Consider the following 72,089-nt stretch of genomic DNA (forward strand, 5'->3'; position numbering starts at 1 on the left):
TGTAACCAAAAGGGATGTGTAAGTATATTATTCAAATATATTTAAAGTAGAGGTTCAAAAATGTTTGATTATTATTAACACAGAAAGTTATGGGGATAATGTGAATAAAAAGGCAGAGGGGTATTCGACTGGCCATAATTGAATTAAATGGTGGACCAGGCTCGATGGGCTGAATGGCCTGCTCCTGTTCCTATGTCCTTATGTTATTACTTGGCCTCACCTTCACTAAACTGCCTGCCACAGGTTGGTCAGAGCAATTGCTTCACAATGGAGGTGAAGTCCTTCTTTTCACTGAGAACACTTTCCATTGTATTGTATGAAATTATCACTGAGTTGAATGGGATAAATTCAGAAGAGATCCAACAGTTGAAAAGTAGGTATTCATGAGAAACTGCGGACTGTCAGCAGCAACAAAGTTTAGCACCCCAGGAGGATCCTCATTTCAAGGTTCTCCATGCCTGAGAAAGGGACACAACATAAGGAAGAGAATGGGAGGGCCCTCTGAAAGCCAGCTCCTGACCTTGCTTTCAACTCCTTTCCCTCTGCACTCCCCATGTTGAGACTACCCTTCCACTCACTGGAGCCTGGGATCCAGTAATGATCATTGGTCTTGGGTGGATGTCCTACCATCAGAGACCACCACTTCAGAAGTACCACTGCCAGTCAATAGACGTGCTGGCGTCTGTCTGGTTGGCAGTTTTCAGCAGGAGGGCACCACCAGGGTCTTTGATACAGGTGAGGAGACTCACCATTGGATGTCAAGTCCCTGAGGTTCAAGATGTGGCAGTGTTCCAGAAAGAGCCAATATTTGGATCTTGGCAGCTCTGCAGGCAGCAGTCAGCACCCCCATCACAAGTTCCAAAAAATTCTAGCTACAGAGTGTAGCATGTCAGGAGCAACACTTCACATGGTTGAAAATGTAATGATGTGGAGGTGCTGATGTTAGACTGGAGTGGACAAGGTTAGAAGTCATATGATACCAGGTTATAGTCCAACAGGTATATTTGAAATCATAAACTTTCAGAGTGCTGCTCCTTCACCAGTACTACAATATAATACACGCACATGCTAAACAGTGGAAGCATCATGCTAAAGACAGAATTGTGCAACTGTGTAACCAATTGATCAGATCAAAATTCTGCAGCCTTGCCATAACCCACCAGAAAAGGTAAGGAACAATTAAACAACTATTTGGAAGACAAGGCTTCACAAATATTCCCTTTATTAATAATGGAGAGCTCAACTTATGCAAAAAAGGAAATCAACAATAAAATTTATAATGATGGAACTGGTCCAAAAACATCTTGTATACTGTAATGTGGAACCTCAGTTCAGGCCAGTGCTATCATTCCCAAGTTTTCTGAGTTTTTCCTTCTCCTGAAGTATTTTTAACCTTCAGCCAGAAGTGCTCGAGGAATGGATCAGCTCATCTGTCTCCTAAAAAACTCTAATATCACAAATGTCAACTTTCAGCTAATTCAATTCACACAAATTGATGGAAACATTGGTTACATCATTAGTCTAGCTGTGTTCCAGGACTAACCCTATCCCTGACCAAATTTATCCAGCACAGTTGCAACACTGAAATGTGATTGAATACAGTCTGCTTACATGGATGTCCATAGATCCAATATCACTCAAGCAGTTCAATGCAACATGGGAAAAAGTAGTCTGCTTGATTGGAACTTTAATCACTCATTCACTATGTCTAGCGCCAACCCACAGTGTCAGCAGTGTATACTATAGACCAGGTACAGTGCAGTATCTCCTTTACTGACAAGCCCACAACCTCTCCCATCTGAGAAGACAAGAGCAGTGGATCATGGAAATGTTATTATGTTGACTTGTAACAATATGGCTGCTTGGTCAACTTGGTCACTTGGTCAACATCCTGGAACTCTCTTCTAAACAGCACAGCAAGACTATGTACACCACAGGACTGTAGTGTTTGAAGAAACCTTCTCAAGGGCAATTAGAGATGGGTAGTAAATTCTTGTGTTACCCGTGACTTCCATGAATGAATATTTTAAAATATTTTAAAAATATTTTATATTTATATTTTAAATATTTATATTTTTTAAAAATCTCGGTAGTTTATTTATTATCTATTACAGTTGGACCTCATGTAGATGTCAGTGATGTAAACCAGGTTATTAGAAACAATCACAAAATTTACTGCGCTTGACCATGAATTCAGAGTTATACAAATACAGAAGTAAAAACATTCTGCAGCTAAGGAGGTGTTAATATCTTCTATTCACAAGAGTTTCAATTTCTTTTAGTCTTTAGTGTTATCAGCTCTGCTGCCTAGAAGGAACCAGTTTTACATTGATATTTATTTAGTCTATCAGATGCTGTGCTCTTTTGAACTACAGTACCTACAATCAATATCATTGTGACTAACGGTCTGCTTCAAATATTGTAGAAGACTGCAAAAGAGCACATTACCTTTCGAAAGATAAAGAAGAAAATAAAACTGAGTAAAGCTTGATGTTTGCAGACCAGAACAGATATTAGATTTCCAAAATAATTTTACAAAGGATTAAATAACCTCAGTGAAATTTAGCCAGAAAACAGCATTAAGGTGCATGAAAAATTAGGAAAAGATGAACAAGAAATTGAACGAATGAAAAAAAAATCCTGAGCAGATGTTAAGTATTTATGATGATTTGCCAGTCAAGTGATTGAAGTCAACTAGATTTATTGTCACATATACTCACATGAGTGCAGTGAAAAGTTTACAAAGTCGCCATTTATGGCACCATCTTAAATGCAAGGTACCCAGATACAGGATCCAAGGCATAAATTCGAAACATGAAGAAATAAAAAGAGGTTCAACATTACAATCCTCTAAGCAGACCACTCTGGGCCTCACCTCCAGTCTGCACTGAACTGCACCTTGGGCAGTCTGATAGTTCTCGCTGCTGCTGAATCAGACTGCTTGTATTCACCGCTGCTGCAGTCTTGGCAGTGCTGCTGATACCGGGCGAACCTCACTGTCAGCCACATTGGGCTCGCTTGCCTCTTAATGACTCAAGAACACCGTGCTGGGCTCGCTCTCCTCTGCACTGCACAACCTCTGTCTCCACAGACGATAAGTAGAGTACAGTAAGAATTTTTAAAAGCCACTGGTCAAGAGAAAACAAGCCAACATTTATGTCTCAATTAATGCTCCTAAAAATAACAGATGATTTACTGTTTGTGATCCCATAAGGCTATAAACTATCTGAGCCAAATTAGGCCATTCAGCCCACCGGGTCTGCTCCACCATTCGATCATGTCTAAAATATTTCTCAACGCCATTCTTCTGCCTTCTCCATGTAACCCTTGCTCCCCTTACTAATCAAGAACTTACCTAATTCTCTCTTACAGATACTCAATGACTTGTCCTCCACAGCCTTCTCCAACAATAAGTTAGAGTCATAGAGTCATAGAGATGTACAGCATGGAAACAGACCCTTCGGTCCAACTTGTCCATGCCGACCATATATGCCAACCCAATCTAGTCCCACCTACCAGCACCCGGCCCATATCCCTCCAAACCCTTCCTCTTCATATACCCATCCAGATGACTTTTAAATGTTGCAATTGTACCAGCCTCCACCACTTCCTCTGGCAGCTCATTCCAAACACGTACCACCCTCTGTGTGAAAAAGTTGCCCCTTAGGTCTCTTTTATATCCTTCCCCTCTCACCTTAAACCTACGCCCGCTAGTTCTGGACTCCCCCACCTCAGGGAAAAGACTTTGTCCATTTAACCTATCCATGCCCCTCATAATTTTGTAAACCTCTCTAAGGTCACCCCTAAGCCTCCGACGCTCCAGGGAAAACAGCCCCAGCCTGTTCAGCCCCTGTAGCGCAAATCCTCGAACCCTGGCAACATCCTTGTAAATCTTTTCTGAACCCTTTCAAGTTTCACAACATCTTTCAGATAGGAAGGAGACCAGAATTGCACACAATATTCCAACTGTAGTTCTACAGATTCACTGCACTCTGACTGAAGAAATTCTTCCTTATCTCAGTTCTAAAGGGTCATACCTTCACTCCAAGGTTGTGTCCTCAAGTCCCAGTCTCTCCTATGAGTGGAAACATCTTCTCCATGTCCACTGTATCCAGGCCTTTCAGTATTCTGTAAGTTTCAATGAGATCCTTCCTCATCCTTCTAAACTCCAATGAGTACAGACACAGAGTCCTCAAGCACTCCTCATATGACAAGCCCTTCAACCATGGGATCATTCTTATAAACTTCGTCTGGACCTCCTCCAGGGCTAGCATACCCTTCCTGAGATATGGGACCCAAAACTGCTCACAATATTCCAAATACAGTCTGACTAGAGCCATATACAGCCTCAGCAGTACATCTCTGCCCTTGTCTTCTAGCCCTCTTGAAATGAATGATAACATTGCATCTGCTTTCTTTATTACCAGCTAAACTTGCATGTTAATCTTAAGAGAATCCTGAACTCAGACTTCTAAGTCCCTTTGTACTTCAGATTCCCATAGCCTTTCCCATTTCAAAAATAGTTTATGCCTCTATTATTCCTACCAAAGCATATAACCTCTTACTTTCCCACATACACTCTTAGCCTATCCAAGTCCTTCAAACCTCTCCACTTCCTCCACACTACCTGTCCATCCTAATAACTTTGTGTAATCTGCAAACTTAGCAACAATGTCCTCAGTTTCTTTGTCCAGATTGTTAATGTGAATAGTTGCATGGTGCGGCACGGTGGCTCAGTGGCTGGCACTGCTGCTTCACAGTACCAGGGACCTGGGTTCAATTCCAGCCTTGGATTACTGTCTATGTGAAGTTTTGTACATTCTCCCCATGTTTGCATGGGTTTCCTCCCACAGTCCAAAGATGTACAGGTTAGGCGAATTGACCACGCTAAAGTTTCCATAGTGTTCAGGGATGTGTAGACTAGGTCTATTAATTAGGGGTAAATTTCAGACAATAGGGTGGGGGAATGGGTCTGGGTGGGTTACTCTTCAGAGGGTCGCTGTGAATTTGTTAGTTCAATGGGCCTGTTTCCACACTGTGGGGATTCTATATTCTAATAGTCGTGGTCCCAACACTGACCCTTATAGAACTCTACTAGTCATTGGCTGCCATTCTGAAAAGGATCCTTTTATTCCTACACTCTGCCTTCTGCCAGTCAGCCAATCCTCACGCCATTCCAGTACCTTGTGCCTAACACCATGGGCTCTTGTCTTATTTTGCAGTGTCCTGTGCAGCACCTTGTCAAAGGTCTTCTGTAAATTCAAATAGATAGCATCCAGTGCGCTCTGCTTTGTCTAGCTTGCTTGTCATCTCCTCAAAGAATTCTAACAAATTTGTCAGGGATCACTTCCCCTTGACGAAGCCGTGCTGACTATTTTACCATGCACTTCCAAGTTAACCTGCAATCTCAGCCTTAATAACATGCTCTAAAATCTTACCAACAACTGAGATCAGGCTAACCGGCCTCTAATTCTAATGAAGAGTCACCGGATACAAAATACTAACTCTGCTTCCTTCCCATAAATGCTGCCAGTCCTGCTGAGTTTTGCTAGCAATTTCTATTTATGTTTCAGATCTCCAGCATCCACAGCTCTTTGTTTTGTTAAAGGAACAAGTATGTTGGTTCTTCCAAAATTATGATGCTTGTTATGCTAAAAAACACGGCATGTATTTTAGGAATCTTTGCATATTGGAGGACATTTTGTACCAGAGGCACATAAAATTTTGGATCCAAGTGTAATGGGTCCAAGAGGAGTTTTTGTTCATAAATCCTTTGATGTGCTGGAGTGAAAATGTCAATAGGCCAAGTTTCCTTTCTCTGACTTTATTTACATTCTTTTATGAGGTGCTGCTGCTGAGTCTTTTATGGCACTGAAGGAAGCCATTTTGGCAATTGAGTCAATGTTGGCTCCTGTGGAGCATTCCTGTCAGTCTCAACCCCTCACTTGACTTCTGTAATAATGCAAGTTAATTATTATCCATTACCCAGGCCATTTCCTTTCATTGTCTCCAGTCTACCCCTCAAGGTCAATGCTACTTGCTGCATAAAACTTTCTTCTATGTGTTCCTACTACCTTGCCTTGCCTTTAATCTATGTACCCTAGTCTATGTACCATAAACTAATGAGAACTTTTCTTTGATTATCTTACTAAACCCGCCATAATTTTGTACATCATAATCTTTCCTCAGTCTCCTTTTATTCAAGGATAACAACTCCAGCTTTTGCAATCTGACTTATAAATAAAACACTAATCTCTGGAGCCATTCCGGTAAATCTGCTTTGTATCTTCTCAAGGACATGACTATCATTCTTACTGTATTGTGACCAGAGATGGACACAATATTCTATTCAGACTTTGCAGAATCTTATAAGTATTCAGCATAACGTCCCTGCTTTTATACTTATTGCATCTACTTATGCTTACCAGCTCTCTCAATATATCCTGTCTACTTGATTAAGCAAGGTTATGCAACAAGAATTCTGTCAATTTAATTGCACTGAATCTCTATTCCTCATTCAACTTTTTTTCTAAATGTCATCTCCAGTTCATCCTGTTAAACCTTTGATAAACACCATCTCTCTTTCCGATTGTAAAGTAAAATACATATTCTAAACATTAGACATTAAAAAAATGCTTATTATCTCCCAGTTGCTGAACTGCAAGAAGTCTGGACAGCTTTTCAAAAGAGAGAAATAGCCACATGCATGCATTAATGATTCGTATAACTTTTATAAACTTAGTCAACTACAAACCAGGTTAATGTGCATTGGACAAAATGGGAAAAAAATGCTGGTTGTAGAGTTCATTGAGCCTCTGTGCTCAGACATTTCTTGTATAATTTCTTTAGTTTTTTGCTCATCATTTTGCATATTAATTTTGGCGTCAGTTTTAGTCTCAGAGTAAAGGGCCACCAAGTGAAGACTGAGATGAGAAGGCATCTCTTCTCTCAGGGGTTGTGAATCTTTGGAAATTCCTGACACAGAGGGTTGTGGGACAGAGTGCTTGTGTACGTTTAAGGCTGGGATAAACAGATTATTGATTATTAGGGGATAATAGGGAAAGGGCAGGAAGATGAAGGAATATCGGATCAGCCATGACCCGATTGAAAAGCAGAGCAGGGTTGATGGATCGAATGGCCTACCTCTGTTCCTTATGATTCTATGTTTTTTCTTAACTGAGCAAAGCTTCTTCTTACAGAATTCCATACTTTTAGTTTATATTTCTCTTCCATCCAATGAGAGGAGTCAAATGTTCCTCATCTACCTTACTTCTCTTTTAAATATAACAGGATTTAAGAAAAATATACTTGTCAATTAAGTGCATACTTCACTGTTATGCTGTGATTATAAAAGACAGAATCAGGTAGGTTTTCTTGAGTCTTTAAAAGAGGAAAATATATTTTGTACACTTAATTCAGTTTAAATAAAACATTGTTTTCAGAAAATTTACGCACATTTTAGGAATGTGACTTTATTTCTTTTTAAATATTTAGTTAGGTTTGTCCAGCCAGTAAATGCAAAACCATTTGTTGTAAAGCTTAGGCTGGGTTTTCTTTTTTCACATTCCTTTTCCCTCTTACTTGTCCTTATTTGCTATGTGATCCTTTATATAGTATAATTTGTTTTTCACAATAACGACTACAGTGGTGACCCCGGAATCCGAACGCCCTATTGTTCGAACAAATTGGAATCCGGACAATTATTTCGAGAAAATTTTGCCCTAAAATTCGAACACATTTTCAGAATCTGAACATCACGTACTGTTCAGGTCGCACATTGTTTGTTCAGTTTGTCCCGGGAAGTAATCGTGAAAGCATCTCTCGTGTGTCCATCACTAGTTTACCTCATGTTTTCACCTTGATTTGTGCTGTTTATTTTAATTATCACCCTTGTGCATTCACCACGGCACCCGAGAAGGGCAGTGAAGCAAAAAAGTGCATTCACCATTAACACTCCTCACTAAGGTAAATGAAATTATTTTCATATTAGTACATTTCTTTCTTTTATTATTATTACTTGATATTTAGGTCATTTATTCATTTACTTATTTTACCTTAACCATGTGTATTTGCAGTTAAAAGTGTCTTGAAAGTTTTTGTTTTGGGTCCAAAAACGGATTAATTCACTTTCCATTATTTCCGATGGAGAAAATGGTTTCGGAATCCGAACTTTTCGCAATCCGAACAGCCTCCTGGAATGAATTAAAGTTGGATTCCGAGGCACTACTGTATAAACATAGCAAAGGGGCCCTGAAAATGAAGGGTTTTGTAGAACATATTTTAATTTTTTTTGGTGAAAAATTTCTCTTTTTCCCAATCAGTACAAATTAAGCAAATTTAAAATAGTTGGCCTTTCCCAAGTTTCCTGAATTTTGTATATATATAAGACGGTTTTTAGTTCTTATTTTTAAGCAGTCAGTCTTATTGACAGGCATTTCAGGTAGTGTTGTGGACGATGGTCATGAGTTCTGTTTTGTTTTCTATCTCTAATCGGATTATTAGTTATTTGCTGGTTCATAGTTAATTGCCAGCCTGCACAATTTTCATTTTAAGTTCTTTATGGTTACTGCTCTGAAATGCTCCTGTCTGATGATAGTGCTTGCAGATGTACTGTACAGAAATGGGAATTGATTTATGAAAGTTCCTACTTGCTGCCTCCTGCATTTTCAATGCTAATATTACTTCATTGGAAATTATATTATACTGAGTATAAAGGAGTTTCAAATAAATGTTGAGGGAAACAAAATAATCTTTTTTTCAGACACATTGTTAAAAGTTCTGTCTCTCAACTTTATGATCTTTCTTCCAATGGTTCGGTGTGCTGAGATACAAATATAATATAAATAACTTTATTTTATTGAAGATCAGAATAATAGAAGCGGAATAGGCCACTGAGTACCTCAAGCTTCTTGCATGATTCAGTTAGAACATAGAACATTACAAATCAGTACAGGCCCTTCGGCCCTTGATGTTGCACTGACCTGGGAAACCAATCTGAAGCCCATCTAACCTACACTATTCCATGTTTTTGTCCATATGTCTATCCAATAACCATTTAAATGCCTTTTAAGTTGCAGAGTTGACCACTGTTGCAGGCAGTGCATTCCATGCCCCTACTATTCTCTGAATAAAGAAACTACATCTGACATCTGTCCTATATCTATCACACCTCAATTTATAGCTATATCGCCTCGTGCTAGCCATCACCATCTGAGGGAAAATGGTCTCACTGTCCACCCTATCTAACCCTCTGATTATCTGATATGTCTCAATTAAGTCACCTCTCCACCTTCTTCTCTTCAATGAAAACAGCCAAAAGTCCCTCAGCCTTTCCTCGTAAGACCTACCCTCCATACCAGGCAACATCTCAGTCAATCTCCTCTGAACCCGTTCCAAAGCTTCCACATCCTTCCTATAATGTGGTGACCAGAACTGTCTGCAATACTGCAAGTGCGGCCACACCAGAGTTTTTTACAGCTGCAGCATGACCATATGATTCCAAAACTTAATCTCTCTATCAATAAAAGCTAACACACCGTATGCCTTCTTAACAAACCTATCAACCTGGGTGGCAACTTGCAGGGATCTATGTACATGGACACTGAGATCCCTCTGATCATTTACACTACCGAGAGTCTTACCATTAGCCAGTACTCTTCATTCTTGTGGCTCCTTCCAAAGTGAATCACCTCACACTTTTCCATATTAAACTCAATTTGCCACCTCTCAGCCCAACTCTGCAGTTTATCTATGTCCGTTTGTATCCTACAACATTCCTCTGCACTATCTACAACTCTACCAACCTAAGCACCATCTGCAAATTTACTAACCCATCCTTCTATGCCCTCATCCGGGTTGTTTATAAAAATGACAAACAGCAGTGGACCCAAAACAGATCCTTATGGTACACCACAAATAACTGAACTCGAGGATGAACATTTCTCATCAACCAGTTTCTTTCAGCTTGACAATTTCTGATCCAAGCCCCTAAATCACCCTTAATCCCATGTCTTTATATTTTCTACAATAGCCTACTGTGGGGAACCTTATCAAATGCATTACTGAAATCCATATTCACCACATCAAGTGCTTTGGTCATCCACCTCTTTGGTTACCTTCGCAATGAACTCAATAAGGTTTATAAGGCACGACCTACTCTTCACAAAACTGTGTTGATGATTCTTAATCAACTTGTTCCTTTCCAGATGATTATAAATCCTATCTCTCATAACCTTTTCCAACACTTAACCCACAACTGAAGTAAGGCTCACTGGTATATAATTACCAGGGTTGTCTCTACTTCCCTTCTTGGATGAGGAGACAGCATTTGCTAGCTTCCAGTATTCTGACACTATTCCCGTAAACAACGAGGACATAAAGATCAAAGCCAAAGGCTCAGCAATCTCCTCCCTGGCTTCCTAGAGAATCCTAGCATTAATCCCATCCCATCTTATCTATTGTTACACTTCCTAGAATTTCTAACATGTCGTTCTTGTGAACATCAATTCCATATAGTTTAGTAGAATGTATCTCAGTATTCTCCTGGACAACATTATCTTTCTCTAGTGTGGATACTGATGAAAAATATTCATTTAGTGCTTCCCCTATCTCCTCTGACTCCATGCACAACTTCCCACTACTATCCTTGATTGGCCCTAATCTTTCTCTCGTCATTCTTGAAAGATCGATAGAAAGCCTTAGGGCTTTCCTTGATCCTATCCATCAACGACTTCTCATGTCCTCTCCTGGTTCTTCTTAACTCTCTCTTTAGGTCTTTCCTGGCTAACCTGTAACTCTTAAGTGCCCTAATTCAACCTTCACATCTCATCCTAACATAAACCTTCTTCTTGCCCCTGACAAGAGATTCCCACACTCGACAGCTTCCTCCCTGCCTGACAGGTACATACTTATCGAGGACACGCAATAACTATTCCTTGAATAGGTTCCACATTTCAATTGTGCACTTCCCCTGCAGTTCCCTTCCCCATCCTCTGCATCCTAAATCTTGCTTAATCGCATCATAATTGCCTTTCACCCAGCTATAACTCTTGGCCTGCGATATATACCCATCCCTTTCCATCACTAAAGCAAACCTAACCAAATTGGGATCGCTATCACCAAAGGGCTTACCTACTTCCAAATCTAACACCTGGCCGGGTTCATTACCCAGTACCAATTCTAATGTGGCCTTGCCCTTTGTTTGCCTGTCTACATACTGTGTCAGGAAACCCTCTTGCACACATTGGGCAAAAACTGACCCATCTAAAATGCTTGAACTATAGTATTCCCAGTAAATATTTGGAAATGTATAGACCCCAAAACAGCTATCCTGTTGCTATCGCTCCTATCCAGAATCAGTTTTACAACATTTTCCTCTACATCTCTGGAACTATTCAGAGGCTGATAGAAAAGCCCCAACAAGGTGATCTCTCCTTTCCTGTTTCTCACCTCAGCCCAGACTACCTCAGTAACAAGTCTTCAAACTTCCTTTCTGCAACTGTAATACTGTCCTTGACTAACAATATCATAACTCCCCTGCTTTTACCAACTTCTTTGTTCTTACTAAAAAAATCTAAATCCCAGAATCTGCAACAGCCATCCCTGTCCCTGCTCTACCCATGTCTCTGAAATGGCCACAAAATCAAAATTCCAGGTATCAACCCATAATGCAAGTTCACCCACCTTATTCCGGATGCTCCTAGCATTGACGTAGATGCACCTCAGACCAACGTCTTGCTTGCCGGTGCCCTCATGCAACCTTGAAATCTTATTTCAGATCTCACTACTCTCAACCTCCTGTATACTTGAACTACAATTTGGGTTTCTATTCCCCTGTTGGATTAGTTTAAACTCACTCGGAGAGCATGGTTGATGATGGTTGAATTGAATTGAATTGAATTGAATTGAATTGAATTTATTATCATGTGTACCAAGGCACAGTGAAAAGCTTTGTCTTGCGAACAATACAGGCAGATCACACAGTTAAGTAGCATAGATAGTAAATAGTGGGCAAACAGCGGCAAACAAACACACAGGTACAGACGAATGCTAAGAGTTTGTGAGTCCATTCAGTATTCTAACAACAGTAGGGTAGAAACTGTTTCGAAACCAGCTGCTGCATGTGTTCAGGCTTCTGTACCTTCTCCCTGATGCTAGAGGTTGTAGAACAACAATGCCAAGATAGGATGGATCTTTGAGAGTGCTGGTGGCCTTTCCTTGACAGTAGGCCTGATAGATGGATTCTATAGATGGGAGGTTGACCTTTGTGATTGTCCAAGCTATGTTTGCCACTCTGTAACCATCTCTGATCTTGAATGATACAGTTGCCATACCAGGTAGTGATACATCCAGACAGAATGCTCTCGATGACACACCTATCAAAGTTGTCAAGGGTGTTCGCCGTCATGCCAAATTTCCTCAGCTGTCTGCGGAAGAAGAGACGTTGTTGGGCCTTTGTAACCAGTGTGTCCACATAAAGACTCCAAGAAAGCTTGTTGTGGATGACCACTCCCACGAGCTTGACACTCTCCGCTCATTCCACCTCTGTGCTATCAGTATGTAGGGGGGCATGAGTAACAGCCCAATAATGAGTTCCTTGGTTTTACTGGTATTGAGAGCTAGGTTGTTCTCATGCACCATTTTTCCAGGTCTTCCACCCATCCGTTTCATCGCCATCTGAGATTGAACGACTATGGTGGTGTCATCAGTGAACTTGGCTGATGTGTATCTGAAGGCTATTTCTCCACCTGACTGGGAGTAATCCTTCCTACTCCCAGTTACCAAAAAATGGGTCTGTCTCAACATTAAAATATAAGATTTTCAGAGGAATTGGCCACTTGGTCTAAGCAATCCAGATCAGTTTCATCGATCAATACCACCACGTCTGCCCTTGAAGGGGACATAGTGATTCAGATGTAATATCACTGGATTCTTAAAAGGAAACAAAACAGTTACATTTAGAACTGAATTCTGGAGCTGCATTTTGAAGATGGGTGGGACCAGTTTGTATCCTTTGTAAGCTGTTTTTTGTCTTTCTCCATTGTTTCCACAAACACTTGCATCCAGAGGATTTATTTGATGAAGAGGATGGGGTGGAGCAGGCAGAACATTCAAGACAGGATGTGCCCCTCTCCAAACTCGCACCCTCGCAAACACACCCATCGTCTCGCCCTCCGATCTGGAACAGTACCCACTTCACTCACTCTGGACACAAAACACCCCATCACCTGATTCAGACCCAACCATGTCCCCTTCATTCAACAAGGAGCTGATACGCTTCCTTCCCACACTCCAGGCCCATCCCTCCCTTCTTTGCTTGGGGCATAACCACAACACCCCCACCTGCACCAGACCCTTTACCTGATCTGATCCATCACTCCAGGACACTTCCTCCCATTCCAAACTGGACCTGCCTTTGCCAACCTCCCAGCATAGGACCCGGCACTTCCCTTCTACTGCCACTGACCTTGACCCCAACTCTTATCCCCTCCAGAGTGAATTTCCTCATCCATCCCAACCTAAACTTCAATTCAATGTAAAGGACCATTTCTATACTATTTAGTTTTAACGTGTTACCACTGAAATTTCACACTCCACAGTCAGGATCATGGGCCAGACTTTTTTGTAGAGGTGTTGGTCCTGTAGGGGTAGTCATTTCTGTTGAGGAGAGACTGAACACTCAAACAGAAGATGGCCAATGTCAGCATCCAGCTAGGCTGCCAGTCTTTAACTAAGCCTTGGAACACGGCATGGGTACTCCAATCTGCTGATATAATCCCAGTGATGTTGGGATGATGGCTTTAAGTGGTCATTAATTAGACACCTCAATGCTTCAGTTAGCAATCAGGTAGGGAGGCTTCCCAAAACTGCCCTACTGCAGGTAAAATTTCAATACAAGAATATATAGGAATTAAATTATTTGTCATCTTTACAAGTGACACCAGTTCTTCCCTCCTGACAACCTAGCTTCACAGCCACTTTGCTTTGTACTGACTTACCAGCTGGTGCTTGAATTACTTTTCCTGGGCCTTCAGCTTTCTTCATTCTCAAGATTGATCTCCAGCACTCGCTCACAAGCACAATGTGAGCTCTTTCACAGACTCAGGGCTTCACCAAGCTGGCATTGCTTTTGGGTTTCTCTGACATCCGGTCTTCCTCTGCTTCACCCAGTGGTGTACTGTTTGTGGGCTTCTTTCTCAGCTGCAGTGGCTCCTTCTGGACCCCAACTCTATCCAACACAAAACCAGTGAATGTTTCAGCTCCTCAGGCCTCTTCCGAAGCTCTGACCGGCTGGGGCCTGCTCCCCCTCCCTCAAAGTACCAGACTGGCCAGCAGCCCGGAAGTAGCAGCCTTTTGCTTTGACTGCCCATGAATCAATAAATAAGCACTAAATGAAAGTTCAACAGTATTCACTCTAGAAAACGACAATGTTATCGAGGCAAATACTGAGATACAGGCTACTAGACTAGGTGCGACAGAGGTTCACAGGGAAGAGGTATTAGAAATCCTACAGAGTGTGAAAATAGATAAGTCCCCTGGGCCGGATGGGATTTCTCCTAGGATCCTCTGGGAAGATTGCTGAGGAGATTGCCGGGCCTTTGGAATTGATCTTTAAATTGCCATTGTCTACAGGAATAGTGCCAGAAGACTGGAGGATAGCAAATGTGGTTCCCCTGTTCAAGAAGGGGAGTAGAGACAACCCTGGTAATTATAGATCAGTGAGCCTTACTTCAGTTGTTGGTAAAGTGTTGGAAAAAGTTATAAGAGATAGGATTTATAATCATCTAGAAAATAATAATTTGATTAGGAATAGTCAGCACGGTTTTGTGAAGGGCAGGTCATGCCTCACAAACCTTATTGAGTTCTTTGAGAAGGTGACCAAACAGGTAGATGAGAGTAGACCAGTTGATGTGGTGTATATGGATTTCAGCAAGGCGTTCAATAAGGTTCCCCACAGTAGGCTATTGTACAAAATGTGGGGGAATGGGATTGTGGGAGATATAGCAGTTTGGATCAGTAATTGGCTTGCTGAAAGAAGACAGTGGGTGGTAGTTGATAGGAAATGTTCATCCTGGAGTCCAGTTACCAGTGGTGTACCGCAAGGGTCAGTGTTGGGTCCACTGCTGTTTGTCATTTTTATAAACGACCTGGATGAGGGCGTAGAATGGTGGGTTAGTAAATTTGCAGACGACACTAAGGTCGGTGGAGTTGTGGATAGTGATGAAGGATGTTGTAGGTTACAGAGACACATAGATATGCTGCAGAGCTGGGCTTAAAGGTGGCAAATGGAGTTTAATGCAGACAAATGTGAGATGATTAACCAAATGCAAAGTACTGGATTAATGGTAAGATTCTTGGTAGTGTAGATGAGCAGAGAGATCTCGGTGTCCATATACACAGATCCTTGAAAGTTGCCAGCCAGGTTGACAGGGTTGTTAAGAAGGCATACGGTGTTTTAGCTTTTATAAATAGAGGGATCGAGTTCCGGAACCATGAGATTATGCTGCAGTTGTACAAAACTCTAGTGCGGCTGCACTTGGAGTATTGAGTACAGTTCTGGTCACCACATTATCAGAAGGATGTGGAAGCTTTGGAAAGGGTGCAGAGGAGATTTACTAGGATGTTGCCTGGTATGGAGGGAAAGTCTTACGAGGAAAGGCTGAGGGACTTGAGGTTGTTTTCGTTAGAGAGAAGAAGGTTGAGAGGTGACTTAATAGAGACATATAAGATAATCAGAAGGTTAGACATGGTGGACAGGGAGAGCGTTTTTCCAAATATGGTGACGGCGAGCACAAGGGGGTTTAGCTTTAAATTGAAGGGTGATAGATATAGGACAGATCTCAGAGGTAGTTTTGTTACTCAGAGAGTAGTATGGAATGTTTTGCCAGCAACGATAGTAGATTCGCCAACTTTAAGTCGTCATTGGACAAGCATATGGGCGTGCGTGGAATAGTGTAAGTTAGATGGGCTTCACATTGGTATGACAGGTAGGCACAACATCGAGCGCTGAAGGGCCTGTACTGCGCTGTAATGTTCTATGTTGTAAATATGGCATTCCTGTAATCCTGACAGGAGAATCACTTGGGTTCAATGTGTTACTCTAGATATAACAGGAAAGAGTGTCAATACTAGATAATGTACTGAATATATAAATGGTAATAATGTTACAACTCATTGGGGTAATGTATTGGAAATCAAGATTCACTATTCCCATAGCCATCATAAATGTGAAAATATTCAATCAAACGATTCAAATTCCCTAATTTACCTCATTGACAAACCCAGGTAAAAAGGAAGCACTCAGCAGGTTTCTGTACTTAACAAGGAAAAAGCTATTCATTGCAAACAAATTGTTCTTAACCGTTAGTAGAAAAGAAACATGAATTATTAATTTATAACTCTCTATGACTTAAATGACTACTTTTATAAAGAAAACCCAAAACCCATACACTTACAGACAGATGCACAAAGAGACAAAATAATATTACAGGTAGGGAGGGAAAAATAAAAACAAAATGTCAGTGAAGCACAGCCTGGCACTAGTCTAAATTACAGGTATCAGTGGGATGCTTTCCTTCAGTTCTCTTCCAATTCTTTTTGACTCTTTGAGAAGTACACAAAGTCATGGACACCTCAGTTCTGAAACTCTCATTCAGTTGTTGAAGATTTGCTCTTTCATTGTCTCTGAAGGTGGCATCCCCCTTTGTCCTTTTAAGAAGGGAATTTGCAGAGAGAAGCTAACCGCTTGGCATCTTCTTTCACTTTTCCACCCAGAAAAGACAGCAAGAGAAATGTTGGTCCCTTCACAGACTGATGTTTTTCCATATTGTCCAAAGTCATAGCCGTTCACCTAGGAAGTTGTTATAGCTGTCATGAACACTTAACTGTATGGAGACGAGAAGATTAGCCTCCATCCCCATTGCTTGAATGTGGCATTATTGTCGATAAAACATTGTAGATGAAACACCATTAAGTTCTGGTAATATATTTTTAAAAACTATACCAACTGTTTAGTCTCTCAGTTCAATGCAGTCTCTTTTTTTTTGTTTTTAAAATCCGCAGTATAAATGAAAAACAAAAGTCGCTTTTTACTCTTTGGCAGTTTACTTAAAAATTCCATAAACAACTATCACATCACCTGGTCTCTATTAGTATCCACATTTTTCATCACTATTATTCTACTTTCTGAGAGTTGTATCTGCTGGAGACAATGCTGATTAGAAATGCAAAACAGAATTTCAGTGATTGTTTTCAACTCAGTTGAACGCTTTGAACAAGTTCTGACCCTGGACCAACTTTACGCAAAATAGCACCAATAAGTTAACATTTTTTTCATTATATTTAATAAAACTAAAATAATATAATCTTAGACTAACTTTATTGGCTGTTGCATTATGACACGTAGCACATACATCATTCATTTTGGCATACAATTGATGTAGTTTAGCAATGGCACAATTTGCACCCAAATTGGTGTCAGGCCCATTGCTAAATTCATGAAGACCAATTTCCAAGTAGCTGACTAAATTTTTGAAAATATTTAAAAATTTCTATATGGATCCAGAAGGAAACAGATATACATTTCAATTTTGTTAAAAGCTGTATGGGAAAATTGGCCTATGCAATATTAATACACTTGGCATCAATTCTTTCAGAGATCTTTAATTTGTTCAAAAAAATTAACATTTTCATAATGATGTTTGTCTTGTGCACTCAAGTAAGAGATAGTGAGGACTGCAGATGCTGCAGAAGTCAGAGTCAATAAAGTGTGGTGCTGGAAAAAAGCACAGCAGGTCAGCAGCATCCGCGGAGCAAGACAGTCAACATTTCAGGCATATCCGAAAAGGATTATGCCCAAAACGTCGACCCTCTTGCTCCTCAGATACTGCCTGACCTGCTGTGCTTTTTCCAGCACCACACTTCATCGACTTGTGCAGTCAAGTCCAAAGTGAAATGGTGAAGGTTTTTTATACTCATTATTATTCATTTATTTGCAGGTTTCTGACAAAGGCAATAATGAAAGTCACAGAAAAAAGTTCTCAAACCAGTTTTTAAAAATAAACTCACTTATCCAACATTTCAAAGGTTTATAACTTCAAATATAAAAAGTTAAGATTTTATACAGAAAAATAAACTTCTGACCTGCAATACTTTTAACCACAGAGCATCTTTGTGATAATCAATCATCCTCTTTGTCTTATGGTTTCTGTGTGCCCAACGTGTTTGTAGGTCAGTTAGGATGAGATTTACGATCAGGTGTGATAGGCAGCATTATTGTGTTTGATGCTGAATCAATAGTCTCAAGAAATCAACATAAGGTTGGGGAACAGAGCTTTCAATTGGGTCATAGCAAACTGCAATTACCACAGAGCTTCTCACATACACTAGTCTGCTGACGAGTAAATGTACTCTTTTGTTCTTCATGTTTTTTAAACAATTTTTCTTTTTTATATGCAAAATGTTCAAAATTAAACAAGTATGTTGCGGGCTGTAACATATACCACATGCCATGAACATCCAAGCAATATTCCATTAAATATACTTACATTCAGTATTTGTAATGATATTAGTTGAAGGATATGATTTGGAGATGCCGGTGTTGGACTGGGATCTACAAAGTTAAAAATCACACAACACCGGGTTATAGTCCAACAGGTTTAATTGGAAGCACTAGCTTTTGGAGCACCGCTCCTTTATCAAGTTTAAGGATATGGTGACAATAGGACCTTAAATGTAGAAGCAACTGTAGATCATTCAGTCCATCGGGTCTACTCTGTCATTCAATGAGGCCATCGCTGAATTAATAACCCTCAACTCCATTTTTGTGTCTTATCCCCATAATCGTTGATTGCCTCACTGATTAAAAATCTATATGTGTCAACCTTGAATATACTCAATAACTAGCTTTGTCAGTACTCTGGGTAAAGAATTCCATGGATTGACAACTCTCTGAAATAAAACATTCCTCCTCATTTTGGACTTAAACAGGCAACTCTTATTCTGAGATTATGTTCTCTCACAAGAGGAAATTACTTCGCCACGTCTATACTAAGAATCTTATATGTTTCAGTAAGGTCTCCACATACTTTTCTAAACTCCAATGAGTCGAATCCCACTCATAAGAAAGTCCCTCCAACCCTAATCCAAATTTAGATGAACCTTCTGTGGACTGCATTCAATGCCAGTATATCTTTTTACTTGGCATCCTTATTACTTGCCTTAACTACTTTTATTGTATCAGAAAGTTGGTTGATAGTGCACTTACTTTCCTCATCCAATTCACTAATATATAATAAAGAGTTGTTTCCCCAGCACTAATCCCTGTGGCATCCCAGGTGAGTTGCAGGAAATGATATTAAGAAGGATTTCAGTTCTATGATATTCCAGAAAATGCAAATAACATCCCAACTAGTCAACAAAATAATCAAATGGTCATGAGCAACTTATATGCCTAAGTTCAGGCACGCTATTATAAATATAGCAAAGATTTTCTCATCCATGTAAGTATCCAGTTTGAAAAAATGCAACTGAGATCACCAAACTATGTGCTACTTATTGGAATTATCCACTTGTTGATATGGCTGGCACATTGTAAATGATTGTGGGTTTGAACTTCACACAAGAACTTAAGTTGACTCATCAAAGCATTAAACATTGTTGGAGATGGTGGGTTTTTTTTTGAATGAGATGCTAAACTAACATTGTTTCTGTCTGTTGTATTGAACATAAAAGACATTGCAACACAGTCGGTGTGTACAATAGATTAGTGTGGTATGTCACTACATGGACAAAGAGAGTTAACATGATTTCCATTGTGTGTGCTAATTTACCTCTCACATTCAGCCTATACTGCCGGAAAACTGCAATGTGTAAAAAAATGTGTAAGTCATTCCCTGTTGGTACACAGCCTCTCAGGTTCTCAGTTTTGCTTCCTTGTAGTGACATATGGAAGCTAAGACCCTTTAAAAAGGAACTTGGAGGGGTTTTATTCCACCCCGCCTGCGATCCCCCCCAACACCACCCCCAGACATGCAGAGTGTAAGTTCCAAATGTGAGCTGATGTCTAATATATTGTAACTCCTGCAGATAAGCTGGTGCCCAGTTTAATGCTTTGGACTTGACCAGAGGGTACTTGCTAAATCCTGCACTTGGAGAGAACATTCCAGTTTCATTGAAGAGCGTTAACACAAAATAAGAGACAGCAACTATGAGGTGATAAATTTTACTCGTCATTGTAGACAACATATGCTAGCACCTATCTCTGATAATGAGAGAGATCACGTCAGTCAGCCCCTGACCAGTAAGATGCTGATCTGCAACAGTCCATCTGCATCAAAAGATGCTTGGAGCTTAGAGTCTCTGGTAAATAAGTGGATTAAATCTGTAACACCAACAAACAACTGAAACATGGAAATGAAAGAAGCCAATCATAAACAGCATGGAACTTGAAAGGCTGGGCAGTGACATTAGACCGAGCTCATTGAGACTGGATTACTGACAGAAAATGGTGCATAATCCTCGATGGCAGCAGAATTCACAGGCAAGGGGCAAGCAAAATATGGGCTTCACTATAATGAATTTACTAATCTCGCTTATGGAATCCCTGTTCAGAAAGTGTTCTTCCATTTGCCTTGTTATATATAACAATTACCACTTTAAAGAGTTAACTTAACACCATAAAAAAAATCCTCCATCACGATAAAAAACACTTTTCTGGGGAGGAGCTAACCAACTTTTTTGAAATCTTAAGCTTTATGTAGTTAGGCAGTAATAAGGTGCTTACTCTTCAGTGTATCCTAAGGTTGCATAAGAAAATATCATGTAAGCCAGACATAAGGTAATTAATTGTGAAGTACTGCAAACAAACTGACTCTGTTCGACAAGACTGATCCTCTATTCTGCTGAAGTCTTTGTGTGGGCACCTCTTCCTATTTGTTGTCAGTAACTTCATAAATAGAAGCAATGATGACAGTGAATCTACCTAAGACATATCAGATGGTATCAGTGGATACAAGCACAACATATAACATGGCAACAGCAGGTGACTACCACTGGCTTATACAATATACCAGCAATGGTGGTCTTCTGAAGAAATTTTCTGCTTTATAAGAGCCATACACATCCGAGGAGAAGAAAGAAGGAAAACATGCATTTGAAACTATGTACCTTTAAATAGTCAGCTTCTTAAAAACAAGTAGAGCCAGTCAGCTTCTGTGAATTCAGCAGCCGGTACTCAAAAACGTTGGCGCAACAACAGCAGTATGCAATCTGGCCATTGAAGCTCAAAACAGTTAGAAATAGTGAAAAAAAAACTGAAAAAGGTAATGAGTGCTGTAGGGAGTCTTGCAAAAGATACATGGAGAAAGTTTTGAATGATACAGTGATCAATATTGGACCACTAAGAGGAAGTGTGAAAATTCTTACATTAAAGGAAAATTTCAAGGCTGGGAAACCACAAGAAGAATTTATTTATAATTTGTAGTTAATGGAAACAAAAATATGTTTGTTGAAAGTTGTTGGCAAAGGCATGTATAGAATATTTCTGAAAAAGAACATGCATTAAGAAAATCATTAAGTTGGCAATGCAACTCCTATAATTGGTGTAAAACATTTAAAGGTAGAAGTTTATCAAAAATCACCATTTTGAAGTAAAAACAAAATTTTGTTTGCAAAAAAATTGGATTCTAAGCATGAAATCAGTGCAATGTCATTTCACAGTTTAAATAAGAATAAATCTGATGTATAATAAGTAAAAATGATTTAGGTCTTCCACAATGTTGTGAAGTACATTGCGAAGAATGCTATGGAGAGAACTGGAGGCCTGAAGCAGAGCGGGGACAGTTGTTGGACTGGGGTCGGATGCAGGTGGTCAGACCACTTATAGAAGCCCTTGCACTGAGCTACTGCAATGTAATGTTTATTTGTAATTTGTTTATCTGACTGTAATTTCAACTATACCTTGTTTCTAACTTATACTATGATTCATTGTAAAGTAATGCAACTACTTTTCTTTTTTATTCCTCCTCTTTGTATCTAAGACTTGTACCTGGGCCATGAGAGGTGACATTGCAAACCTTTCACTGTACTTCCATATTTCTGCACTTGAGTACATGTGAAAATAAAGGATATTATATTCTATTCTATTCTAAGAAGGGAAAAAAAGTGCAAGTTCACGGCTTTCCTTTCAATTTGGAAAAATTACTGAATTTCTCCATTTACAGTATATCAATGAACTTTAAACTCCCGATTTTTATTTTACAAATATAAGGGGATAATTTTTTCAACATTACTGAAGCAAATATCTGAAAAGGAAATTAAGATAGAAATTAAAAATCTTCATTGAAATAACAAAGCTTCTTAATAATAAAGTTTTGTTTGCAATTCATCCTCATTATCCTGAAATTTTTAAAAAATGAAAAATGAAAAACAGTTTTAGAAGACTTGATCATAAATATTGAATTATTTAATATAATTCTCGTAATTAAACAATTTAAACAACGAACAGAAAAAATATTTTTATTTACAAGTAATTATAGAACTCCTTCAACAATTTTCAAGTAAGTAATTTAAATAAGAAAAATAATAGCAGTTAAACACAGTGACAATCGAGAAAAATACTATTTAAGATCACAGGCACTTTAGATAGGAAACTAAACTGGATAGTATGAAAGAAACAATTCATGCGACACAAAATTACTTCAGGACTACTTAACAAATTCAAAAATAACATGCGAATGTGTTTATTTATTCTGTAGATCCAGTAACAGGTTATGTTTTAAGCAACAGAACTTAAGGGAAGAGTTGGGTATCTCTGCAAATGTTGTAAGAACAACTGACAGTTAGCTACTTTACATTAAGAAGCAAACATATAATAGAGACAATGAGAATTAATAGAAGAATATAACTTCTGAAATAATCTGTTGGTAATATTATTTATAATTTGTATACATGGACAGAATTTTGTGATTTTCAAAATAATTCAAGATAGAACTGCCATCAGAATTTCTAATACATTTCTTTAAGAGATGGAAACAGAGAGAATCTTACACTGGAAAGAGCTATCCAGATAACAGTAACAGTTAAAATCTGACAACAGTGCAAGACAGTATTTGGAAGAGAAGGGCAATATAGTTTAAGAAAATTGTCAGACATCATTAATTGCTAAAGTACAAAAAGCATTATATGGTCAACAAGCACAAAATTCATCAAATTCTTTGGTGCTAGATCTTGCTGGATGAGATGTGGAGTTAAAAGGCATAAACAGAAACAATAGAGAGAAAAACAAATGTTGCTCGAAAAGCTCAGCAGGTCTGGTAGCATCTGTGAAGAGAAATCAGAGTTAATGTTTTGGGTCCAGTGACCCGAAACATTAACTTTGATGTCTCTTCATAGATACTGCTGGACCTGCTGAACCTTTCCAGCAATGTCTGTTTTTTTCATTCTGAATTACAGCATCCTCAATTCGTTTGGTTTTTAACACAAACTGTATCTAGCTTTATCATTTCAATGTAAATTTTGTGAGAAAGTGGGACATTTCCAGAGAATACACAAGAGTCAAAACATTTTTCAAATTACAGAACTAGTAATACAAATAGAAGGCAATACCTTACAGTAAACATCATTGGAGAAACAAAAACAGAAGTTGCTGGAAAAAGTCAGTAGGCCTGGCAGCAACTGTGGAGAGAAATTAGAATTACATGAAGAAATCTCAGACTACCAAGCCTGAACTCCATAAGAACATATATCCTTACATGATGAGGTAGGACTTTAGGAAGATGTATCTCACCCATTCTGAGAAGTAATTGGTCACTTATCTGATTGAGATGTGACACAGATTATACAAGGTACTGATCAACACATCCAAGTCATTTCAAACCTGACACTCAGGTGACTACTATTGTATTATCTGAAATGTAAACAGAATAAAAGTACAGCTTTCTGACAGAGAACTGAATGGTAGACAGAAGGCGTTCAAAATCCAAGGAATACTGAGAGTACTCTTAAATTACAGAGAACAACACTATAAGGACCAGGTGTAAATAATTTGTAAACCAACACTTTTCACTTCTGATCAGAAAACAAGCTTTCCTCTTCAAATGCTAAAGAATGTTGAAGAATCTCAACCAGCTCAGATAATAACAATCCTGCCATGTATGCGATGTTCAATAGCATTTCTATCACTAATTCCCTCACTATCAATATCCTATAGATTACTGTCAACCAGAAACTAAACTTGAGTAGTCAACTACATACTGCAGTGTCAACAGCAGGTCAGAGACTAGGGCTTGTGTGGTAATTAACTCAATTCTTGACTCCCTATATTTGTCCATCACTCAAAAACGAACATCAGGAGTGTGCTTAAATACTTCCCACTTGCCTTCTAACAACACCCAGGAAGTTTGACATCATCCAGGGCAAAGCAGATTGCTTGCTTGGCACTACATTCATTACCCTCAGCATTTGCCCCCTCCATCAGTAATGCACAGTAGCGTCTGTGTGTACCATCTACATTTGGACTCCAGTAACTCACCAAGGCTCCTCTAACTTCCAAAACTAAAATCACTGTTACTTAGAAAGACAAGGGCAGCAGCTGCATGGGACACCACCAGTTGTGTTACTTACCATCCTGACTTAGAACAATATTATGGAGATGCCAGTGTTGGACTAGGGTGGACAAAATCAGAAGTCACACGAGGCCAGGTTGTGGTCCAACTGATTTATTTAAAATCATAAGCTTTTGCAGCGCTGTTCCTTTGCCAGGTGAAGTCTCCACCGCTTCACCTGATGAAAGAACATCACTTAGTAGACTTGTGATTTTGAAATAAATTTGTTGGACTATAAGCTGGTGTCATGTGACTTCTGGCTTAGAACAACATTATCATTATTTCACTGTCACTGTAGCAAAATCTTGGAACTCTCAGCTTAAAAACACTGTGGATATCCCTGTGCCTGAAGGGCTACAGTGGTTTAAGAAGACAGCTCAGAATTACTTGCTCAAATGCTGTTAAGAATGGAGAGTAAATCCTTATCTAGCCAGCAATGCCCTTAGCCTACAAAGGAGTAAAAGGGTGTCAGTCACCTGTCCTGCCTTACTTCCCAAGAGTCGGTTTGGTTTTACACCTTCTCTAGGAGGTACATCTGCATACTAAATCAGAAAATTTTCTTGTACACACTTAACAAGTTCCTTTCCATCCAAGCCCTTAAAACTATGGCTGTCCAAGTCTATGCTTGGAAAGTCAAAATCCCCTTCCATAATCACCCTGTTATTCTTACAGATAACTGAGATCTTTTTACAAATTTGTTTCCCAATTACCTGCTGATGACTGGAGGGTCTATAGTACAATCTCAATAAGGAAATCACCCCTTTCTTATTTCTCAGTTCCACCTGGTACGACATGGAGGTGAACCCCTTTGTTGATTAAATCAAACACCCAGAAAAGCTCACCTTGTCTCATAATCTGTTAACATATGAGTGACAGAGAACTTCCACATCCACTATTAAGTGAATATTGAAAACTTTTCATGAATCTAAGGCCCCCCTTTCTCTTAACTGCTTAATATCTACCTTCAACCCTATAACAATATGCTGTTCCAATAAGACACTTATTAAAATAACATCAACTTAATTTCAAAACCACAGAGTCTTGGTCTTCTTTTGTGTTTTTACTCTTCCAGCTGCTGATCTCCCTGAGTTGTCTTCATTCTTTTTACTGCAAGTATGTTTCACATGAAAAAGTACCTTTGACAGAGAGTGTTTTCTAATTTCTTGGAGAGCAAGATGTTATGTTGACAGTTAGGTCTCTGGCTTTATGGCAGTTGCTGTCTAACCAATTTTCAAAATGTCAGCATTCTTATATTCCTGCAACATCAGATCGTCTCATTTGTTCGATGTTGGCAAAACAATAAATTCAAACATGATTGGGTTTTTAATCATGGGGCATAATTTAAACTGATTGTTAAATTCAAATAGTTGTCAAAACAGCAACTAAAACTCAGTATCCATTTAACAGCCAAATGTTACATTTTTTCAATTTTCCAGTGCACTCTGGGACTGCCATCTAGTCATATATATAGGTGCTTATAATCTCTCAGTTCAGATCAACACTATCTCTCTTAAAGGCACAGTACATACCTTTAACTTCATAACACACCCAAATAACTCAGAAATATCTTTCCTAAGTACAGCTATCACATTATCCCTAATCAAAAATTCCATTTTCCTTCTTTGGTCTCCCCCCCCCACTTTCCATCCTTCCTAAAGCATCTATTCCCTGGAAAATTAAGCTGCTGATCCTGTCCATCCCTAAGCCACATCTCTGTAATTGCAATGATATCTCAGTCCCATGTTCCCAACCATACTCTGAGTTCATCTGCTTTACCTGTTAGGCCTCTTACATTGAAATAAATGCAGTTTAATTTATCAGTCCTACCTTGTTCTCTGCTTTGCTCCTGCCTGCACTAACTGTTTGACTTGCTCCTTTTTCCAACTGTATCAATCTCAGACTGGTCTCCCTGAGTCCCCATCTTTCCCTCCCAAACGACCCCCCCAACTTACTAGTTTAAATTCTCTCCAGTAGCTCTAGCAAATCTCCCTGCCAATTAATCCCCTTCAAATTCAGGTGCAATTTATCCTTCTTATACAGATCACTTCTACTCCAGGAGAGATACCACTGATCCAAAAATGTGAACTCTTTTCCCTTGCACCAGCTCCTCAGCCATGCATTCATCTGCTCTACCCTCCTATTCCTACCCTCATTAACTCGTGGTACCAGGTGTAATCAGATATTATTACCCTCCAGGGTGTTCTTTTTAAATTCCTGCCTAATTTCCTATATTCTCTCCTTAGAATCTCATCCTTTTCTCTTCCCATGTTATTGGTTCCAATGTGTACAATGACCTCTTGCTAGTCTCTCTCCCCTTTGAGAATATTTGTCACCCGATTCAAGATATCCTTGATCCTGGCACCAAGGAGGCAACACGTCATTCTGATTTCTCACTGTCGGCCGCAGAACATCTGTCTGCACATCTGACTAGAGAATCCCCTATCACAATCGATCACTTGGAAGCTGATGTCCCCTCATTACATAAGAGCCAGTCTTGGTACCAGAAACCTGGCTGTTGGTGTGACATTCCCCTGAGAGTCCATCAACACCTATATTTCCTTGTTTGAGGTGGGGATAGCCGCAGGAAACTGCTGCACAACTTACTCATTGCCCTGACTGTATTTTCAGTTTTTATCCCTTCCTATAACTGCCACCTAGCTCCTGGAAATTCCTCGTTGCCTCTAACTGCTGCTCCAATTGATCCATGCGATCCAATAGGATTCGCAGCTAGACACACGTCCTGCAGACATAATCACCAGTAACATGGAAACTTTCCCACATCTGACAAGAAGCACTCTACTCATCTTTAAAAGACATTTAGGGCAGATACACAAATAGGAAGTGTTGAGAGGGGTATGGGGAAAATGCAGGAAAGTAGGACTAGTTTAGTTTGGGAAACTTGTAGGAGTTGAACTAAAGGGTCTGTTTCTGAGCTGTATGACTCTACGACTCTATAATAGCTGCTAATAGGGATTGTTAGTGTCTGATAATGGGTTGTGTTTGGTAGCAGCCCATTCGATGGCAAGGCCTAGTGTGTGGGGGTGCGGGAAAAACATGGGGGAAGGTGTTCAAGCCCAAAAATTGTTGAACTTGATATTGAGTCCAGATGGCTATAGAATTCCCAAGAGAAAAATGAGGTGCTGTTCTTCCAGTTTGTTCTGAGCTTCGCTGGAGCACTGCAGAAGCTGCAACAGAGATGTTGAGCAGGAAACAGGGTGGTGTGTTGAAGTAGCAGGCAACTGGAAGCTCAGGGCTTTTTTTTTGCAGGCAGTACATCGGTGTTCTGCAAAGCGGTCACCCAGTGTGCACTTCATTTCCACAATGTCGAGGAGATCACATTGTGAGCAGTGAATAGAGTAGATTAGATTGAGTGGAGTGCAAGTAATCCTGCTTCACCTGAAAGGTGTGTTTAGGGCCTTGGATACTGAGGAGGAAAAAAGTAACTGGGTTGGTGTTACACTTTGTGCAATTGCAGGGACAGGTGTCGTGGGGCTGTGGGGCAGGGAGGGACATTGGGAATGGTTGAAGAGTGATCCAGGGTGTGATCCAGCACAACTTGGCATCTGTCATGGTTTTGGCAGTTGAAGAGTGAGAAATGTTTGTAGAAGTGGATTGAGAAAAACAGATTTTGAGAGAGAGCAAAGCCTGTTTTGTTTCATTTTTATGTCACTACAGGTTGTTGCCCATAATGACCTGGCTCAGTATAGTAGACTTTTAAGTAGTTTGCTCTTCCTATCTCTCCTCGCTGAGAAACTTCTCTCTTTCTCTCTCTCTCCCCGATGGTGTACTTCAAATTATTCTTGGAGCTCTACTCATAAAGAAATGATGGGTCAGCTATATTAACTCTGATGAATCATCGTTCCACAAAGGAAAGGAAATTATTTTGGAATTTCTTGCAGTGCCTTTCGAATGTCATGTTCTCTCAGAAGCTTTGAATTCTTACATCTTTAGAAGGACAAATTGTGTGGCTCAAATGTTCAACGAATGTTAAATATTTTCCTTTGTGGTGGATGCTGAGAAAACTTTTGAGTTATTCTGCTTTTTTAAAATTCTGCAGTGAATCAACAAGAGCAGTTATGTGGCTTCTGAGGTGCATATTAATGTAAGTTTGTAAAGGCCCAGAGAAAATAAAGGCCAGTGAAATGTATGCTTTTTTTGGCACTTTGTCTATCTCTACAGCAAATGCAGGAGAGATTGTCAAGCCAGAGTGAGAGCCTCACACATACCAGGTAGTGTTTAATAAATGTTTGACAATCTGTGTGCAAACCATCAACTTATTAGATGGAAAACTGTCATGGAGTGCTGTTTTAAAAACAGCAGTGAAGTTCAAGCTTTCTCTGCGAATTAGTCAGCAATATATTTTTCAATACATGCCTATAAAAGAGATTCAAGACCATAAGGCCATTCAGCTCATCAAGTTTGTTCTGCCATGGATCATGGCTGCTTTGTTTGTCAACCCCATTCTCCTGCCTGTAACCCTTAATCTCCTTACAGTCTGTCTTAAATGCAGTTGATGATTTGGCCTCCATAGCAGAAATGAGTTCCATTCCCATTCAAAAATGAAAAATGAAAAAAATTCAGTAATAATTTTCTCAGAGCATGTTTCTTGTTTTGATGCACATTGACTGCATGGAAGAGTTCTTAAAAACATAAGAACTAAGAGGCATAGGCAATTCAGCCCTTTGAGTCTGATTGACTCCCATTTCCTACCCACTCTCCATAATCCATCAACCCATTGCTCATTTAAAAATATGTTTATCTCCTCCTTAAATTGTCACTGTCCTGGCACCCTCCACACTTTGGGATCATGAATTCTATTGATTCAGGACCCTTTGATAGAAGTAATTTCTCCTCATCTCAGTTTTAAATCTACTATCCCTTATCCAAAAATGGTGATCTTTCATGCTAGATTGCCCCAGATGAAGAAACATCCTTCCTATGTTCTACTGTTACCATCTCAGTTGCTTGACAGTGCATAGGTCTAAACTGACTCAAAGGAAGGCAAGGGAGGCAGAGTCCTGGATTTGCTTTGCTTGGGAACTTGGTGATCCAAATTCCTCTTACAACTTGGACATCTGCTTTTGGATTTTGATGAGGGGTTCAAATGTAAGGTCGCTAAATATTAAACAATAGACAATAGGTGCAGGAGTAGGCCATTCTGCCCTTCAAGCTTGCACCACCATTCAATATGATCATGGCTGATCATCCTTAATAAGCCTTATCTCCATAACCCTTGATTCCACAATCCTTGAGAGCTCTATCCAACTCTTTCTTAAATGAAACCTGAGACTGGGCCTCCACTGCCCTCTGGGGCAGAGCATTCTACACAGCCACCACTCTCTGGGTGAAGAAGTTTCTCCTCATCTCTGTCCTAAGTGGTCTACCCCATATTTTTAAGCTGTGCCCTCTGGTTCAGCACTCACCCATCAGCGGAAACATGTTTCCTGCCTCCACAGTGTCCAATCCTTTAATAATCTTATATGTCTCAATCATATCCCCTATCAGTCTTCTAAACTCAAGGGTATACAAGCCCAGTCGCTCCAGTCTTTCAATGTAAGGTAATCCCGCCATTCCAGGAATTGACCTTGTGAACCTACGCTGCACTCCCTCAATAGCCAGAATGTCTTTCCTCAAATTTGGAGACCAGAACTGCACACAATACTCCAGGTGTGGTCTCACTAGGGCCCTGTACAGCTGCAGAAGAACCTCTTCGCTTCTATACTCAATCCCTCTTGTTATGAAGGCCAGCATGCTATTAGCCTTCTTCACTACCTGCTATACCTGCATGCTTACCTTCATTGACTGGTGTACAAGAACACCCAGATCTCTCTGTACTGCCCCTTTACCTGAATTGATTCCATTTAGGTAGTAAACTGCCTTCCTGTTCTTGCCACCAAAGTGGATAACCATACATTTATCCACGAGGTAAAAACAATGACTGCAGATGCTGGAAATCAGATTCTGGATTAGTGGTGCTGGAAGAGCACAGCAGTTCAGGCAGCATCCAAGTAGCTTTGAAATCGACGTTTCGGGCAAAAGCCCTTCATCAGGAATAAAGGCAGTGAGCCTGAAGCGTGGAGAGATAAGCTAGAGGAGGTTGGGGATGGGGAGAAAGTAGCATCGAGTACAATGGGTGAATGGGGAAGGGGATGAAGGTGATAGGTCAAGGAGCAGAGGGTGGAGTGGATAGGTGGAAAAGGAGATAGGCAGGTAGGACAAGTCTGGCCAAGTCATGGGGACAGTGCTGAGTTGGAAGTTTGGAACTAGGGTGAGGTGGGGGAAGGGGAAATGAGGAAACTGTTGAAATCTACATTGATGCCCTGGGGTTAAAGTGTTCTGAGGCGGAAGATGAGGCATTCTTCCTCCAGGCGTCTGGTGGTGAGGGAGCGGCGGTAATAGAAAGGTCAGAAAGTGAGTTGTGAAGAAGACATAAGGGGTCACAAAAGCATAGAATAAAACAAAGAACTACTGGAGATCTCAAAGAAACAAAAGAACAAAAATTGCTGGAAAAACCTCAGCAGGCCTGGCAGTATCGGTGAAGAGAAAATATAGTGAATGTTTCGAGTACAGTCACCCTGCTTCAGAACTGATAGCAGTTGGGAAAAAGTGATAATTATGCTGACGATGCAGTGGTAGGGAAGGGGCGAGCGGATAGGTGGAGATGGAGCCCAGACCAAGAGAAAAAAAAAGTAGGCTAAACGAAAGGATTGTTGATGGTAAGCCAAGAAAGAGAACTTCTTAGCTGATAGTTGTTAATGTAGTTGAAAATGGGTTGGCTGTGCTGAAAGCAACCCATGTTATGACAGGACATGGGGTGTGGGGCTAAGTAATAGACAAGGAAGGATGGTGTTCATACTTCAAAGTTGTTACGCTCAATGTTGAGTCCTGAATACTGTAAGATGCCTAAGCAGAAGATGAGGTGTTGTTCCTCTAGCTTGTGTTGAGTCTTGCTGAAGCACTGTGTTAGCCTGAGACAGAAATCTTAGCATGGCACCATGTCAGGTAACTGGCAGCTCATGATCATTTTTACAGGCAGAACCTCGGTTTTAAGTAAAGCAGCCTGTGTTTCATCACCTCAAAGTAGAGGACACTATACTGTGAGCAAAACATACTGTTGACTAGATTGCAGGTAAATTGGACTTTACCTGGAAGGCATGCCAATGGTTTTGGATACTGAGGAGTGAGGAGGTAAACAGGTAAGTAATGCGCCCTTTGCAATTGCACGGGAAGGTGTTATGGGAGTGTGGTGAGGTGTTTGGAGTGGAGGAGTGAACAAGGGTGTCCCGGATGGAATGGTCTATGTGGAATGTGAATGTTTTCAGGGGAGAGGATGGGACTCTGTGTCTGGTTGTGACATCTAGCTAGAGATGGTGGAAACAATGCCATTTGATCTATAGAGTGTGGGTGCTGGTGGAAAATGAGGACTGGGAAGACCACATAATTGTTGCTGGAGAGAAGAGAAGATCAGGATGGTGAACCATGGTGTTCTTAATTAAAACATCTAATTCTACACAATAGTGAATTTGTGTATTCAAATGTTTTAATCAAGCAAGGGGACACAAAGCCCAAAAGAGTTTTGTAGTTTGTCTGTTTGCTTTATGTATGTAACATTAGCCCTTTCACTATTGCAAGACACCTTACCCACAAATGGGGTCCTGTCTTAGTTAGACACAGTTGTTACCTCTTATATTGCATATAATCATTGTACTGAATTAACTTTCAGAAACTTGTAGTAAACCAAAACCTACGACAAAACTGTTCAAATTCCCTGTTTCTAGCTAATTACACAAAAAATGATATGTTGATAAGATTACAAGAAAAAGATCATGAATTGTTTCAAAATCTATATTGTCTTATTTAGCTTTTAAGTTGACAATGCTGGAATAACACCTAGCCATCACTGCTTGCATGCTGCAAATTGAGTATAATTTTAGAAAATTCAAATTAGTGAATTGCTAATTCTTACAAATTAAAGCATCCTATTGTGCTACAACCAAAACAATTAGCAATATTTATGTATTGTTCTTAATAGCATTGTCCCTCTATTCATGGCTCTGAGACAAATGAGGGCAGATTGCTCTATCCTGTGATGTTCAGTCCTATGTGAGACTGCATCAAGGTGGTTGCCCCACTACAGATATGAACGCTGACAGCAGAACTGCCCCACACTGGTGCCATATGCTCCCTTTATATTCATGTTTACAATTGTGTCATTAACAAAAGATATGTTGATCTTGTGCAGGGAATCTTCCCAGAAAGAATGAGTTAAGAGAGGTTCCTGGGTCTGGCAGCTATCCATTGGCTGAATGCTGCTCAGGTAAAGATGCACCTGAGATTTAGCGAACAGTGCTGTGATACCTGTATCAAACTAATTCTGCTGCTGCTTCTAAAACAATAATTTGTAGGTTAAGAAGAATAGCAGTAATGATTCTTTCGGAGATCTGTACAGTTGGTTTCTTTACACGTTCTCGACTCCCTCCTTTCAGTCATTGCATTATTGTCTGCGATGTGAGTGAGTGCTTTTATCAATGTGCATGGGGATGTCTCCCATGCTGGTATAGTTGTCAGATGAGTGATCACTGCTCTGATGTCCTCCAGGCCAGTAGTTTCCAATCTTTTTCAGTACAAAGCACACATCAATAAGAAAATCAATTCCACATCACAACTCACTTTTTTCAGCTGAATTTTGCTCATAAACATCACATGTTTTTGCATTTACTAGGGATGTTTGCAACATAGTGCACACAGCAAGCTAAAGAAAGATCAAAAGTATTAATTTTTCAAACCTGTTGGCCAAAATACACTGCCTTTGTCTTTGAGCACAGGCACATTTTCCAACTCTGTTCACCTCAACTATTTCTAAATTCATCAACAATGGATCACAGCAAAATACAAAGTGGAGTAAATTGCAATTTACCAGGTTGGTGGAAAATTTGATCCTACTGGTTTGTACAGATCCTTTTGGTATGAGGAAAAACTAATTAGAGGGCTACTTGCAAATCTTACTCCACTGTCAAGTGCTCATTTCTGTTGTTTTTAATATATCCCAGTATTGAAAATGTTAGGGTTGTACAGGTATGTTGTCACAACCACCAGGAGTACAGCAACAGCTCATTTGTTATTCATGTACTATATGTGACCATATGTTTAGGGGAAAGATCATTTCAATGACCCAAAAAACTTCTCAAAGATACGGGGTTTTCAGCGCACAATAATTCTCAATCTAATGCAGAGGTATCTCAACCTTCAGTCTTGAGTTGTTAGCTTCCATGGTATCTCAGCTTTCTTGTCTGTATTCTTAGTTCCCCTGTCTTCTTGCTCTGTGTAACAATGAATAATATGGAAGAAATCAAGCATAGGTATGGCACTTATTTCAAGACAATCATGCACTTTGATTTTAATCCTACTCTTCTCGACTTCATTCAAACTTCATACCTGGTGTTCTTTTTAATGGCTCCTGCAATTGTTGATTTTATTTTAACTGGAACTTCCCTTATTTATTTTATTTGAAAAGAGAGTTCAGTTGTTCCATCATATTTCCAACATGTTCCCACATTGATCCTGCACCTATCTTGTTCTAATCTGATGTAGTCTTTATACTAATCCCCTCTCCATGTCCACAATCACCCTTTCTCCATCTCCTTTTCATATGTTCGATAACAGTATCAACAACTTTAATTGTAGCTCATTACAGGGCACGTAAAATCAATTGTTTCTATTTTAGTGTTCCTTTCCACAAAGTTCTTAACAATTTGTTATATCATTTTGCTGCAGAGTATCTCCTGGAGAATCGGGTGTGGAGGTTGGGGCGCCTGCTGTGGGTGGAGGTATGGTTGTAAAGCCGGTAGTATTTAAATTGCTGGAGAATGATTACATGTCTAACATTAATATACAGTCTCATATGGACAATAGTTGCCCATTCTCAAGTCACGTAGTTATCTGAGAGCAAGATCTCCTTCCTTTATTCAACATCTTAAGACTGCTCTTTATCATTCTTTTTTTCTCTGGCCTATGAGCAGAGTGACCTGAAAAGTAATTGTTTAATATAGATCATAGAATTTGCTTTCCTCTTCTGCAATCTCAGATTACTAACAGCTTAGATTGGTTTTCCCTCTCAGTCAGTAGAATTGCTTATTCATTTGCAGAGACATTGCAAATGCATGTTGCATATGTTTCAAACAACACATGATGTAGAAGATTCAGTAACATTAATTTTACTCACGTTACAAACATTGCCTGGGCTAAGAAATCTTCACCGACAGGAAACTTTCAGGAAATATCTTCGTAGAAGGAGTTTAAACATTTCAAGTTTGACAGAAATAAGTGACAATGGAAAAAGTATCAAATGAAAAATGTTTTCCATCTTTTTCCTTTGCCTTTGTCTGTTATTGGTTAGTTGTTATGCATAATCCTTTGCCAATCAAATACAACAAAAGAGAGATCTCAGTTTGAGTTGATGTTGGTGTTGCACAGATGGATTGCTTGAGGCATTATCATTTGAAACAGAGTTGAGAGGATTGATTAAATCTGCACCAAGTTATTCACTGGGACACCAGCTAGCTCATTTGACTAGATGGCTAGCATGTGTCTCACATTGCCCCTAAGAGTGAAAGGAAATGGCAAACCATTGTGAGCAAAAACTGCCAAAAGTACAGTTTAGAATGCAGTATCAGCAGACAGCAAGTCAAAGACCTCTGCTCAGCAGAGCAAGAATGTATTAAGATTAGATTAGATCAGATTACCTACGGTGTGGAAACAGGCCCTTCAGCCCAACCAGTCCACACTGACCCTCCGAAGAGTAACCCATCAAGACCCATTTCCTCTGACTAATGCACCGAGCACTACAGGCAATTAGCATGGCCAATTCACCTGACCTGCACATCTTTGGACTGTGGGAGGAAACTGGAGCACTCAGAGGAAACCCATGCAGACACAGGGAGAATGTGCAAAGTCCACACAGCCTGTCACCCAAGGCTGGAACTGGACCTGGGACTCTGGTGCTGTGAGGCAGCAGTGCTAACCACTGAGCCACTGTGCCGCCCATTAAGTTATCAGTTAACTGTTGTCCAGTGATAGGTGGTAATTAGAATTCTGACCTTAATTAGGATTCTGACCTAAGGCTCTAAAATAGAAGAATTGCCTAAAATGTTATTTTAGAGGAATACTGAAGGGTTTTCTTAAAATGCAAGAAAAGACATTTCTAGGTTGTATTTAATACTTATTCATTAGCAGAAATGTATGTATTGACTAGATTATGAGAGAAAATTACAGGTCAACAAGACCAGAAAGGTGGACTTTAAATTACACTGTACATTGTGATACAATTCATATTCCCAAAAGTAATGTGTAAAATGGTTGACGTTAGTAGCATGGAATTTATTTACTTGACTTTCATGAATGTTTTCACTTTTCTGTGTAACTCTAATGTTGATTAATAGATTTTCTGTTCAGAAACAATATTTTTTCATCTAATTTGTTTTGCTTCAGCTGACCTTGAGGTGAAATAAACAGAAGACGTATTCCCTCAATTGAATGCCAGGTCCGAGGTGTTTCTCTTGCATCATCAGATCAATGAAAAGTAAATAGCCTACACTTCTTGTTTCACAGTACAGTATTGATCTTTCTTCAGCATTTGCTTCCCATTTTTCCCTGCGTCTTGTGTCTTTCAACCCTTGGGACTGAAGTGATTGCCATAGATTGGACAAGCTAACAAGCACATTATGATGACCTGTATTTCGTGACACACTCGCACTTACAAGCCTTGGTATAAAGCTTGCACTGCTGTGTGTTAAGATAATGGTGCCATTTTCTAATGGCACAAGGAGGACTACAATAAAGCATTGAGGGAGTGTGTCAAAGCTTATAAAGCTCTAAATCTTAGTCCAACTTTATCCTTTTAGCTGGAGCTACACTTGCTAAGGAGTCTGTTCTTCGGGAGTAAACCAGGTAGCCTGTGGAGAACGCCATACATTCTTTGTTTACAAGAATGGAAAGATAGTGGCCCGTGGGTAAGTGATAAAACTGCTCATACCAGCAGGACCCTTTTGGTAGTAGAGTAATGTCCTGTTACCTCGATCGTTTGATGTAAATAATTGTACATGAAATTTTGAAACTGATTTTCAACCATAGCGTCTAGTTTTGGCTTGATTAAATTTAATTTGTTTCCATTCAAGTTCTTTAAATTAACAGAATTTTCTAATCATTCTGGCAATTTATTTCTGAGGGAATATTGTTTCCTCTATCAAGGCTGATAATATTGGAAAGGTTGCCATTATGTGTGAAGGATAAACAATGAATGCCAGTCTTTAATGAACTGCCTACTACCACACAATGCAGCAGATGTCAAAATAGATACAGAGAGAATGCAAAACACTCTTGTGCTGATCCCAAAATTTAGCTAACTTATTTTCCTTAGATAATGCAGCAAAATATACCAACTTGACATAAATTATCCTATTATTGAGTTATAGAATTGCAATAACTGAGCTTAACATGTACAAAAGCTATTACTGCAATGCAGCTTTTTATTGATATCATCTTCCCCAAAACATGACTCGTTTCTTATTGAATTATTATTTGCTACAGATGCTGTTTGCTGCTTTGTTCTTCAACAAATGTCGGATCATAGCTATAGTGAACTGGTTTGGGTTCAGTGTAACCCTGTGGGATATCATTTATTATTTGCAGATATAGATCTGGAGAAAAGAAAGTTGTGAAATATAAATTGTGTTTTGGATTAGAGTTTTATGACCATTAACACCTTGTGAACTGTCTTGCTTCACCAACTATGAGAGAATTAGCAAGGATAGCAAAAGGTTGCTTTTTTATCAGCTTATTAATTGTTTTCTTTTATAAATGCATCAGCTGTCAGCAAAGTAATTGTTCTCCTGAATTACATAAATAGATGGTCTTAGAAGTGGGGTATTTTACTTCAGTCTTTATTTGCACTTGAGCATATTTTCTGATAAAACCTCTAGTTCATACGTTCCAGTTCAAGTAATGTACAAGTATGGTCAAATGATTGATCTACTGAGAATGTGAAGCTAAAAGGTAACTTTATATTTTATATGGAGGACAAACATTTACGTCAGCCCAGTAATGCACATAAAATAAACATCACTCAGATCTCATTGCTTATCTTAAACAGATCTCGGTATTGCATTTTGGAAAGGATGTGAAAGTTATAACAAGAGTACAAAAAAGAGTTACGAAGAGGTCAGAAACATACCTTATGAGGATAGTTTGGAAATGTTGCCATAGTTTACCTGAAGATTGAGAATGTTGAGAGGGATTTGATCAAGGTGCTCATAATTTTCAAGTGAATATTAAAGTAGATTGAGTTAAATCATCTCCATTAGCTGAAAAGTTGAGAACCAAAGCTTTAAGGTGATTGATAAAAGAATGTAAGGAGACATGTGAAAGGATTTTTTTTATACACCTGATGGTTAGGATCTGCAATTCATTGTCTGAGACTTTGGTGCTGATAATTTCAATGGTGATTTTCAAATATGAATTTGGTAACCACTTGAATATCACAAAATGAGAAGCATTATTAAGAATGGCAGGAGTGTGAGACTTGCAAAAGTTCCGATGTAAACTCAACCAGTCAAATAGCCTGCCTTCGAGCTGTAAACATTCATGAATCTATATTTAGATATAATCTAATCGATTAGTTCAGTGTTTGGGATTCTGCATTCTCTATAATAGCATGCATGTAGTCCAATGTTTCAGTTACACCATGTTTGCATTTGCTATGACTGCTTGATCTGGATCCTAGCACGTTCTCCTTATTTTCTAACAATCGGGTAGTTTCCTTGTCGACATTACTGATACTACTTTCTTAAATCCTAACCTTTTTTAAATAACTTAAATGACTTTAAATATTTCGCTGCCATTTTAAGATTTAACCAATGCCTACAGATCCTCAATCTATGTATCCAGATCACTGGTCCATTAAAATACTGTTATGCTGTTTACTTTATACATGAGTCACAAAAAGCTACCATCTAGGTCCAACAGAAATAAGAAAGGCAAATGAAACTTTGATATTTAATGCTCAAGAAGTAGAGCATTAAAGCAGAGCACTGTTGTTGCAATTATATAGGGCATTATTAGAGTCATAGAGTCATGGAGATGTACAGCATGGAAACAGACCCTTTGGTCCAACTCGTCCATGTTGACCAGATATCCCAACCCAAACTAGTCCCACCTGCCAGTACCCGGCCCATATCCCTCCATACCCTTTCTATTCATATACCCATTCAAATGCCTCTTAAATGTTACAATTGTACCAGCCTCCACCACTTCCTCTGGCAGCTCATTCATACACGTACCACCCTCTGCGTGAAAACATTGCCCCATAGGTCTCTTTTATATCTTTCCCTTCTCACCCTAAACCTATGTTCTCTAGTTCTGGACTCCCCGACCCCAGGGAAAAGACTTTGTCTATTTATCTTATCCATGCCCCTCATAATTTTGTAAACCTCTATAAGGTCAGCCCTCAGCCTCTGACATTCCAGGGAAAACAGCCCCAGCCTGTTCAGCATCTCCTTATAGCTCAAATCCTCCAACCCTGGGAACATCCTTGTAAATCTTTTCTGAACCCTTTCAAGTTTCACAACATCTTTCCAATAGGAAGGAGAACAGAATTGCACACAATATTCCAACAGTGGCCTAACCAATGTCCTGTATAGCCGCAACATGACTTCCCAACTCCTGTATTCAGTACTCTGACCAATAAAGGAAAGCATACCAAATGCCTTCTTCACTATTCTATCTACCTGTGACTCCACTTTCAAGGAGCTATGAACCTCCAATCCAAGGTGTCTTTGTTCAGCAACACTCCCTAGGACCTTACCATTAAGTTGAGGCAGTGATGACTGTGGAGAGGTTAGGTGCCGGCGCATTGCTGCAAGCGTGGAGCGGAGGATCTTGAAGGAGAACTGTTGCTGGTGTTTTTGAATCTGTAGTCTGTACTGTTTGTCCTGTTTGGTTTTGGGTTTAAACGTGGTCCGGAGACCATGTGGGATGAGTTGCTTACGGAGGCAGGCACTGAGGAAGCGAATGTGGCTGTGGTAGCGAGTTTGTTTCACGACATGGTTGAAGAGCTTCAGGGCAGAGGAAATGACCTGGGAGTTGCAGTGGGAGAGGGACTCCCTGAGATTCTTGTAGAGAGAGGAGGAAAACTTCTTCAAGGCAAACATCTTGCAAGAGGATTCGCAGTAGGGTTAAAATCAACGAGGTAAAAACAATGACTGCAGATGCTGGAAACCAGATTCTGGATTAGTGGTGCTAGAAGAGCACAGCAGTTCAGGCAGCATCCAAGGAGCAGCAAAATTGACATTTCGGGCAAAAGCCATTCATCAGGAATAAAGGCAGTGAGCCTGAAGCATGGAGAGATAAGCTAGAGGAGGGTGGGGGTGGGGAGAAAGTAGCATAGAGTACAATGGGTGAGTGGGGGAGGGGATGAAGGTGAAAGGTCAGGGAGGAGAGGGTGGAGCGGATAGGTGGAAAAGGAGATAGGCAGGTAGGACATGTCCGGACAAGTCATGGGGACAGTGCTGAGCTGGAAGTTTGGAACTAGGGTGAGGTGGGGGAAGGGGAAATGAGGAAACTGTTGAAGTCCACATTGATGCCCTGGGGTTGAAGTGTTCTGAGGCGGAAGATGAGGCGTTCTTCCTCCAGGCGTCTGGTGGTGAGGGAGCGGCGGTGAAGGACGCCCAGGACCTCCATGTCCTCGGCAGAGTGGGAGGGGGAGTTGAAATGTTGAGCCACGGGGCGGTGTGGTTGATTGGTGTGGGTGTCCCGGAGATGTTCCCTAAAGCGTTCTGCTAGGAGGTGCCCAGTTTCCCCAATGTAGAGGATACCACATCGGGAGCAACGCATACAATAAATGATATTAGTGAATGTGCAAGTATAACTTTGATGGATGTGGAAGGGCTCCTTTAGGGCCTTGGATAGAGGTGAGGGAGGAGGTGAGGGCGCAGGTTTTACAGTTTCTGCGGTGGCAGGGGAAAGTGCCAGGATGGGAAGGTAGGTTGTAGGGGGGTGTGGACCTGACCAGGTAGTCACGGAGGGAACGGTCTTTGCGGAAGGCGGAAAGGAGTGGGGAGGGAAATATATCCCTGGTGGTGGGGTCTTTTTGGAGGTGGCGGAAATGTCGGCAGATGATTTGGTTTATGAGAAGGTTGGTAGGATGGAAGATGAGGACCAGGGGCATTCTGTCCTTGTTACGGTTGGAGGGGTGGGGTCTGAGGGTGGAGGTGCGGGATGTGGACGAGATGCGTTAAAAAGTATCTTTAACCACGTGGGAAGGGAAATTGCGATCTATAAAGAAGGAGGCCATCTCTTGTGTTCTGTGGTGGAACTGGTCCTCCTGGGAGCAGATACAGTGGAGGCAGAGGAATTGGGAATACGGGATGGCATTTTTGCAAGAGGTAGGGTGGGAAGAGGTGTAATCCAGGTAGCTGTGGGAGTCGGTGGGTGCGTAAAAAATGTCAGTGTCAAGTCAGTCGTCATTAATGGAGATGGAGAGGTCCAGGAAGAGGAGGGAAGTGTCAGATATGGTCCAGGTAAATTTAAGGTCAGGGTGGAATGTGTTGGTGAAGTTGATGAATTGCTCAACCTCCTCACGGGAGCACGAGGTGGCGCCAACACAGTCATCAATGTAGCAGAGGAAGAGGTGAGGAGTGGAGCCGGTGTAATTACGGAAGATCAACTGCTCTATGTAGCCAACAAAGAGACAGGCATAGCTGGGGCCTATACGTGTGCCCATGGCTACCCCTTTGGTCTGGAGGAAGTGGGAGGATTCAAAGGAGAAATTGTTAAGGGTGAGGACCAGTTCAACCAAACGAATGAGAGTGTCGGTGGAAGGGACGTCTCCACATACGTTCGAGCTCATCTCTACCTACCTCGACACTGTCCTATCCCCCCCGAGTCCAGGAACTCGCCACACACATTCGAGACACCACCCACACCCTCCACCTCCTCCAAGACTTCCATTTCCCCGGCCCCCAATGCCTCATCTTCACCATGGATATCCAATCCCTCTACACCTCCATCCGCCATGACCAGGGCTTCCAAGCCCTCCGTTTCTTTCCTCTCCAGACGTCCCCAACACTAGCCTTCCATGGTGAAGATATCCATGGATATCCATGGTGAAGATGAGGCATTGGGGGCCGGGGAAACGGAAGTCTTGGAGGAGGTGGAGGGTGTGGGTGGTGTCTCGAACGTATGTGGGGAGTTCCTGGACTCGGGGGGATAGGACAGTGTCGAGGTAGGTAGAGATGAGCTCGAACGTATGTGGGGACGTCCCTTCCACTGACACTCTCATTTGTTTGGCTGAACTGGTCCTCACCCTTAACAATTTCTCCTTTGAATCCTCCCACTTCCTCCAGACCAAAGAGGTAGCCATGGGCACACGGATGGGCCCCAGCTATGCCTGTCTCTTTGTTGGCTACGTAGAGCAGTTGATCTTCTGTAATTACACCGGCACCACTCCCCACCTCTTCCTCCGCAAACTGATGACTGCACTGGTGCCACCTCGTGCTCTCGCGAGGAGGTTGAGCAATTCATCAACTTCACAAACACATTCCACCCTGACCTTAAATTTACCTGGACCATCTCTGACAGCTCCCTCCTCTTCCTGGACCTCTCCATCTCCATTAATGACGACTGACTTGACACTGACATTTTTTACAAATCCACAGACTCCCACAGCTATCTGGATTACACCTCTTCCCACCCTACCTCTTGCAAAAATGCCATCCCGTATTCCCAATTCCTCCACCTCTGCCGTATCTGCTCCCAGGAGGACCAGTTCCACCACAGAACACAAGAGATGGCCTCCTTCTTTATAGATCGCAATTTCCCTTCCCACGTGGTTAAAGATACTTTTTAACGCATCTCGTCCACATCCCGCACCTCCGCCCTCAGACCCCATCCCTCCAACCGTAACAAGGACAGAATGCCCCTGGTGCTCACCTTCCACCCTACCAACCTTCACATAAACCAAATCATCCGCCGACATTTCTGCCACCTCCAAAAAGACCCCACCACCAGGAATATATTTCCCTCCCCACTCCTTTCCGCCTTTGGCAAAGACCATTCCCTCCGTGACTACCTGGTCAGGTCCACACCCCCCTACAACCCACCTTCCCATCCTGGCACTTCCACCTGCCACCACAGAAACTGTAAAACCTGCGCCCACACCTCCTCCCTCACCTCTATCCAAGGCCCTAAAGGAGCCTTCCACATCCATCAAAGTTATACTTGCACATTCACTAATATCATTTATTGTATGCGTTGCTCCCGATGTGGTATCCTCTACATTGGGGAAACTGGGCACCTCCTAGCAGAACGCTTTAGGGAACATCTCCGGGACACCCGCACCAATCAACCACACCGCCCCGTGGCTCAACATTTCAACTCCCCCTCCCACTCTGCCGAGGACATGGAGGTCCTGGGCGTCCTTCACCGCCGCTCCCTCACCACCAGACGCCTGGAGGAAGAACGCCTCATCTTCCGCCTCAGAACACTTCAACCCCAGGGCATCAATGTGGACTTCAACAGTTTCCTCATTTCCCCTTCCCCCACCTCACCCTAGTTCCAAACTTCCAGCTCAGCACTGTCCCCATGACTTGTCCGGACTTGTCCTACCTACCTCTCTCATTTTCCACCTATCTACTCCACCCTCTCCTCCTTGACCTATCACCTTCATCTCCTCCCCCACTCACCCATTGTACTCTATGCTACTTTCTCCCCACCCCCACCCTCCTCTAGCTTATCTCTCCATGCTTCAGGCTCACTGCCTTTATTCCTGATGAATGGCTTTTGCCTGAAACGTCGATTTTGCTGCTCCTTGGATGCTGCCTGAACTGCTGTGCTCTTCCAGCACCACTAATCCAGAACCTTACCATTAAGTGTATAAGTCCTGCTAAGATTTGCTTTCCCAAAACACAACACTTCGCATTTATCTGAATTAAACTTCATCTGCCACTTCTCAGCCCAGGATCTTGTCTCCTCTAGTCAAAATCCTGTTGTAATCTGAGGTAACTTTCTTCGCCGTCCACTACACCTCCAGTTTTGATGTCATTGAGACCACACCTGTGTAATGTGTACACTTTGGTCACCTTAGTTGAGGAAGGATGCAGTTATATTGGAGGCAGTTTAGAGAAAGTTCACAAGATTATTTCCGGAGATGAAAGGTTTATTTTATGAAGTGAGATTGAGTAGTTTAATTCTTTACCTGCTAGAGCTTAGAAGAATGAGAAAAAAATCAAATTAAGATATATAAGATGTTAAAGAGAATTGGCAAAAGTAGCCATAGAACAAACATTTATCCTAATAGGCAATCTAGAATGAGAAATTTAGGTGAGAGGGCGGCAAATTTAAAACAAAGATAAGGAGGAGTTACTTCTCCTCAAAGAGTCATGGATATGTGAAATTCCCTACCTGAGTACACTGGATACTGGAACCCCAAGTAAACTTAAGGAAGAGATAGACAGAATTTTCATTCATAATGGGTTAAAAGGCTATGAACAGCAGGCAGGAATGTGGATATAAAGCTGAATGAAATCAACCATGACTGTATTGAATGGTGGAGCATGCTCGAGGGACTGAATTGGTTACTCTTTTTCCTAGCTCTTACGTTGTTATGTAAGTTGAATGCAGTAGTTCAATGATAATGTCACTTTATGGTATTGGGCTAAGACCCCAAGGGTATTAATTGTAATCCCATAATGTCTACGTCTACTGGGCTGAATTCAATATATTTGTTGTTTTAAATACCACAAAATAATCATGCAAGTCAGTGTAACAAGACATGCAAATAGATTTGCCAAATAATATCATGTTGTGCCTGCTAATTTCTGGAAAACCTTCCTATTTATCATACTACTTCAACTATAAAATTATATTTGAGATATTTTATGATCAATCCACTATTGTAGTAATTATTTATATAGTTGTGGCTCTTTGAGGCCATCCTCTGAACTGAAATGATTTTTTTGGAGTGTGAAAACTCTTTCTTCTTGCTTCTTTCTTTTTACAGTGGCTTTTGATCTGCAAAAACTTTTTAAACTGCAGTTACTTTTTTACAGAATCAACAATTAAGAAAGAGAAAGAAATTGGTTGTAAAATATTAAAAGATTGTAAAAGATTATAGCATAATTTTCATTAAAAAGGCAGTAAAAAACAAACCTTGTATTAAAAAATAGCAGTAAAACTGAAAAACAATATTTAGATATGAATAAAATGGATACCCTGAAAATTACATTTCTACTGTAGTTTTCCATTAAGCTCACTTCAGATAGGTGAAGGTTGTAATCTTGGAGTAAGGATTGGTGTACTTTGTTTAAAGATGACTATGGTTGCTTTTAATTAAGACTATTTTGAACAAGTCACAGATTCACAGAATTGTTACTGGACAGAAGGAGATAATTTAATCCATCTTGCCTGTACTGGCTCTTCAGCAAGTATCATTACTTAGTGTCATTCACCCTCCTTTTTCACATACATTTGAACATTTTTTTCTCTTCAAAATAGAATTATCCATGGCCTTATTGAATGTCTGAATTGAACTATCCTCCATCATGCTTCCTGGTAATGCATTCCAAACCAAAACTGCTCATTGTGTGAAACAAATTTTCAACATCACAACTGCTGCTTTTGGAATAATTTTAAGCCTGTGTCCCCTCATTCTCAATCATTTCTGAGCAGGAATACCTACAGTATCAAGCCCTCTCATGACTGTGAAAACTTTTATGAGATCTGTTCTTAGCTTTCTTCTCTGCAAGTAGGAAAAGTCCCAAACTCTTCAAGTTATTGTCTGAACTGAAGTTTCATTCTTGTGCCATTCTTGTGCACTCTTCTGTACTGTCTCCAATGCATTTACATTCTTCCTATAATTGGTGTCCAGAACTATACACAATATTCCAACTGAGGTCAAACAACCGTCCTATGTCAAAGCAAAAACTTCTGAAGAAAATCAACAGGTTTGGCAGCATTTGAGGAAAGAAAACAGATTTCAGATCCAGTAACCCTTCTTCAGAACTTCAGTCACTAGACTTGAAGCATGAACTCTATTTTTTCTCCACAGATGCTGTCGGACCCAATGAGTTTCTCCAGCAATTCCTTGTTTTTGTTTCAGATTTCCAGCACCCACAGTTCTTTGTTTTATTCTGTAACTGTCTTATACAAGTTCAATGTGACCTCATTGCTCTTGTTTATATGCTTTATTAACTGCTCTCCACCTACTTTGCCACGTTCAATGATCTATGCACATGTAAGCAGGTCCTTCTGCTCCTGCATCTCTTTAGATTTGTACCCATATTTTTCATATTTCCATATTCTTCCAACCAAAATGCATTGCCTCACTCTTCTGAAAATTAAACTTCATTTGCTACCTACTCATTATGTGTCCTTTTGAAATTCTGCAGTGTTCTCTTCAGAGTTTACAATGTTTCCAAGTTTCATATCACTCGTAAATATTTGAAGTTATAGCCTTAGTGCAAAGACTAGATCACTAATATATATGTCGGGAAAAGCAAGAATTCCAACACCGACCTTTGAACTCCACCACAAACCTTTCTCCAGTCCAGATATTGACTCTTTGTTTCCTATTACTCAGCCAATTCTGTACCTACATTGCTACTATCCATATGTTCCACGAGCTATAACTTTAGCCGCAAGTCTGTAGTCTGGTATCGTATTGAATGCCTTTTGAAATTCTGCATACACTACATCAACAGTATTACCCTCACCAAAATTCCAGTGAGATTGTCAAACATGATTCCCCCCTTAGAAACTTACACTGGCTCTCCCTTTTTACATGTGACCACTAATTTATCTCAAATGATTGTTTATAGAAGCTTCTTCAGAATTTAAATTAAACTGACTGGTCTGTAATTGCTGGGTTGATTTTTACAACCATTCATTTTTTAAAAAGAGGCTAAATATCTTAAATGCTTCTCGATAGATTGTACTTGGTGCTGAAGTGGTGTCATTCTAGCTATATTGGATCACAGCCATCATTCCAGTCTATTATTGCCTGCATGACTTCTGCAGCATTGATTTGTGGACTGGAAAATATACCCTTTACAAAGAATGGATCATATCAGTCTTTGTAGATCTTATTATTTCATTTTAATTGTCCTTTCTCTGATTTGATTAGGTTTTATATATAGGTGCAATCTCAGTGCAAATGTAGACTTATTTTTCTTCTTTGAAAATTAATCTTGGAGAAATGGAACAATGTATCACTAATGCCCTTATTTTGATTAAATTGCTCAAAAAAATTTAACTTCCAGTAGTTGAGGGACTTTTGATATATTTTAAAATGGATGCATATAGCTTAAATAGCATTGGAATTAAAAGAAATGAAAGCTGAGTTTACAGAAAATGTTTCGTGAACAGACCAAAAAGGTTAAAGGATTAATTTGTAATTACTGACCACTCACTGCAAATTCAATACAAAATCATTGTAAATAGAACAAAACAAATACTATGATATGTCTCAAAATCATTTGTTGTAATCAATTGAATCATGTAAATCTTTAGGATGGTCCATTTGAAATATAGTGTGTGTTTTTATGCATCCTGTCTTCAAAAACTTTTAATGCTTGGGGGAAATTCAGAGAACTGCGGGATGATTCTAGCTCTGAGTTGTAAAGAGAAATTCAGGTAGCTGCATGTATTTTCATTGGGAGAAGAAAAGGATTTACAGGAGATATGATTAGAAGTGTTCAAAATAATCATGAAAATTGATAAGGTCAATTCAGAGGAACTTGTGTAACAGAGCAAGAGGATACAAATACAATTTTTTAAATTTTATTTTATCTCTGCAGAGAGTCTGGTACTTGCAATAGACTTAAAGCAAAAACAAAATGCTATGTCAAATAATTGGCTATTGAAAATAATAATGTAAATGCTAGAAATAGATCATAGTTATGAAAAGAAGAAAGACTGGCTTTCAGTTGGAGATTCTTCTGGTCTGCTGATATACAAGGGAGTGTAGAATATCCTTCATCCACAACACTCAAAGAGGGAACTGGTTAAGAATACAATGAAATATTTTGTTTTATAATAACAGGCAAATTTATTATAACGGTGTACATGATGCATTTGGTGATTACACCTTTGTGAGAGGTGGTAGAGCTGGAATAAGTGATGGGATATTCAAGGAAAGAACTTACAAAGAATGTTCACGTCGCTTCAGATAGAATTAAATTAAAAAAACATTTTTTTTGCTCAGTGAAGGTTGATAAATATATCTATGTCTAAATACCAGAATTACCATCTAATGGATTTTAGCAACTCTTTTAGAGGGCAGGCCATATTACCTTTCCATTGGTGAACTGCTCATCTTTATTAATTGAAAAGGACATAAAAACTGATAGTTCAATTGAGGAACCGGTGCAGAAAAATCAATTAGCAGAAAGGCAATTGCTTGTGATAGCAACAGAAATTCGGACATTGCCAGGTGTCCTGTGGGTTCTAATGAATCATTTTTCAAAGTCGGTTGATTATTTACAAACTGAGTTGGAGTAGCTTGCAGCAGTCTTTGGGTAGCTCACTCAATGTCAAGGGCCCATAAATATGTGGTTTGTCCTCTGGGCCATAAAAATTGCAAACTGAATTTATGGGCTATACTGAAGTCGCAAACTATTGAGGCTTCCATCCGTTTTCCATGGGCCATTGTTTCAAGGCTCCAAAATGGCAGCAAACCAGACACAGCCAGTGGAAGTAGGGTGGGGGATGGGTGAAGGTTGGGGTGGGGGTGGTGGCATTCTTGTAGGTGTTGAAGGAAGTGAGCAGAGTGAATAAAGTCCCAAGTGCTATCTACTACCTCAACTCTTTTCAACCTGGTAGTATGAACACGGGAACTAGGAAGTTGCCGATATGACAGCACCAGCTTAGTGTCTAGAAGCACACTTAAATTGCACAATGTATTGTAATGTAGTTGACATATGAAGTCTTTTTGAACTTTGAATATGTAAGACTTTAAGACCATAGCACATGGGAGCAAAAGTAAGCCCAGCCCAACTAGACTGCTATGATCATTCTCAATGCCTCTTTCATGCCTTTTCCCTGTAGCCCTTTGTTGTCTTACTGATTAAAAATCTGTCTATCTCAGCCTTGAATATACGTAATGACCCATCCTAAATGCACTATAGTGCTAAAGAATTTCTCAGATTCACAAACCTCCGAGAGAAGAAGTTTCTCCCCATCTCTGTCTTAAATATGTGACCTTTATTTTGAGGTTATGCATTCTGATCCTAGAGTCTCCCAGAAGGGAAAACAACTTTTCTATATCTATCCTGTCGAGTTCTCTGAGAATCAGGTATCTTACAATGAAGTTGCCTCTCATTCTTTTCCATTCCAATGAGCACAAGGCCGAACTTCTTAAGCTCTCCTCATAAAATAGTCCCTCCACACCTGAGATCAACCGAGTAAACCTTCTTTGGTCTGCCTGTAATGTCTGTACACCTTTCCTTAAATAAGGCACCCAATACTGTTCGCAACATTCCAGCTGTAGTCTGACTCGTGCCTATTAGTTTTAGGAAAACCTCCCCAATTTTATACTCTATTCCCTTTGAAACAAACACAAAACAACTTTCCATTTGCCTTCCTTATTACCTTCCTAATTTGGACAGTAGCTTTTTGTGATTCACGGACCTCTGTTCTGCAACTTTTTTCATTTAAATAACATTCAGTTCTTCTATTCTTCCTGCCTAATTGCATAACCTTACATTTCCCACAACATCTCGAACTCACATCGGCAAATTGTATATACAGACAACAAGTAAAACTAATGTCATTTACAAAATATCATGCAAGAACTGTAACAAACACTACATTGAACAAACAGGCAGAAAACTAGACACCAGGATACATGAACACCAACTCGCCACAAAATGACATGATCCTCTCTCACTAATATCCTTACATACAGGAGAGGAAGGACACCACTTTGACTGGGACAACACATCCATCCTAGGACAAGCCAAACAGAGACATGTACGAGAATTCCTAGAAGCATGGAATTCCAACCAGAGCTCTATCAACATTGACTTGGACCTGATTTACCACCCCCTGAGAAAAATATCAGGAAATGACATCACCATATGAAATGACATCACCACAGGAGATGACATCACCAACCCAAAGAAACCCAAACATATAAATAGAAAGCAGGAATCATCAGCAGTATTTCATCCAGAGGCTCACTGACGATGTTAGCTCATATGGTGACGAAATGTCAGAAAATAAACCTTCTAGCTCAGCGAGCACACCTACAACCAGGACCTCAACATGAGCTACAAACATCTCAAAACTCACAGACATTAACAATTTCCTAATAATAGACGTTAAGATAACTGGCCTATTGTTCCCTGTTTTGTGCCACCTACTCCATTTAATCAAAAGTGTTAGACTGGCAATTTTCCGATTCTTGGGAACTTTTCCAGAATCCAAAGAGTCCTGAAAGTTTTTTAGCTGTGCACTAATTAGCTATGCAACTAATTCCTTTAATACATTAAGATGCATTGCAACAGATTCTGGAATTTGTCTTATGATTTGCCACATGTTCATGTTGTAATCATGATTATTGTATTTAAATTATTGTATTTTGGAACAGTGTTGTTGAAATAGGGTTAGAGAATAGAATCCCTATAGTGTGGAAACAGGTCCTTTGGCCCAACAAGTCCACACCGACCCTCCACCCAGAACTATTCTCCTATGTTCACCCCTGACTGATGTACCTAATCTACACAGTCCTAAATACTGTGAACAATTTAGCATGACCAATTCACCTAACCTGTACATCTTTGGATTGTGGGGAAAAAACTGGAGCACCTGGAGGAAACCCACACAGACACAGCACGAATGTGCAAACTCCGTACAGACAGTTGCCTGAGGCTGGAATCAAACCTGGGTCCCTGGTACTGTGAGGCAGCAGTGCTAACCACTGAACCACCGTGCTGCCCACTGGGTTGAATGTAGAGGACATAGGAATTGTTCGGAGGTCTACCTGACAACACAACTGGTTAGTTTGATTTTTTGGAACTACAGGGGATCCAGAATGTTTCACAAGGAAGAAGCTTCCAGCTGGGAGGTGTTTTTGCTGGGAGTCAATAGCAGTAGCATTTCTATTAACCGTGGGTTGGTTGTGAGTCTTCAATGTCTAAGAACTATCTACAAAATGTCAGGTTGTAAACCATTGTGCTTTAAACTACCCATTGAATTCCAAGATAATAAAGACCTGGCTTTCAAGGATAACCATCAGCATTTCTTCCTGAATACAAAACCCATGTGATTTACATTGCTACATAAATGGGCTTTTAATAGGGTTTTTAATATATCTCTGAAAACACAAACTACAGTCAAACTATCAAATTCTAGTTGAAAAAGAAAGCAGCTACAGGGTAATGGTCTTTGTGGCTCACTGTGCCAGAAAGTGTGTAAAAGATCAGCTAAAAGCATAGCAATTTAAAAAGAGTCTGGAGGATTTGCATAACTTTTTTTTAACTGGTGGAAGAAGTCTTCAAAAAAGTTGTAACCTGAAAGATAGTTTTCAGGTAAAAAGAATCCAGACTGGGAAAGAAAAGAAATCCTTGAGAGCTAAGAAATATTCTGCACTGATCTTGGAATGATTAAGCGTCTATTGAAAGGACAGTGTAACCTGCATGAGTACAGTGTTTTTATTAGGTATGTTAACAATAAGAAGGAAAATATACTGTTCTGTGCTTTATATTATAATTTGCTTATAATTCTAGTGTTTGGCCATTAATGCTTTTAGTCTTTTGTTACAGTAAACATCTTTGAATATGAAATTTTTCTTTGTCATCTGTTCAGCTGTTAACTGGAAGTTTGAATTTTTTTCAAGGATTTTGGTCTACATGGAGATCATGACATTCTCCCCTTGCTAATATTTCAAATTCTATTACATACTGCTCAACTTCTTACTTCATTGTATCTAGATCACTTTTGCTTTCTGACAAAATGGATAAGTTGATAATAAAGCAATATCTAAACACATGGAAGAGGTCTTGCATTTGGTGCTTCTGTCACATCTCAAAAAGTCACAGTTTAAAGTGACAAACACTCGGACTTTCTACCATAAACTGCATTTACTCAAAAAAAATGATGAGGAGCAGCATTGTTGAAGTTGTAGATTGAATGCAACCTAAAATCAAAGTCGTGGCCTGATCCGAAACTGGATTCTCATCTATGAGACTCCCTACCTCTCACTGCTTCACATTGGAGCCAGTTCAAGCCGTGACACATAATTTATGTCCAACAAGTTTAACACTGTTCTGAAGTAAGAAACAATTTTTGCTGATGCTAAACATGTGTCATTACACCAAGATTTTCATCATATTTGCATAAATATATATTCATTAGCTACAACATTGAACAATCTTTTACAAAAAAACATAAAGAAAAGCCAGCTGCTTTCTCATGACCTTGATAACCTGTCCTTGTCATGAAGGATGCTGGGGAATTACAAGCAGCTGCCAATTTTTGAGATTCAGGAGACCAAAGAGCTGTTTCCTTTCCTGATTCAAGAAATGGTGTAGCCTCATACTGTTTTTTTAAAAATAAACATCCCTCCATACAACAAATAGCTTCTAACTGACATTAGTACCTATTTAATAGAACATTTCCCCAAGGGGTGATTAAAAACATAGATCATTAGACCACTGATTTGTTGCATACACTTTGCTTCCTTTTTATTTATTCACCTGATGTCAGTAGCACTGGCAAGGGGACATTTATTGTTTAAATCTGTTTGCCTTGGAGAAAGGGATGGTGAGTCATGGTTTTTAACAAAACTGAGTGGTGAGGTGAGCCATTTCAGAAGACAGGTAAAAGACAACCACATTGCTCTTGGTGAGGAGTTGAATATATACAGATTGAATGAAGAGAGCAAAATTCTAGCTCTCAAGGACAATAATGAACCCATTGAGTTTTTATACCATTGAGTTTGGGATCAACCACCCCAAGGGAGGAGGTCAAGGTGGTTGGGAGTAGGAATCTTTTGGAGATCAGGCAGCAAACCACAAAGTAAGAGCTACAATCTTGGAAACATTCCTTCAATGCACACTGTGTACCCTCCTAAAGAGATAGCTACTTCCTTCCCATTTTTTCTGTCCTTCTCAATTTCACGAGCCTTTTGTTATGCAGCATATAGTAGTGGAGCAGATTGATATCTTACATAGCCCTTATTTGATGAGTTAAAGTTCTCAATAGTCTGATGGCAAGTGGCCGAATGAATATGTTACCCAGCCCTGAATTCTGGACTGGGTCAGGGATGGGCAGTAAGGCAATGGGCTACCAGTCATATTTTATGCACCCCTCTGCTAAGGGAACCATGAAATCCAACCCATAATATGTCTCCAACATTACTTTAGGCTTCTATAGTATTAATCGATTAACATGACTATTCTATTAACATTGTCTTGCATATTGACTGGATTTGACACAATTCTCCTTCAGGGTAGTAAAAACAATGACTGCAGATGCTGGAAACCAGATGCTGGATTAGTGGTGCTGGAAGAGCACAGCAGTTCAGGCAGCATCCAAGGAGCTTCGAAATCAACGTTTCGGGCAAAAGCCCTTCATCAGGATTATTCCTGATGAAGGGCTTTTGCCCGAAACGTCGATTTTGAAGCTCCTTGGATGCTGCCTGAACTGCTGTACTCTTCCAGCACCACTAATCCACAATTCTCCTTCAGTTGGATAGATTTTCTAACAGCAATCCCTCTACCCTTGTTAGTAAAGAACAATCAAACTGCACATTCTTCCCTTCCAAATACATTATAATGCATTGTGATGTGTTGAATAATCTTAAATGAGTAAATATTTGCTGACTCACTACTCTGAAACGTCCTTTGGAAGTGACCTATATTTTAACAATGTAGCATTAGTTTGTCACTGCTTCAGCGTGTAAGGAGTTTTTGCTCAACAGTGTTGATGCTGACTCTTAGTGTCTGATGTTGGCTTATCTAGTGTTGTTTTTAGCTTGGTCAAACCTTATAAAGTAGTTAGTTTCTGTTGTTCTCCTGTTTAAACTTTTTCTTTGCCTCTCAGGAATTGTCAGCAATTCTCGCTGATTTCTGCTTCGAGCAAAATCTCAATGCCATTTTCCGAAGTCAAACTGCATTACATTCTCATTAACCTGTTCAAAGCTCATCAACAATTCTGTTTCTTTTGAATTCTGATTCCAAGTTCCATAGTCATAGATATCAACTAATTTGGAGAGATCTTTAACACATTTGTCTACAAAATCCCTTGGATGCTGATCTCTTCCATTAAGGCTTGGTCTTTTAAGTATTTTATTTGTTCTCTGATTAAAGAAATTGTCAAAAGTATTTGTGTGTTCTTTTAGGATTTAGCCATCTATAATGTCAGCAAATTCCTGTTGAATATAATAGTTTAATCATTTATTCAGCCTGCCATTTTGCACTTACATTTGAAGAAATTCTGTATTTTAATATCTGTTTTCTTCAAGCTATCCAATCTTGTATTTTGTTTGGTCCATTACTGATATAAGATCTTACAGGTGATATTAAATCTCCTGCCATGTCTTGTGGATATAATTCATTATCTTTTTAACTTAACGTTTTAAATTCTGTAGTACGTCAATGCTGCTATAATTCCTTTCCCTTAAAGACACTGAAATTCTGCAAATAGTTATTTTGTTTTCATTCTTTTGAAACTGTTAACCTATGCGTACAGAAATCCTGTATCATTTTCTTGTTTATTGTGTGTTTTTCTATTATTTGCAGTCAAGTCATAGGATTCACATCTTGGTGAACAAGTAGAGCTTTCTTGCCCTCTGACATAAAAATGGACAATTTTCCACCTTTTACAGCCTAATACACAATACATGTTCTTTTCCATGACAGTTTAACGAAATCTTATCATTCAAAACCACAGTTTAAATTGTGGGACTCCTGCTCTGATTACAGCCTCAAAAGTTTTCTAGCTATTTTGTTTTGGTAGTCTGTTTGCTTTAGCTGTTAAGTTGTCCCTTTTGTTGCCTTAATCCTGCATCATGATGTACCTGGTGCTGCAAACTTGGTTTCCTTCCTGTAGCTGTGCCTAATGGTGCCCATGTGCTACAATGGTAGTGCTCATGATGTGCTGTAGATATGCTTTTTGTTTACTTCTACCTTTCCCATACTTTTTTTACAATTAATTAACAGGTTTTTTCCCCCCTTTGACCAACAGGGATTTTTAATTTTACTCAGAGCCCAAAAGCAAAAAAGACTTTTAACTTGGTAAATGATACTGATCTGACTGGCCTGTTACCCTACTCCATCTTGAAGCATACAAGATCAGTCCTTCTGGGCTGTGAGTAAAGTGATAAATTCCAGTGACATAAACACAATAACCATTTCCCCAATTGTACTACTCTCTTAAACTTTATAGCTTCATTTAAACAGCTTTATTTATATTAAAACAGATTATTTTTGTTAAAGTTTTCCTTTGCTGATTACAATTAAGTCATACAGTTTATTGGCAAAGTAAAAGTGTTTTCAAATGGTTTAATAATCTCAGTTTTAACTTATTTACAATGTAATGCATTTGCATTAAGCATGTCATTAGAAATCTTTATGCAATCTGCTTTATGATCGCCTGATGGCAACAATTTTGATCTTTACTATTGTAAATTAGAATGCCATGTTGTAAATATATGATTGTAGCTCTGAGGCATGTAAATATAAAGCAGGATTAAACATATGAAACAAATTAATATTTTGATCATCTGTATGTGAGATTGACAATCTCTGTATGTAACTTATTTTATGTGCCTCAATGACAAGACTATCGTCTGCACATGGAATGCTCCAATACATTGCTTTACTATTAACCCTCAAACGTTTTACAATAAATGACTCAATCGCTGCAAGGATTGAATTTTGTATGTCATTTGTATAAAGCAGAACTTCTGAAATGTAATCACATATTAATAGTTTGCCATTGAAATACAGGGGGCAAAATTTATTAATTCTCAAAAACATGCAGGAAATTCACAAGCCATGGTTAAAAAAAAGTTTCTCGGATAATTGACTGCATATCTTAAAGATTGGCGTGGGAGAAAATGGGTTTAAATCATCAGGCACTGGCAAAAATACCAAGGAAAGAAACCCTATATTAGATAATCTTGCAAAGGGAAGGAGAAAGTGCAAGGCAATAATGTAAGATGGTGTTAGAGGCAATGATAACCAAAATGTTGCAGGAAGGGACAGAGAGCACAAAGATAAATTCAAATTATGAAAGAAAAGTGAAGGCATGCGCCATTTATAATATGCTAGCCACCACAAATAAAAATAAATGAATATGATACAATGCTCATTGCAAAGACATGGTTGCAAATATTGAACCATATTCAGCATTCCAGAAGGAAAGGTAGAAAGGAAAGTGAGGCGGATAGCTCCATTAAAGAAAGATAAGATCAGTGCTATGGTGAGAAATGATCTTGGTTCAAAGGATCAAAATATGGAATCAGTTTGAATGATGATAAGGAATAACAGAGGAATGAGGTCAGTGGTCAGAGTGGTTTATGGCCTCCTGACAGTAACTACCCTATATGATAGAGTATAAATCAATAAATAATGTGGCCTTGTACTAAAGACATTTCAATAATGTGGAAATTTTCACCTTCTCAGAATTTAGGCAAATCAAATTGGCAAAAGTATGCTGGAAGAAGAGTCCATATTGAGGACAGTTTGTTAAAGCTGTTGTGGAAATGAACATGGAAACAACATATTTTATACCTAGCAATGTATAATAAGACAGAAATAATTAATTATGTCATAATAAAAGATCCTCTGAGTAAACATTGCTGTGTTCTTTGTCTCCAACAGGTATATTTATCTGATGTGACAATGCTTATTCCCTTGTGAAATAAGTCACTGGGACTTAGATAAAGTGTTGCTGAAAGCTTACTTATACACACAAATATTGTATTCACAAGCACATTCATGTCAGGACTAACATTAACCTATTTGATCACAAGAGTAGTATGGTTCCATCAGTGTTGCATACCTCAACTGGCCCCAGTTAAGATGACCATCAAGTCACATGTAATGATACTGTGATGATATCATGAGCATAATTCCCAAAGGCAAACTGATGTATTATCTGTAAACCACTAAGAGTGGTTGTAACATGATGGAATTTCACATTCACCTAGAAAGTAAGAAAGTTCAGTCTGAAACTAACGTCTTAAGCTTAATTAAAAACAACTATAGAGATAGTCACTGGCCTGGACAGAGTGGATGTTGGGAAGATATTTCCATTGGTAGGAGAGACTAGGACCTGAGGGCACAGCTTTAGAGTAAAGGGAAAACCTTTTTAGAACAGAGATAAGGAGAAATTTCTTCAGCCAGTGAGTGGTGAATCTATGGAATTCACTGCCCTAGGAGGCTATGGAGGCCAGGTCATTGAGTATGTTTAAGATGGAGTTAGATAAATTCTTGATTGTAAAATGGATCAAGGGTTACAAGGAGAAAGCGGGAAAATGAGGTTGAGAAACTTTTCAGCCATGATTGAATGGTGGAGCTGACTCAATGGGCTGAAAGGCCTGATTTTTGCTCCAGTGTCTTATGGTCTTATGGTCTTATATGAATACACAGCTAAAATGAAATGGAAAAAAATAGATTAATATGTAAGACGGTTGAAACACAGAGGCAGATGTGAAAGGAGTTATTTCATAAGTCTCAACAAAGTGTATGCTCCATTGATAAAGAAATATACAATGAGCAGAATACTTATCCCATGGCTAATGACAAGACAGAAAGAAAAGATGAATAATGCTGCAAAGATTAATATTAACCCAGAAAACTGGGAAAACCTTAGAAAATAGAAAAGATTGACTAAATAATGATATGTAGAGAGCAATTGGTAGATGAGAGAAAATTAGCAACAAGTTTAAAAGCAGACCAAGAAACTTTATACAAGTACGTGAAAAATAATTTGCTAAAGTGAGCAAAGATCCTTTATTGTGGGAAATTAAGGAATAACTAATAGAATCAAAGAATGGTCTAGATTTTGGTCAGGTATGTGTTATCTGCCATCACAGTAGAAAACAAAAATAAAACAGAATTGTGGAAAATCTGGATGACTAGAGGAAAAGCCCTAAGAAATTAATGGGACTAAAGGGTGAAAAGTCTCCTGGATCAGATGGCCCACATTCAGAGTTCAAAAAGGTGTGACTGCAGAAATTGTGGATGAAGGGTTATAATCTTTCAAACTTCCCTGGATTCTGAAAAAAAAAGTCCTAGAGGATTGGAAAATAGAAAACGTAATGCTACTTTTCAAAAAAGAGGGAAACAGAAAGCAGGAAACTATAGCCAGTCCAAGTGACATTTGCTATTGGTCAACCACCAGAATATGTTATTGAGGAGCCAATAGCAGGACACTCAGAACATGATAAAGGAATTAATCAAAGTAATCACAGTTTTATGAAAGAAAAAAGAATGTTCTACAAAGTTATTGGAGTTATTTGAGGATGTAACAAGCAAGATGAATTTTGGATCTCCATTGTAAAGGTGCCACATGAAATGTTACTGTATAAAACAGGAGCTCATGTTGTTGGGGATGATGTATTAAATGGATATAGGATTGATTATCCTGCAGCCAACAGAGTTTTAAAGGAAATGGGCTATCTTCAGTTTGGCAAATTGTAACAAGTGGATGCTGCAGGATCATCGCGGGCCTCAAGCATTGACAATTTAATCAATGAGTTAAATGATGGAATAGACTGCATTGTAGCTACAATTGCTGATTGTATAAAAATGGGTACGGAAGCAAATTATGAATAGTATACAAAGAGTCTGAAAAAGGGAATACGTTTGTTATGATTAAGTGATTGAGCAAACAACTGGTACATACAGTAAAATATGTGAAAATGTGAAGTTATCATCTTTGGCTGGGAGAAGAGAAAAGTAGATTAGTATTTAAAAGGAAAGAGTACTCAGAATGCCGTGACACAAAGAGATTAAAGTGTCATTGGACATGGACATGGATCACAAGAAGTTAGCATGCAAGTACAACAGGAAAATAAACAGAATTTAGATTTTAGAAAATAGGATAGAAGCTAGCCTTTATTGTAAGGGAGCTGGAGTATAAAAGTGGTGAAGTCTTGCTATAACTATCGAGGGCATTGTGAGACTGCACAGGAGTATTGTGTACAGTTTTCATAAAATTCCTATAATGTGGAAACAGGTCATTCAGCCATGCAAATCCACACCAATCCTCTGAAGTGTAACCCACCCAGACTACTCTACATTTTACCCCTAACCTACACATCCCTGAACACTATGGGTAATTTTAACATGGTCAATTCACCTAACCTGTACATCTTTGGATTGTGGGAGGAAACTGGAGCAAACCCCACATAGACAGTCACCCACAGCTGGAATTGACCCCAGGTCCCTGGTGCTGTGAGGCAGCAATGCTAACCACTGAGCCACCATGCCACCCAAGCAGTGTTGGTCTCCAGAGACATGTTTCATTGAAAGCAATTCAGAGAAGGTTCACCAGGCTGATTGCTGTGTTGAAGGCATTTATCTAATGAGAGAAGCTTGAGCAGGTTGGACCCACAGATATCAGATCTTAGAATGAGAAGATATGACTGTATTGATAGATATAAGACTCTGAGGGAGATTGATAAGTCAGTGCTGAGAGGATGTTTCTTTTTGTGAGAGAGTAGCTTAAAAGTAAAGAATCTCCTATTTTTGGCAAAGAATTTCCTTGCTTAGAAGTTTGCTCAAGAATGTAGGGATTAAGACCAAGAATATATCATTTGATTCCTCCAGCCTTTTCTGCCATTCAGTAAGATTATAGCTGATGTGATTGTGGCCTCAACTCCACATTCCCACTTACCACAGAGAATCTTTGATTCCTTTGATAGTCAAGCATCTACCTACCTCATCCTTAAAAATATTCAATGCGGGCCTGCATTACTATTCTGCAACTATAAAGGAGTGTTCAAGCTGAAGAATGTGCTGAAACTGAATGAATTTTAGCAGGAAGAAATGGAATGTATCGGTAAACAACAGAAAGAATAGCCTCCAAGTGTCTCTTATGCTACACCGGATTATGAGTTGGAGGAGGTGAAAAGGAGGGACAACCTTTTCCACCAGGATCAAGAGGCCTTTTCAGCAGACTTTGCAAAGTCAGTGGTTGTTTACATTATGATGGTCGAAGGCAATAGCCAATCTGTGAGGACCTGGACACAATGCTGCAAAAAAAATCAATAATCTCAGACAAATGTACAAGATCAGTGAATGCATCTTCTACTAGCCCTGCTGCAGCCACTTGCACAGCTCTCACAGTCTTTGACAAATACTTGGTGATATCTTTCAGAGTCAAAATGTGTGGCACTGGAAGAGTACAGCAGGTCAGGCAGCATCCAAGGAGTAGGAGAGTTAACATTTCAGGCATAAGTCCTTCATCGGGAATTGGGGGGTGGGGAGAAGGGGCCTGAGAGATAAATAGGAAGGTGGGGGTGGGTGTGGGGGCAAGGTAGCTAGGAAGGTAGATGAAGGTGGGGGGTAGATCGTGATAATTCAGACTGGAGAGTGGAGCAGATAGGTGGGAAGGATGATGGACAGTTGGGACAGTTCAAGAGGGTGGTGCCAAATTGGAGGGTTGGATCTGGGATGGAGTTCAGGAAGTGGAGGTAAGGAAGCTGGTGAAGTCAACATCAATGCCATGTGGTTGGAGGCTACCCTGCGGAAGATAAGGCATTCTTCCTCCAGCCGTTGGGTAGCTTAGATTTTGCAGTGGAGGAGGCCCAGGACTTGCATGCCCTTGGCGGAGTGGGAGGAGGAGTTGAAGTCATTGGCCACAGTGATGTGGGGTTGTTTAGTGCATGTATCCCAGAGATGTTCCCCGAAACGTTTCAAGAGTTGGCATCCTGTCTCCTCAATGCGGAGAAGAACACATCGACAGCAACAGATGCAGTAGATAAGGTGTTTAGATGCGCAAGAAAATCTCTGCCAGATGTGAACATTGTGACCCAGGTGAAACTATATTTGTGCTATTTTATTGATCCTTACCATTTCTAATCGTTATTGCTTTTTTTTTGGTGTCCTGCATTACAGATTGTCCCACTAAAAAGTCTTAAAAATACCAAATATTCAATGTCATGTCAAGCACAGACAGATTAGTCCATGGCATTCAAGTTACTTTTTGAGAAAGTATCCTGGTGATTAGAGGTTGGAAAATGTATTGTCTTGTTCAAGAAAGGAAACAGGGATAATCCTGGGAATTACAGACCAGTCAGTCTTGGTGGGCAAATCATTGGAGAGGACACTGAGAGACAGTATTTATGATTACTTGGAAAACCATAGTTTGATTAAACATAGTGAGCATAGTTTTGTGAGGGGTAGGTCATGCCTCACAAGCCTTACTGAATCCTTTGGGGATGTGACAAAGCACATTGATGAAGGTAGAGCAATGGATGTGTTGTATATGGATTTTAGCAAGGTTTGATAAGGTTCCCCATGGTAGGATCATTCAGAGAGTAAGAAAGCATGGGATACAGGGATATTTGGCTGATTGGATACAGAATTGGCTGGGCCTTAGAAGACAAAGCATTGTAGTAGATGGAAAGTATTCAGCCTGAAGCTTGCTAATCAGTGGTGTTCTACAGGGATCTGTTCTGGGACCTCTAGACTTTCTGGTTTTTATGAGGAAGTGGAAGGGAGGGTTAGTAAGTTTGCCGCAGACAAGAAGGTTGGTGGAGTTGTGGATAGTGTGGAAGGCTATTTTAATGTTGCAATGGAAAATTTTCAGAATGCAGAATTGGGCTGATAAGTGGCAGATGCAGTTCAACCTGGAAAAGTGTGAAGTCATTCACTTTGGAAAGTCAAATTGGATTGCAGAACACAGCGTTCAAGGCAGGATTCTTGGCAGTGTGAATGAACAGAGGGATTTTGAAGTCCACATCCATGGATCCCTCAAAGTTGCCACCCAAGTTGATAGGGTTGTTAAGAAGGTATAGACCATAAGACATAGGAGTGGAAGCAAGGCCATTCAGCGCATCGAGTCCACTCTGCCATTTAATCATGGCTGACACGTATTTCAATTCGACTTACCCGCTCTCTCTTTGTAGGCCTTAATTCTTTGTGAATTCAAGAATTTATCAATTTCTGCCTTGAAGACACCCAACGTCCCGGCCTCCACTGCGCTCCGTGGCAATGAATTCTAAAGGCCCACCACTCTCTGGCTGAAGAAAATGGTGTGTTGGCTTTCATTAGCAGGGGGATTGAGTTTCAGAGCTGCCAGGTTATGTTGCTACTCTATTGAGACCTGGTTAGACTGCACTTGAAATTTTGTGTTCAGTTCCAGTCACCACATTATAGGAAGGATGTGAAAGTTTTAGAGATTGCAGAGGAGATTTACCAGGATGCTGCCTGGACTGGAGGACATGTTTAATGAAGAAAGGTGAAGGCAGCTGAGGCTTTTCTCATTGGAGCAAAAAAGGGTGAGAGGTGACTTAACAGAGGTAGACAAGACGATGAGAGACATTGATGGAGTGAATAGAGAGATTGTTTCCCAGGGCAGAAATGGCTATCACAAGGGGGTATAATTGTATGGTAATTGGAGGAAGATTTAGGGGAGTTATCAGAGTTTAGCTCTTCACACAGAGAATGGTGGGTGCATGGAATGCACTGCCAGCAGTGGTAGTGGAGTCAGATATGTTAGGGACATTTAAGTGACTCTTGGATGGGCACATGGAAGATAGTAAAATGAAGGTTATGCAGGTTAGTTTGACCTTAGAGTAGGATAAAAGGTGGGCACAACATCAAGGGCCAAAGGGTCTATACTATGCTGTACTGTTCTATGTTCTCTGTTCTTTGTTCTATGGTGCAAGCTCTGTTTGCTGTCAGAAACAGGAATCACCTGTGAAACACTAGATTTTCTTGATTTTACATTGCATTCATTCTTGTGCATATTGTTAAAAACATCCTTTTCACATCCATCTTGCATATCATCTTGTTCTAATGCCTACCAATGATAAACATCAGCTTGTTTAAGAGAGTATTTCCAATAAGAAAATGGAATAAATTTAAGATCTTTCTGCTAATTAAATAGGTTTCGAGATATGTCTGTAGTGATGGATAGTCCATGAAAAACTGAAGCAAATTTATTTTAATTTCAAACAATGTTTTTTTGGATATTCATTCTTTGAATTTCCAGAATGACTACATTGTAATTAAAATCACTTCAAACTGTTCATTAGAAGAAAACACATGAAGCATGGAAAAGGACAAATTCAGGAGTATTAACGTTATCTGAAAGCATAGTACAATAATGTCTGTATAATTTATATTAAAGAAATCTTAATATAATTTATTCATAAACATTGCTTTCCTTGATTTTTACTAGAAAAGGGCAACATACCATTCAGCATGATTAACATTAAGAATCAAGACCAACTTCATAATTTGCCCAGAGGATTTTTAAAATCAAAAAGCTGGCAAATACATGTATATTTGAATTGTTGTTTTAGGCAGATTTGCTGATGACCTCGATGTTTCTGTTGAATGATTTCATTAGCCTGCCCTGTAGTTGAAGTTTATATAAACTGGAGCTGTTTAAAGAGCTTTAATTATCACCAGCTGGCATTAGCAGATAAATATTTTACCGAGAAGAACTGGTTGTCTGATTAATCATTAGATTTCACGTACCGCAACCAAATCAAATCAACAACAGTCACTGCATATACTGTCTTTAATATTGAAAAATATGCATATGGTAAAGAAGTGCTAATTGTGTAACAATTTCCCAAAAGCTTAGTCAAAGATGAGTTGTAAGAAAAATATTATTGAAAGTGAAGGAAAATTACAGTTTGGAACTGAAGATATAATAACTTTCATTTATACAGCAGTTTTATCCGAGGAAAACATCCCAAGGCACTTCATAGAGTGTAAACAAACACAACTTGACACCAAGCTACACAAGATGATAGTATGGCAAATTGTAAGATGTAATCAAAGGTTATATATTAACTAAAAGAGTCAAAAAGTCGAACTGTTTCTTAAAGAGCAAGAGTTCAAATTGCAATATGTAATTCATAGAATCCCTACAGCGTGAAAACAGGCCATTCAGCCCGTCGACCCTCTGAAGAACATCCATCCAGTCCCAGACCCTATCCATTCCCTGCATTTTTCATGGCTAACATACCTAGCCTGCACACTACAAAGCAATTGACCATGGGCAATCCACCCTAACTTTCGCATCTTTAGACTATGGGAGGAAACCAAAGCATCCGGAGAAAACACATGCAGACATGACAAGAATGTGCATACAGACAGTCACATGAGGCTGGAAATGAACCCAGTCCCTAGCACTGTGGGATCACAGTGCTAACCACGGAGCCACTGTACAATATTGATAGCTCACAGACATATGTAATAGATGAGAAGGGTACCACTCCCAGATCGGAATAATGAGGCAGAACAATTTTGCCTTCTAGCTTGCATCATCTCTCAAACTGGTTGAGATGTTAAGTCAATGCTAGCGTAGATCTACCTTCAGGAGGCATCATCCTACTTTGTCAGTTTGCCAATTCAATTGTCTATTTATACATTTTCTTTTAAAGACTGTGGAATACTGATAATAATAATTCATCAAATCATTTTTATCCATTGAAGTGTCCAGTCTCCCAAGGAATAGATAATCAAGGCAGGCCCCTCCAGATCCATGCTTATCACTTGTACAAACCTTCTTTCAGGCAGTTTGTTTCGAGATGCAGGTTATGAAGCTCCTTCCTGTCAGGCCCCACTATGCCAACACAAAAGCCTATGTCTGCACTCTGTCCTTAATCAAAAACAGGCCCTTGTATGAAACTTTATCAATTATGATTGTACTGCTAGCTTTCTGCTCAGGCAAAATGCAGAAGGATTTTGCTTAATTCAAATAATTTATTTCAATAATGCCATAATTTCTTGCAGATATATTGATAGAACTGTATCTAACAAAATGCTCAAAAATTTAGTTCAAAAGGTAGGTTTTAATGAGTATCTTTAAGGAAGAAAAAAAAAGGAAGAGCATGAGAAGTGAGGATGAGAACCCTTCACCACTCTCAAATTGCTGACCATGAATGTTGATGGAGGGCAACATGTTCATGGTGACATTATAGGCAGCCGCGCCAGAGCCAGCTTGGTGCTAATCATGAAAATCACCTTGGTCCCAGAGGACCTTGCCTCCTCTCTCATTACAGAGAGGTAACTGATGTTTAGTTTAACCTGATGAAATTATATTTCAGGCAAAAGCAAGCTTGATAAGATGGCCCTTTAAGTTCTGACAATGTTGGTGGTCTTCCCCATCCTTCAATCCAATTTACTGAGTGCCTCTGATAAAGCTGCATGCTGCTTCAGTGCCTGCTTGTGCAGTATGGCAAAGCCATTAATGGCTATGGGATCCATGGAGACCATGGGATTATTATATGCTTGGGACTGAACAGGATTAAGTCTGTGACAGTCCTCTGAGTGTCAGGCAAGTAGCTGCATTTCTTCTACTATCAACAGTTGAGAGGTGCCAGTTAATGGTAGGGCCCTGGGGAAAGTTGCCAAACAAAGAGACCAAGGCTCATAGTTAATTGAAAGTGGAGTCACAGGTAGACAAGGTGATGAAGAAGGCACTTGACATGCTTGCCTTCATTGATCAGAATATTGAGTGTAGGTGTTGGGATGTCATGTTGTGGCTGGGTAGGACACTATTGAGGTCACTTATAGAATTTTGTACTGCTTGTAATTCTGGTTGCCTTTCTATGGCAAAGACATTGTTAAACTTGAGAGGGTGCAGAAAAGATTTACAAAGATATTGTTAGGACTTGGGTTGTAGGGAGAGGTTGAATAGATTGGGGCATTTCTCCCTGAAGCATCAGACGCTGAGGGGGGTGAAGTTATAGAGGTTTATAAACTCATGAGAAGCATGGATAGGGTAAAAAGACAAGGTATTTTTCCTCAGGTGGGGGCATCCCAAATGAGAGAACATAGGTTTAAGGTGAGAGAAGAAAGATTTAAAAAGGACCTGAGGGGTAAAATTTTCGTGCAGAGGGTAGCAAGTGTATGAAGTGAGCTGTCAGAGGAAGTGGTGGAGGCTGGTACAATTACAACCTTTAAAAGGCATCTGGTTGGGTATATGAATAGGAAGGGTTTAAACAAATGCAGGCAAATAGGACTAGGTCAGATTGGAATACCTGGTTGGCACGGACTAGTTGGACCAAAGGGTCTGTTTCCATGCTGTATGACTCTATGTGCTCACCAGATTGTACTTTTGAGATTAATTGAGTATCATCTGAGGTGAAAACCTTGATCTGGTGGAAATTGCAATGGGACAAAGAGGATATTTAAGTATGATAGAAATTGATCAAAGAGCAATAGTGGTGATGCAGGAATGGGAAAGGTGAATAGGAAGCCCAAGGGAGAAGGAAGGGATTGTAGTTTGGGAGAATTATTTGTGAGGTAGGAGAATTAAGGTGACACTTAGGTTATTAGAGTCCAGAAAATCATTGGCCTTCTTCCGACAATGACACCATTTAATCGAGGACAAAGCACTGTCCCAGGCTGACTTTTTAAATTTATTCACGAAATGAGGACATCGCTGGTTGGGCCAGCATTATTCGCCTGTTGGGCAGTTAAGAGTCAATCACATTGCAGTGGGTCTGGAGTTGCATGTAATCCAGACCAGGTTAGGTTGGCAGTTTCCTTCCCTGAAGTGAACCAGATGGGTCTTGCCCAACAATAGGAATATATTTATGGGCATCTTTAGAATCTTAATTCCAGACATTTTACTGAATTTAAATTCCACCATCTGCCAAAGTGGGATTCAAGCCCAGGTCCCCAGAACATTACCTAGGTGTCTGGATTTAACAGTCCAGCGATAATACCACCAGGCCATCACCTCCACTCCAGATGTTGGTGATCTACAGAAAACAAAATGGTCCTCCTCTCCACCATTCCAATTTCCAGCACTCACATGTCCCTATTCACATAGTATCCTGAATGGTCCTGACAGGATGCATGTGGAAAGTAGGGTGTCTAGAACAAGGAGACACTGTTTTAAGATTAGAGGAAGCCTAAATCTTTGTTTTTTTCCAGGGAGTTATGCAACTTTGAAACTCTCTGTGTGAGGTGGTGGTGGAAGGGGTGTCATTGAAGAGTTTTAAGGCAGAGGTAGATAGATTATTTTTCAGAAGAATCAAAGGGTAGTCTTGAAGAGCTTAACTGTGTTCCTAATTTATTTGTTCAGATTTATGCTCATATATGACAGCCAGCTCCTAGCTTGCAGCATCTGAAATGGTATGAACATCAATGGATTGTAACATAGGTAAGCACTGTTGGCTTTTCTGCCAGGTATTGTACGAGAGCATCAAAGAGCCCAATTACAAGACTGATGAATGGAAGATCATATGAGAAAAATTGCTCCCAGCCATGGCAGACATGTCATTAATTCACAAGACACTTTAACTAAAAATAGGAAGATTGAGCCCTAAGTGTGCATTACTTTTGCCAAGACTGACAAATTTAACAGACTCCTACAGCATGAGAACAGTTGTGTGCATTGTGGATAGTATGGATAAACCACACTATAAATGATAATATGTGAAATGTTTTCTTATTTTCCTTTGTCTGAAAAAGATGGTATTTGGAATAGAATTATAGTTCTGCATTAATGTGCCTCTTGGCACACCATTGTCATGTGACTTCTACCATGAGGCATTATAGCCAGCTCAGGAAAGAGGCAGGAAAACAAGAATGTTCCCATTCCAGATTCTGCCTGCTCCTACCAGCAGTAGTGATCACCACAAGGGCAGATCCTATGCTCATTTCTCCCTCACTTAGAATCTTGCTCTTCTCTTTTCTGACGCTCATTCTGATGCATCCCATTATCTAATTCAATGATCAGTGAACAATATGATTCAGGGCAAGAATACATTATTGGATATCCATTATTTACTCAAACGCTTCAAGGAAATGCATGTCCTGTCCCCAAACAATGCTTCTCCTAAAGCATATGTTGACTTCAAGGTTCTAGTCCTTCTGCTACGACCATTAAAAAGTATGGTTTCATCATCAGTCCTGGCTTGTAACGCTGGGCATGTAACACATATCTGCACCTAGAATAACTCACACAAAGGCACAGATGACTGCCCCTTAAAGTTTCAAATAATCCAGCTACCGTACCTTTTGTCACTATTAATTTATAAACTGGACACAATGAGAATTTTTCCAGGATCCTACAAGGATTTAAAATATCTCACTCAGGGCCTTTTACAGTAAAAATATAATTGCCATCAATGCACCACACTTATCTTGTGTCCTTTTTACTGGTTAAAATTCAAACAGTTAAATAAAAGATTTCAGTTGATTTTATTATTACAGCACATCTGGGCATCATGACTGCAATTCGCAATATGACAGATACCTCATAGCTGGGATTCATAGCTAGGATTGTCATGATTGGGATTGTCATAGCTGGGATTGTCATAGCTGGGCTTTCATAGCAAGGATTGTCATGGCTGACCTATGGGCAATACTCCACCATACTTCTAACTTGTACCTTGTAGATAATGGGCAGGCTTTGTGGAATCAGGAACTGAGTTACCTGCTGCAGGTTTCCAAGCCTCTGACCCTGCAGTTGTAGTCACAGTATTTATATGGCGAGTTCAATTCAGTTTCTATCAATGTTGATTATCGGGTGGTTGATTTTGGGGGATTCAGCGATGGTGATGTCATTGTTCTTATGATGGAGGTAAGGTGCTTAAAGTTGGTTTGGCATAGGACACTACCCGGAGGAAGTCCTGTAGAAATGTCCTGGAGCTGAAGTGAATGATCTCCAACTATTTTACAACTATTTAATTTGTGCCAGGTATAACTTGAACCAGTGGAGAGTTTGTCCTACTCTTGTTGATTCAGTTTCGCTAGGGAGTTTTCCTCTTCTCAACTTACAAATCAATATTCCTTTTCAGGTCGAACACTATGCTTTGAGATGTAAACCTACCATTTATTAACTCTACATGATTTTGAATGTGAACTTAAATAATTGACTAATTCTTTTGGATCTATTTTCTAATTTATGGTGCTAATAAAAAAACCTAAAATGGTTTCTATTCACATAATGATCCAAATCTTGTGTTGCAGGTCTGGGTTTAGTAGCCAAGAAAAGAATGATAACCAAAGTGCTACTGTTGTGACATCTACAATTGTAAAGAGACACAGCATAGAAGTATGGATTCTTATATTTATGACTCCAAAATATTGGCCTGGAGGACTGCATTATTCACAGTGCAGTGACATGCACTTCTTAGCAGTAATAAACTGTTTCTCTACTACATAGAAAATAGCTTAACAGTGTATGACTTGTCAATCGTATCTTTATGGTGTACGTAACACCATAGAAATGGTAGTATTTTACTCCTTAATAAAAGCTAAGAGACAGAGATTGACAGAAGAAATATTGGGGCGTGCTGACAAGTAACATAGAAAGAAAAATGAGCACATCAATAAGAGAAGTGCAAGTTATAGGTCAGTGGCCTAATAGGAATTTTATAGAATTTAACTCTGCAAGCTCCAAACTAGTAACTAAGTTAAAAACAAATCATGAAAATATGGCAACACGTGAATATTTGATCTTTTGCAGCAATGATAAGGCAATAACCTTTTGAATTTGAACAATTTTGCATTCTTTTCTGGTGTTTCTGATTCTAATGTGTTTTTTTTCCTGGATGTGAGTAAATATGAACTACGAATTAATCTAAAATAACGCCATGGCTTGTGGCATCTTTTATACAGTTAATCTAAATATAGACAGACATTAGAAAGTAGCTTAGGAAATTATATTTTGCTGCAAGCATACTTCTTTATGACAACTTTGAAAATCTATGAAATATATTAAAATATCATTCTACCATTTGACTACGGTTTAATGACAGAGCAATTGTCCTGTTTAATGCATCCTACACACAAATGAGTTAACCCACTGAGGCAATTTTGTACTCGTGTCATTGTGACATTAAAAGCAAAAAATATTGAGCCTTTACAAATCATCATAATTTATTTATGCCTCAGATACAATGAATTAATAAATGTTTCGTGGGTCACAATAGTTTTCAGATTCTCCTTGTAAGACTACTCCATAGAAATGGAATTGCTATCAGGCCAGTGGATAGAATTTAAAGAGGTGACATATTTTGAAAGCTGAATGAATGAAAGTTTCTGAGTAATAAGTACCCCAGACTTTACTATCCATTAATTCATCTATTATTGTCAGCTTTGTGGCATCTTCCACAATTTTCAGCTCAAATAATAGTACAGAGGACAAAGTAATTCTGTTGATGGACAAGGTGGTGGAGAATGAAAGGAATGATAGGAAGCCATTTTAATTACCACCACATTTCAGTTAATCTTTTAAACCTGATTTAAAGCTGTATTATCCTGCCTGTAGACTACATACATGATTATTCTAAGAAATGGAACAAAGACACATCTGTTTGGATTTTATAAATTTTATACAGTATCTTCTATAAGTTCTTTGAAATTTGTTAAAATAATGTAAATACTATTCAATAACCTATGTGCTGAAAGCTACTGTGAAGTCAACTATACTGTAGTGATATTAGCAGGCACATAAATAAAATTTGAGATAAGTTCATTGACAACAATAACAGGGTTACACTATAGTGTTACCAGCAGATTGGGTTCTTATGTAAAGATATGCACAAATATTCCCATAACACACTGAAAAGTGATCATGGTCCCTGAAATGTAGTAGTGTATAATAATAGATTCAATGGGTGCCAGAGCAGGAACAGCGATGGATATTTAAAGGTGGAAAGTAAACTGGAAAGCAGAGACAGTTACAGAGACCTGGCACCGGATTTTCACATGTTCAGGATGATTCTTAAACCATTTAAAAATTGAGGGTGGGTTCTTAATTCTGAAATTCTCACCTCATTCCCATCACCAGAAATCTTCACTGGCAAAGGATGGGGGTGCAAATAAAAAGCCGACATCCTGGGCTCCTGACTCCATTAGAGTTAGGCATATCCTAGCCCCTCACAATTTACATGGAGCTTAAAAATGTGTTGCTGGGAAAGTGCAGCAGGTCAGGCAGCATCAAAGGAACAGGAGAATCGATGTTTCGGGCATAAGCCCTTCTTCAGGAATGAAGAGGGTGTGCCAAGCAGGCTAAGATAAAAGGTAGGGAGGAAGGACTTGGGAGAGGGGCATTGGGAATATGATAGTTGGAAGGAGGTTAAGGTGAGGGTAATAGGCCGGAGAGGGGGTGGGGATGGAGAGGTCGGGAAGAAGATTGCAGGTCAAGAAGGCGGTGCTGAGTCTGAGGGTTGGGACTGAGAAAAGGTGGGGGGGGAAGGGAAAAGAGAAAGCTGGAGAAATCTGCATTCATCCCTTGTGGTTGGAAGGTTCCTAGGCGGAAGATGAGGCGCTCTTCCTCCAGGCGTCTTGTTGCCATGGTCTGGCGATCGCAACCCTCTAACCACAAGGGATGAATGCAGATTTCTCCAGCTTTCTCATTTCCCCTCCCCCCACCTTTTCTCAGTCCCAACCCTCAGACTCAGCACCGCCTTCTTGACCTGCAATCTTCTTCCCGACCTCTCCGCCCCTACTCCCTTTCCAGCCTATCACCCTCACCAACCTCCTTCCACCTATCGTATTCCCAATGCCCCTCCCCCAAGTCCCTCCTCCCTACCTTTTATCTTAGCCTGCTTGGCATACCCTCCTCATTCCTGAAGAAGGACTTATGCCCAAAACGTCGATTCTCCTGTTCCTTTAAAGCTGCCTGACCTGCTGCACTTTTCCAGCAACACATTTTTAAGGTCTGATCTCCAGCATCTGCAGTCCTCACTCTCTCCTACACAATTTACATGGAGTCAGATACGCTTCCACAAGACAAGTGGATTATGCTAACACTAGCTCACACAGCTAAAGCTGCCAGACTTCCTGTATAGAATGGTCCTCTATTAATTAAAGTCCTTAATAGGTTCCCTCATCCCTTCTTATTTCACAGCATGTCTAAGGCCCGATGATAGGCAGGGAGCTGTTAGTGGATAATGAAATGTGATCACGAGAATGGTCCTAGCAATGAAAAGCTTAACTTATGAGAAACATTTGAGGACTCTGGGTCTATACCTCATGGATTTAGAAGAATGAGAGGGGATCTAATTGAAACATGCAGAATACTGAATATCCTGTACAGATTGGATGTTGAGAAGATGTTTCCATTGGTAGGAGAGACTAGGACACAAGGGCACAGTCTCAGAGTAAAGGGAAGACCTTTTAGAATGGAGATAAGGAGAAAGTTCTTCAGCCAGAGGGTGGTGAATCCTTGGAATTCATTGTCACAGAAGGCTGTGGAGGCCAGGCCATTGAATATATTTAAGACTGAGATATGTAGGTTCGTGCGTATCAAGGGTTACAAGGAGAAAGTGGGAGAATG

The sequence above is a fragment of the Chiloscyllium punctatum genome, chromosome 2, assembly GCF_047496795.1.
Source record: "Chiloscyllium punctatum isolate Juve2018m chromosome 2, sChiPun1.3, whole genome shotgun sequence".
In the NCBI taxonomy this organism is placed as follows: Eukaryota; Metazoa; Chordata; class Chondrichthyes; order Orectolobiformes; family Hemiscylliidae; genus Chiloscyllium; species Chiloscyllium punctatum.